This window comes from Porites lutea, chromosome 10, assembly GCF_958299795.1.
Source record: "Porites lutea chromosome 10, jaPorLute2.1, whole genome shotgun sequence".
NCBI lineage: Eukaryota > Metazoa > Cnidaria > Anthozoa > Scleractinia > Poritidae > Porites > Porites lutea.
This window is the reverse complement of record NC_133210.1, coordinates 17,917,830-17,989,008: the sequence shown is the minus strand read 5'-3', so window position 1 is coordinate 17,989,008 and position 71,179 is coordinate 17,917,830. Positions and strand designations below refer to the sequence as shown.

The 71,179-nt window shown below is 39.6% G+C and overlaps 4 protein-coding genes across 7 annotated transcripts in view; 2 read left to right on the top strand and 2 right to left on the bottom strand.

Annotated features, from left to right (window-relative positions):
• Positions 1-17,481, top strand: part of LOC140951137 (protogenin B-like) — a 31,756-nt gene extending 14,275 nt beyond the window's left edge. The window contains exons 7-18 of one of the 3 annotated variants that reach the window (XM_073400352.1): positions 145-447; positions 2,457-2,486; positions 3,909-4,169; positions 5,599-5,748; positions 7,118-7,148; positions 8,027-8,214; positions 8,951-9,305; positions 10,311-10,513; positions 11,638-11,706; positions 12,477-12,656; positions 14,455-14,588; positions 15,422-17,481. In XM_073400352.1, the coding sequence (XP_073256453.1) occupies positions 145-447; positions 2,457-2,486; positions 3,909-4,169; positions 5,599-5,748; positions 7,118-7,148; positions 8,027-8,214; positions 8,951-9,305; positions 10,311-10,513; positions 11,638-11,706; positions 12,477-12,656; positions 14,455-14,588; positions 15,422-15,622 (2,105 nt within the window). In that variant the 3' untranslated portion in view covers positions 15,623-17,481. The remainder of the gene's footprint in view (positions 1-144; positions 448-2,456; positions 2,487-3,908; positions 4,170-5,598; positions 5,749-7,117; positions 7,149-8,026; positions 8,215-8,950; positions 9,306-10,310; positions 10,514-11,637; positions 11,707-12,476; positions 12,657-14,454; positions 14,589-15,421) is intronic. The other 2 variants (XM_073400351.1, XM_073400353.1) reach the window with 2 other exon arrangements.
• A 2,795-nt stretch (positions 17,482-20,276) lies between these two features.
• On the top strand, positions 20,277-45,666 carry LOC140950436 (fibroblast growth factor receptor 2-like). 2 transcript variants are annotated; one of them, XM_073399664.1, is made up of 18 exons: positions 20,277-20,393; positions 20,817-20,935; positions 25,821-26,117; positions 28,307-28,576; positions 29,823-30,119; positions 31,147-31,440; positions 32,501-32,782; positions 33,273-33,557; positions 35,963-36,147; positions 37,868-38,156; positions 38,318-38,428; positions 39,844-40,025; positions 41,019-41,141; positions 42,007-42,077; positions 42,598-42,638; positions 43,233-43,329; positions 43,487-43,586; positions 44,366-45,666. In XM_073399664.1, the coding sequence occupies exons 2-18, from the start codon at positions 20,866-20,868 to the stop codon at positions 44,429-44,431; spliced, it is 3,060 nt and encodes a 1,019-aa protein (XP_073255765.1). In that variant the 5' UTR covers positions 20,277-20,393; positions 20,817-20,865; the 3' UTR covers positions 44,432-45,666. The 2 variants fall into 2 exon arrangements, with proteins under 2 accessions (XP_073255765.1, XP_073255766.1); XM_073399665.1 differs by lacking the exon at positions 43,487-43,586.
• On the bottom strand, positions 45,475-53,902 carry LOC140950438 (uncharacterized). Its single transcript, XM_073399666.1, has 6 exons — positions 53,795-53,902; positions 52,906-53,211; positions 49,995-50,282; positions 48,240-48,545; positions 47,407-47,635; positions 45,475-45,643 (listed from the first exon to the last, which is right to left on the bottom strand). The coding sequence occupies exons 1-6, from the start codon at positions 53,856-53,858 to the stop codon at positions 45,589-45,591; spliced, it is 1,248 nt and encodes a 415-aa protein (XP_073255767.1). The 5' UTR covers positions 53,859-53,902; the 3' UTR covers positions 45,475-45,588.
• An 8,100-nt stretch (positions 53,903-62,002) lies between these two features.
• The window catches only part of LOC140950435 (lysine-specific demethylase 6A-like), a 29,395-nt gene continuing 20,218 nt past the window's right edge, over positions 62,003-71,179 (bottom strand). Inside the window, exons 26-32 of the mRNA XM_073399663.1 lie at positions 70,751-70,872; positions 70,005-70,098; positions 69,436-69,526; positions 68,819-68,945; positions 68,117-68,230; positions 67,091-67,141; positions 62,003-66,502 (exon numbers count right to left, since the gene is read on the bottom strand). Coding sequence (XP_073255764.1) covers positions 66,425-66,502; positions 67,091-67,141; positions 68,117-68,230; positions 68,819-68,945; positions 69,436-69,526; positions 70,005-70,098; positions 70,751-70,872 — 677 coding nt within the window. The 3' untranslated portion in view covers positions 62,003-66,424. The remainder of the gene's footprint in view (positions 66,503-67,090; positions 67,142-68,116; positions 68,231-68,818; positions 68,946-69,435; positions 69,527-70,004; positions 70,099-70,750; positions 70,873-71,179) is intronic.

Here is a 71,179-nt window from a genome sequence, read left to right as displayed (position 1 = left end):
AACAAAGCTACTTTAGTCTCTCGGGACAAAATGGCCGCTGTTTGACAAAGGCCCATGAAGGTGGTTCCGTGTGAACGTACCACGTACGTGTGAACGTAGCCTGAGTGGCAACCCAACAACACTGTTTTGCCATGTGATTCACAGGGCCTCCAGATCCTCCTCAGGACGTGAAAGTGGTTTCGTTCACAGTACCCGATTCGGAAACAGTGAGTGTGAACGTAAGCTGGACTCCTGGTTACAGTGGCGGCTATGATCAGCAATTCTCAATTCATTATCGTAAGAAAGGAAGCGGCAGCGACTTTACGGAAGAATTCATTGGTCCTTCCCCAAATAATATGCACACCGTTCAACAACTAAGCCCTAATACAGAATATGAATTTATGATGCAAGCGTCGAATCAGCGGGGAAATAGTCCAACTTCACCTTCGGCTCAAGTTACGACCTCAGGTAATAAATAAATAACATTTCTACTATCAATCAGAACTGTCATTGAGAGGCAGGGGCAAGGGATTTCCCCCGATTACTATGTATGTGACCCTCGGTTATTTTTAAATAGAAGAAACATACATGTAGCACTCAAAGAAATCGCTAGCAGTTTTATTCCCCGCCTACTTGTTGTATTTATCCGGCAAGTTCAAATCTTAGTGATATCCCTGATTAAATACCGTATTTCCTCGAATAAGTGCCCTCCCCCGAATAAGTGCCCACCTCCAGGCCAAGAGATCAAACAAGCGCCCCCCCCCCCCCGTCTCGAATAAGCGCTACCTCCTCCTATCACTTTCTTAAATAGAAGGGATATAATGAAAACCTGTTTCTATAGCCTCGTTATTTATAAGTGATACATCTTTGTGTTAAGTGTTTAATGGGACCATGTTGCGCTTTTTTACCAAAAGAAAGAGAACTTAGCGCCCCTCTAAGCGCCCCTCCTTTTTTTCGAGGATTACGGTAAGTTTTATTCAGAAAATTTTCGACCGTGTGAAGATTCCAATGCTTAGGTTTCGAGCGTTGTCCTTTGTCAGAGCTAACTCGCCACTTTAGAATCCAGAAAGGGACTGGAGCCGAAACGCGTCCTGCAATTGTTTCTGGGATCGTTACTGTGGACGCGCCAGTGAGTTAATAGGGAGCTTAAGATCCGACGACGGCGACGGCAACGAAAACAGCGAAAAAGCAATAGGTTTAGAGTAGCAAAACCGCAATTTTGCACGTGCATCACGCTTTTGTGTACATTTCTTGGCCGTCGTTGCACGACTACAACGTGAAAGTGCCCAATTTCACGTTTTGTGGAGGACGGGAATACAAGACAACAACTTTCTTTTTCTTTTCCTGAACGTTGATACAGTCCTTTAGAATCGACTCCAAAACAATTTACGAGCATTTGACGAATTAAACGAGATAGAATAAGCGTCATAAAGTTTAAAGCAGCAAGCGTCCACCTTTTAAGTGACGTTTCTATAGCTGTCGCCGTCGTCGGATCTGAAGGTCCCTATTAATCTTAAGCAACAAACTTTATCGCGCTTATTCCATCTCTTTTAATTAGCCAAATGTTGGCAAATTTTTTTGGAGTTGAATTCTAAAGGGCTGCATCAAAGTTCAGGAAAAGAAAAAAAAACTGTTCGTTCGTGTCTTTTGTTCCCGTCCTGGACAAAACGCGAAATTAGGCAATTTCACGTTGTAGTCGTCGACGACGGCAGAGAGGTGTAAAACAAGCGTGATACACGTGCAAAGTTGTTGTTTTGCTTGTCTAACCTATTACTTTTTTGCCGTTCTCGTTACTGTCGCCGTCGTCGTTGCGTAATCTCTCTATTAGGGGGCTTAAGCAACGAAGGCGGCGACGGCAACGAGAACGGAAAAAAGCATTAGGTTTGAGCCGTTTATATTAGCAAAACAACAACTTTGCACGCGTATCACGCCTTTTTGTACATTTCTTTGCCCTCGTTGCACGAGCACAACGTCGAAATGCCTAATTTCAGGTTTTGTCGAAGACGGGAACACCAGACAACAACTTTCTTTTTCTTTTCCTGAAATTTGATACAGTCATTTAAGAATTCAACTCCAAAAAACTTTGCCAACATTTGACGAAATAAACGAGATGAAATAAGCACGATAAAGTTTGAGGCAGCGCGAATTCAATTTTAAGCGATGTTTTCGTATCTCTCGCCGTCGTTGTTGCTTAAGCTCCCTATTGGCCAATTCCCTGTCCCTGGTAACCGTCCCAGAAGTCTTTGCAAAAGTTTACTCGGCCCAGTTTACTTCTCGTCTTTAAAGAGGCGAATGGTATCAATAGAGTTGATAAGACCAAATTGCTGTGTTTCACTCCCCAACCAATGTATCGCCACAGTTTCGTTCTTCACCTGCTACGCCTCTTTTAGCTCGTTTGTCTTGCACGTGATTTCTCTTGGTCGTCATAGTCAGTTTATCTGTGGTTGGTGACCATTTCATTGTCGTTGTGTTTTTAGATGCAGATAGGCCCCCGCGCAGAGGGACAGGTAAGCTTTACAGTCAAGTCAGGCCAAGCGTATCCCCTAGGTTGTATTTAATGAATCGATTATTTGAAAAAAGGAATCTGTTACCAGTGTTAGCCGTTGTCGCAACCAGTATCAAATTCAAATCTGCGTTCCTGCATGCGGAATGAGTTGTGATTTATTTTATGCTTACTTGTTTGGATGGATAAAATTGCTTTGAAGACATTTACATCAAGTTCGTGAAAACTCAGGTGGAAGAATTTCATAACTACCTCTCGTGTGAATTCACTGCTCATTTTGCATGCAGGAATGCAGAAATGAAACTGAAATCAACAACCACCAACGGATTCAACTTTCGAATAATGCACTCATTAACCCTTTAAGTTCCAATAGTGACCAACATCAATTTTCTCCTAACAATATCCATGGATTGTCAAGTACAACATCTATGAGAATTAATCAAATGATCACAAAGAAAAATCTCTGATCTTTTATCAATTTCTCCCAACTAATTCTGTAAGGAAATTTATAGAGATCAGTTTGGAGAATTTGCTTTTGGATATTGGGGCTGCTGTCTCTGGACGTTTCGCGCAACGTCCAAGTTTTGACTTGCGAAAGTCGATTCATCCCCTTATAAACTTGCGTCGCAAATGAGTACCGCAGTGAGAATTTTGTGAATTTGATTTTGAAATAAAATTGGAGTCCCCATACTCGTTTAGGAGCAATGACAACTTGTATATACGCAATAATTCCTTTAACCCTTAAAGCCCCAATATATACACGTACAAATTCTCCAAACTGATCTCTATACATGTTCTTAAAGAATGAGTTGAGAGAATTTGATAAAAGATCAAAGCATTTTCTGTGAGGTGATCATTTTGTTAATTCTCATAACCTAATCTCTTGAAATTGTATGGATATCGTCAGGGGAAAATTGATGTTGGTCACAATTGGGACTTAAATGGTTAAATACTTATTTGTTTTTTCTTCTTTTTACGGGTGAATGCTTTTAACACGTTTCAGGCGATTGATCCTTTTTCTGCATTTCTGCACGGAGAATTGGTCTATGTTTTTTTTCCAGAGAAAGATAGCTACTGCTCACTTTAAAAAAAGGGGAAATGATAGTTCACCATACTCTTTGAAGAGAAAATGGAGATTTACATCCGAAGGAAGCTCCAGCCTTAGGGCAAAGGCCGGTTTTTTTAAATGTGCGCGCGTCAATCACGCGTGAAATTATGCGCAGTAAGGATGCGCAGTGGGATCAAGTTAGGTTTCTGGGAAACTGCCCAGAAACCCTACCCCTCCCCTAAGTCATCATTAACACGTACTTCTCATTTAGGGCAAAATGTTGGGTTAGGGGAGGGGTAGGTGGGCAGTTTCCCAGGAACCTAAATCGATAAGGAATAACTTAAAGATGTTTCCTCGTTTTCTTCTTTCGTTCGTTAGTGACAGCGACGAGAGTAGCGGACGACCCAACAGAAATAGTCGTAACTTGGACAGTGACAGATAACCTAGTAAACAAACTGAAACTTGAGGTTTTGGATTACGGGGAGGGGAGCTGGTCACCTGTGTCTGGTGCTAGTGATATGACCACATCTACAACCCAGTTTAAGGTGACAAACCTTAAAGCTGATGCCAAATACAAGTTTAGATTGGACATGAGACGGCCTGGAGAAAACAATCCTGAATATGTCGAGAGTAATGAAGGTAGGTCGCGCGTCAAAACCTCTTTATTTCTATTAGCCCTCAAACCCTATTACCAGCTTGTAAATTCTCCACACTGCCTACACACCTTCCCTACTGTACTGATGAGGAAAATTTGAGGAGGAACCGGAGAAATTGCGTGCTTTTATGTTTTATCGAAAGGGTAAACACGCGACCATGAATTTTTCGTTTTTCTTTTGAACTTGGATACTTTTCTGAGGAATTGAACTCCAGGAGAGTTCGTCTACATTTGAAAAAGTGAGCGAGTTGGGATAATGCCGCTGAAAGTTCAAAGAACCAGACGTCTCTTTTTTAGTGACGTTTTCGCCGCCGTCCTCGTCCTGGTATCATGGAGCTTAAGCAACAACGACGGAGATGGTTACGAAAATGTCACTTAAAAAGTGAAGTTGCGCTGCCTGAAACGTGATCGCGCTAAGTTCTTCTCGTTTAGTTCGTCAAATGTTGGCAAATTTTTTGGAGTTGAATTCTAAAGGACTGTATCAAAGTGCAGAAAAAGAAAAGGAAAGTTGTTGTCTTGTCTTCCCGTCCTCGACAAATCGTGAAATTAGTCATTTTCACGTCGTAGTCGTGAAGGACGGCAAAGAAATGTACAGAAAAGTGTGATGCTCGTGCAAAGTTGTTGTTTTTCCAATCTAAACCTATTGCTTTGTTTCCGTTCTCGTTGATTATTCATTCAAAATAATTCCTAGTTTAAAAACATAGCTAAAACAAACTTACCTGCATCGATGTTAAGTTTGTCTTCGATAGTTTACGTTTAGGTATGCCAGCTCCGCAAATATTGTCCAAATAGCAGATGTCGCCCTCCGAGTTGTCTTCTTGCTGTTTTTGCTATGATTTCGCCTAGTTCCAACTGTAGTTTTTACTCTTGAAACGAGTGAAGTGTCCGCCATTTTTATTTTCACAGCCAAAACAACTCAGCTTCGTTCGCACGGTGCCTTAACTTGTAAGAACGCTGCATTTTTGACGTAATTTCTTCGTTAAAGTCAAAATTCTTCCAAATTTGGTCATCAGTAACTGGTTATGGTGAATTATGCGTGTGCGTTTAGCCAATCAGAATTGGGGAAATATTTTGAATGAATAATAATTAGCAATTAATGAATGAGGCTGAGTAGGATATGAAGAATTAAGCAGATCGAGGAGTGTGTTGTCCACTGAGGCTGAGGTGGATATCCGCCATTTTAGTTTTCACAACGAAAACAACTCAACCACGTCACCAGGTCTTCTCGGTTAACGGTGCATTAACCTGTAGAGGGCTGTATTTTTGAAGTCATTTCCTCATTAAACACATAATTCTTCCCAATTTGGTCATCAGTAACTGGTTATGGTGAATTATGCGTGTGCTTCCAGCCAGTCGGAATTGGGGAAATATTTTGAATGAATAATAATATTGCTTAATATTCACCTCTTTCAGTACCAGCTGTGCCAATCGTAGGAAAGGGTGAGGGTGAACCACTTAAAAACTGGATGATAGCTGTCATTGCAGCTGTAGGTGGGGTGTTACTCATTGGCATCGTTATACTCTGCCTGTGTTGCTTCATGCGTCGCAAGAAATCCCTTGGAGGTAAGAACATTAGAACTGCGCTGGCGTGGTAGTTCATGTGCTAACCTTGGACCAGGCTCCCTCTTTGGGACAAAAAGAGAAACTATTGGCGAGCGAGGGATAGTGGGGTGCCTTGGGAGGCGGAAAGGGCCCTATTACCCCACTTTCCCCCTTTTTAACCCGTAAATGCCCGTAGGCAATGGCCCATATCCCGGAGCGAGCAATTCCCATACTTGGCCTATGTCACGGCGTTTTTACGGACCAGTTTATTTTGAGACACATTTTAGGGCACTTTTTGCCGCGAAAATAGAATCTCGACCACGTCTATGAGCGCATTCCAAGTATACGATATTCTAAAAAGGAAAACTAAACGTCGTTAGTGTCACTTATGATTCTGTTGAACAGATCACCGCTGTGGGATGAGATATGCAAATGAGCCTCTCACTCAGGTTTCATAGACCGGGATCGGCTAGCTCCGAAGTCACCCGATATGAAAAGGACATGTTGTCGTTGTTGCCGAAGTGTACCTTGGGCAACTTCGGAGTGGTTCGGGCGTGTATTCACTCACGTCACCTCGTGAGAGGACCCTGGGAACGAGGCTGTCACGCTCAAGTTCACTGTCGCGTCAGCAGCGGGAAAAACAACACTCGCTGTCGATTCCATGATCAGTTCTGTAGGTCGTGTATATACATTGTACACTGCGAGTATCTCTATCATAAGCACTGCTGGGACGGCTTAAATTTCCAGTAACATGACAAAGGAAGACCGTTGCCGATAAATCGCGATATAAAATGTGATTGTTTATACCCCAAACTTGTAAAACTTTGCAGTGTGGCGATCGAGAAAATAGTGATTACGGTCTGCGCCAAAAAATCGTTTTCAATGCCGTTTTACGCTAAAAATCAAGCTAATTATGCCTAGGAGTGGACAAATTCAAAGACGGTAAGGCCAATTCTCGACTGACAGTCTGTCCCCTTTCGCCAAACGGAGACTCTTTTCACTGGCTATTCATGCCTTGGCAATGTGGCAGTTTTTACCGTGTTTTTAAGACACTTTTCCTCCATTTGTTCTAAAACTGTTTTACTCCTGACAACGCTTTTAAGCAAGTGAAACACGGCTTTGTCAAAATTTGTTGGTAGTCTACAATCTGTAGCTCTGAAGGAGGTCGGCCACCTAATGAGGTTTTAACAATACAGTAATCGTTAGATCTTTTTAAGAAGAAAACCTTTCTGCTTATTTGGCAGGAATTAAGAAAGAGAGCAAGTATAGTCATGATTATCCTCTTACTTCTGCACCACCCTTGTTGGTTCTATTGTTAGATTTCAATACAGCTTATTCATTGTTTGCGTATTACACTGAGTAATTCTCTATTTTTACCTCTACTTTGCAGCTGACCGCGTAAACATGTCTCAAACTTCAAGGTAGGAGATCATTTAAGTTGTGAAGTTGTCTTTTACTAGCTATCTTCAGTAATGGTTTAGATAGTTTGCGGAGGAAATGCTGGTCTTGGAGGAATGTTATTAATTCGAGGAACGAGCAACGGGAAACAAAAGATAATTGGTAACGAAGTTACTAATGGGGGTAGGGTTAAGTCTGTTTTTTTTGTTTTTCCCATTTTTTATTTTGCCCTTCCCTTTGTTCCCCGTGCCCGTCCCCTGTTTCCGTTCCCCGTTTCCATTCCCCGTTTTCCGTTTCAGTGACATCCGATCTTGGATGGACTGACGATTCATCTGCAGCATACGCGTTTTGCCGTCGCATTTGCTCTCTTGAACGGTTTAGTGTTTTTGAACTTGAAAGCGTTAAAAAATTCCAACAGACAAATGCGATGACGAAACGCGTATGTTGCAACTGATTGAATCCACCCATAACTAATTAGCAAGGTGAGACAAAGAATTTACTCAACCAGCTGGTCCTAGTAACTATATCGGAAAAATTATCCAGACGCGACGAGGTCAGTGCACGTGATGTAACTATTCCCTCTCTAAGGACACTATATGACAAGGAACACTGAGTATTGTAATATTCTCAGAACTTGATCACGATTGAAAAAATGAAATAAAATACCATTGTAACAAAACTGTCTCAAAATGCATCAGATTGTATCTCAGCGCATAATCATTTCAAAAAATTTGCGAGGGGTAAGCCCCTAGACCACCCTAGGAAGCTTGTGGCCTTTGGCCACTCAGGACGTCTCCCCCAGCAAACGATAAAGCCTAGATTGAACGCTGCTGATTAGAAGTGAAAAACCCAACAAACAAAACAAAGGCAGCCGAACTAATATAAATTTCCCCTCTTACAGTTATGTAGTTGGTGGGCCGCCAGATGTCTCGCGCTCCCTCGATACAAGACCACGTAGCTATGGTATGGAATCTGTTGAAGATGATCCTTTCATTGAAGCACATTTTGCTTCCATGCAGTCCATGAACTCAACTGATGGAAAGAAAAAGAAAGGTGACTCTGGCGTCAACCTTGGCTACTTATCACAAGGTATTGGTCATTGAAAAAAAACTCGTAAAAATGAGTTTAGGGAGCATAGGCAAAGACGTTTTCGAGCGACGCTAAGATGCCTTGGCGCCCCCGTTGTTTAGGCAAAAACTCGCCCAAGAATGCGAAAAGTCCACTTCCGGTTGACGTGAGTTGCTCAAAAACGTATTTGCTAAAGATCCCTTATAGGTAGTTAACGCACGGTAACCGGAAGTGGACTTTTTGCACTCTTCAGCCGTGGTTTTGGAAAAACTTTTGGAAATTGGTATTGTTTAATATTAAAGTACGAGGCAGCACATAAAATCCTTAAATGAGGTCCACTCAAGTTAAGTTCTGTGGTACTGTTTATTGTGCTGAACAGGGTGTCAGTGGTGCTTATTTTTGAGTGTGAGGATTGTCACTATGCAAAGAAAGGCTACACCTTTTTAATAGAAGGAGTGATTCTGCAACTAGCGCGTTGAAGAGTTAGCAACAGCCCTCTTAAGCTAGTATTGTTGTATTTACCCAATATAAGTCATGAATACTCTAGAGAACTGTTTCATTCAAATTTCGTCTTATTCGTGTGCTTATATACGGGTAATTCATGAAAAGACAAAGGGGCAAATTTCCTTGAGACATTCATAGGGAAAACAAAACATACAAGCTAAAGAGGTCTATTGTGAGAGAGACCCTGAGGACCACTTCTTGTTACAGCCTTAATTTCAATTGGGTTGATGCCTACTCACTGCTTTTGGTTTAGATTCCGTCCAACCTCAGTCTGAAATGCTCATGAACCCAGGTTCCCGTCTCTCAAGAAACCATCCAGTAGCTCAAAGCACCGGCGATCTTGACTCAGCCTACTCAGCAAGGGGACCGCAGAGAGACTTCAACACGCTGCCACCTTATCACGAACCACCCTCATTTGAAGAGGCCATGCGCCAGTCTGGGCGAAAGCCAAAGATTAGGAAGTCGACAGGAGACCTTACGGGACCTGGCCAAGGTAGACACGCTGGACGTAGACCAAGGCCATCGCCGTCCGATGAGCCCACTGACTCTAGTGACGGGGAAACGCGGTTTACTCCTCAAAGAGCGGCACCACCTCCCCCTCGAGTCAGGTTTGTGCATTGGCTGTTGTATGAAAGTTAAAGAAACAATGTCACTAGCGGTTTTGCCCTAAGTAAGAACCAAGTGTTAATGTTGGTTTAGGGGAGGGGTAGGTCGGCAGTTTCCCAGAAACGTAAAATGATCCTCATTTGTTTGGCCTAAGATTTTCCGTCCCAAAAGTAATTTTGAAAAGCGTAGAAACATCTGAGAAACCTGCTGAGGTAATTTGAACCTGAGAATCCTAAGTTACAACTTTATCCCATTTCTCCGTAGATGGGCGTTTTCATGGGATATGGGCAAACCCAAAGCTGTATTCGCAACAATGCAAACGTTACTAAGACTCTTCTGTTTTGTTAAGAAAGTGATTAATGTAACGGTTGTCTTTCTTCGTGAACGAAGTCAAGGAAGAAGGACTGCAATTTGATAGAGTTAGGCTACCGCTAGTTATCTTGTCTCGAACCAATAGATAGTTTTTATTGCTGATCACCGGTCCATACCAGTTGTTCCTCTGTTGGTCAGCTTATCGGTTTTATCAGGATAACTAAAGATATTATTATTAATACATTTTTCGTCTCGTCTATGCACTGATTGAAATTTAAATCAGAGTATTGGAGGAGCCACTGACGGAACGGAAAAAAATAATATTGTCTTGGAAGGAGTCGAGAGGTTCAAGTCGTTTTTAACGACAAGTATTGGCTTGATTGGGCTGTTTGATTTTTAAATTATTGGCCATTTTGAAGTTAAGAGTAAGACTGTAGATGTTGCGTCGAATTGCTCTATGGGCTGTTATCGCTTCTTTTAATGGCTATTACGAGGTTGCGCAGGAAATTGGATCGAAATTCGTCCTCCTACTTAACCTCATTCACAACCTCCAGGCGGCCTTTAGTTTTGTTTGTTTGTTTGCTTTCATTCCCTTTATAACATTATAAGGACGCTTTGGCCTATTTGCTTTTCAAAAGTCGACTCTGCTCATATAATTTATTATTACTCGTAATTCATTTCTTTGTTACCTGCAGACCTAATGAGCTTAATTTCGATCCACGTTATGCACCAGTGGACCAACAGGGACGTGTTTTGGGACCAAGAGTGTTACCTCAAGGCCTTTCTACCACGAGCGCCCCCAGAAATGGGCCCATTGACCCAACAGTTCCATATTCAATGCCGCAGAAGAAAAAATCGACTAAGAAACCGCGCAGCGAGCCAAGTGAACCGGCAATCGGTAGGTTTTGATTCCTCTTGTTACTGTGAAACCCAGGTAAAACAAGCGCTGCTATAAATATGTATGTAAAATGATCTCTATTTTGCAAACGCCCGGTTAGTTCAGTTGGATGACCGCCGATCTGGCAAGTGGGAAGCCGTGGGTTCAAAGCCTGGCCGGACTAACGCTCAGGTACTTTCCATAACTGAGGAGAAAGTGCTACTTTTGTAAAACGTTACAGAAGCAGGAACTGTTTTGCAAAGGGTTAAAGTTTCTAGTCTTCTTGGATAGGAAAGGATTGGAAACCGTAAGTCCCGTCTCACATCAGGTGCTCATTCAAGGGTATGCGGGACGGTGAGGAACACACACACGCACACACTGTTAGTACGAAGCGCTTAGTAGGGGAAGTATAGTCTCTGATGGTATGGTGGTTTATCCCTGCCAGCATATGGTCAAGCTGGCTGTAATAGCTTAAAAGGCTTCTCAGCGAATGTGACCACAACAAACATACAGCCAGAAGTCAGGCTATTTGCTGGCTGCTGGCTCTTCGTTGTATCGGGAATCCACAAAAAAAAATGCACTGGAAGAGGGTTTTTCTACCCGAAAGAAGTGTGTATTTCTCTTCTCTACATTAAATTCCCTCATTTGTTACCCTTTTAATTTTGGTTCGTAATCTTTTTTAATTGTATCCTAGTGACAGCTTTTTCCTTAAATTGGGATAGGTAATGAGGGTTTCAGATCTTAAATGTGTCTAACGTTAAATAGATAGATTAACCATTAAAATGGACATTTGTTTCTTTTTAATGCAGTACTTTTTTATATTCTTCACGGTAATGGGTGCTATTCTAGTTTTTTCTTTGTTCTCTGACACTCAAAGAAGTTCTAACCCGTTAAATGTGTTTGATCAATAAATGGATAAGTAAACAATTAATTGTTGTGACTTAGATTTCTTTTTAATGTAACAGTGTAAAATCCAAAGTATTAATCGTTAACCGTGAAAGCCGCCTACCAATCGAAACTCTCTTTTTCTGCTTGTCCCTAGTCTTGTTTTTTAACCATTGTTTCTTTTGCAAATTTTCTTACTAAGATAAGTTAATATTTTGTACTAAGTATCAGTTAACAAACCCAACCTACTATCATTTCAGCAGGCCGACCTCGTCCCCTACCGCTGATGGTTGGACCGTCTTTCTACAACGCCAGTGCTTATAAAGGATGTTAGTATAAACATAAAATTGATTAAACCTTAAATACACTTAAACATATCTCAATATTGTGACTAAAAAACGCAGGTGTTTATCAGTAAGTAAGAGAAAAGTAAAACCATGCGATACTGTACGATACGATACGATACTCACACTCATTGTACGATACTGAACAATTTTTGACTAGCTCTTAAGGTAGGAGTGTTGGTGGAAAACAATTTGTAACTACTTAAATAAATTGTAAAGGGAACTAACAGCCAACCTAAATATAATCCAAATGTTTGACTTTTTAATAACCATATAACGTGACTAAAACTCATTGGTGATTTTCTGTAAATTTTAGCTGAAAAATGGAAAAGCAAAGGAACGTCTTAATTTACTCAATCGCATTAATGAAGAACACCTTTTTCATTTCAGTTTCTTCATCACCAATAACGAAAAACGAATGATCTAACATTAACTATAGTGATACGCTAAGTTTGATGTTTTGTTAATTTTTCCGATTAGTTTAATCTTTTCTTTTCCCTAGCTATAAGTGAAATAAACGGGTCTCCCTGAAGTAATAGTGAGAAAAACATTGATTATATTTTTCTCTTTTGGCATAAGCTGATAACAGTATCTATTTTAATGCAGGTTAGGAAAAACTTACTATAAAGCTAAACTTCAAAGGGGTGCGCGTGCGCTAAGTAGGGGTGGTCGTTGTATGTTGCTGTAACCGTCCGCTTGACGTACTGTCCGCGTTTCACGCAGTTGAATTTAGTGTTGATAACTTTTCTACTCAGGGCCACCCCCACAGTATACACCGGAAGACAGGTCACCAGCAGAACATATGCCTTATCCGGGAGATTTAGACCTCGATGATCCAGTTAATCTACCCCGTAGTGAAAGACCCCCAGATCTCCCGCCTCCTATGGCTATGTTACCTAGCAACCGAGGAATGTCCAATTACCATCACGATCCACGTAAGTTGATAGGGAGTTTTAGCGTGCTGCTCTCTCGTGAATTCTCGCGACTCCCCCAAACGGAGAGCCTGCTCGCAGGCTGGTTCTATTGGTCGGGAAAAACATTCGTTTTGCCGGTCATTTTGACCAGATACGTAAATAAGCGACTAGGAAAAAAATCTTTGCACACTATTACGTTTCGAGAGAACAAGCAACTTTTTTTCACTTTATGTCCTTACTTGTGAGGCTATACGTTCAACTTCATATCGTGTTCGTTATTTTTAGCGTCTGATTTTGACCGGTCAGAAGAAAGACTTGACCAAGCTAAAAACAATTTGGCAGGTCAACGTAACCGGCAACAGTCCCAAAAATATTTTTAGCCCTGCAACACTTTTATGCTTAACACTAAACTAAGAACTGAAGACAAATCCTTACCACTATCCCAGCTTACCCAAAAGGTCCCTTTCATTCAACACGTCGAAGGCTCTTGCTCGTCGTTGTCGGGACCTTTTGCCAGAAAAATGTGTTGAAAGTATTTTCAGGGGGAACTAGCCAGTTCGTCTTCAACTAAAGGACGAGGCTCGATCTTCTTAAACTGCTTTTTTCTCTTGAAAAGTTCACCACTCACTGGTACAATTCTCTCTTCTCGACTCTCCATCAACCGTTACCGCACCTTGATTTCATCGTTGCCCAACAAGCTATTCACATGACCAGCAAGCCCATCGGCTTGACTTGGATTAAAGCTTGCGTAAGGCTCTTTCTGATTGGCCAGGAGAGGCTCATGAGCGTAAACTCATTCGGGTTGTTTATTTGGCCTGAACAATTTTCTTTCCTAAATTTGGTAACGAAGCCTGGGTTGTCCAGCAAATATAGGGCAAGCAATATAGAAATTACAATGACGATCAGAAAGACACTAAAATAACAGTTTTCAAAAAGCTTAAGCCCAGTAGTCGAGCTTTTCTTCATTAAAAAAAATGATTGCGTAAACTTTGCCGTAAATCGATTACGTACTTGACCAGAAAATCCAAAGGACAATTTCAATCTACAACATGTAGCGGAAGTCTGATAATCAGGAGACACCCAACGCCACAATTTTTTAAGTTTAAACGTGTAGGAACAAATCTCTCCCCTGCTTCGCACCGAATTCATGACAGCAAGAAAAATAATCTAGTATTTAAAATAAGATGAAATAGCTGGGTTTAAATTTTAAGACGGGTAGTGAACGAGGTGGCTTTATGGGCAGGAAAGACTGTATTATGCAGGGTTCGTACGTGTCATGGAAAACCTGGAAAGTCATGGAATTTAAGAATTTCATTTTCCTGGCCTGGAAAGTCATGGAATTTAATTGTCGGTCCTTGAAAGTCATGAAGATTTAAGTTTTGGTTGGTAGTTTAGTTACTGCAGATGGCAAAGCAATTGCAAGGACAATGTAAGACAGAAAGGAGCGATTGAACAGCGCGAACGACACACATTTAGGTGGACACCAGAGTTGGTGTCTTTCGAAATGTTTAAGGTCAAAAACACCCTTAAACACAAGAACTTTAAAAATTTGTAAAAGTGACAGCTAAATCTAAGGTCATGGAAAAAGTCATGGAAAGTCCTGGAATCTGAAGAGCTTAAAAGAGTACGAACCCTGATTCTGGTTATTTTATTTTATTTTTTTATTTTATTGCCATCACAGTAAAACCCATTTCTGTGGTAAAACCACCCCCTTACCCGTGGGCGCGGGAGACAGTCTACGCCTGACGTTTCAGACTAATCGAATTTACTACTGTATATTTTTGTTGTTAATTAATTAAAAACGTTTTTATTAATATAGATGATGGTCTTCCTGAGCCACCCGCATTCTTACGTGATGTAGTCTACCCACCGTACGGCCGAGATACACAATCCGATTCGGACGGCCCAGCTCCTTATAACCCTCCTCCGCCTTCATCAAATCGACAAAGAAAGGTAGGAGTGAAGCTTATTCTGAAGTAAGGAAGTAGATTATAAACTGAATTTGTCAAGTTACATTTCAGAATTTCATCTACAGGTCCCGGTTGTTCAAAGGCTCGATAACGCTGTCCACCGGATAAGTCGCTATTCAGTGGATAAGTAACTATTAGGAAAATTTGATAGCGTTACCACTGAATAGAGATTTATGCAATAGATAGCGTTACCCACCTTTTGGAGAACTTTTGAAGAACCTGATCTACCGATACAAAAGTTAGAACCACTTCGTACAGCGTCGCTCACAGTACAGGAAAAAAGTACTGCTCAGTAGCTATTGTTTGAATGGTCACACTTGAGCATTCCGTCTACAGATTCGATTCGAAAGTGAGAACCACCATTTACAAAACACTAAACAGTATAGTAAATTACTGCTTTGTAGCTTTCATTTGAATGATTACGGGTCGCCACAGATTTTTACCCACAGATCCACCTTACGCAGCACGAAAACAGCACCACAGGAAAATACTGCTTAGTAGCCGTTTCATTATAGTGGTCACCCTTTTTATTTACAGACTCAAAAGTTGTACCTCTAGTACAGTATGGTAAACAGCCCCACAGAAAGAAGGTTTTGCCTGTTCCAGGCTCCGAGTTAGAAAGCACGAACACGAAAATAAAACGGGAGGAAACGGGGGAGAGGAAGGGCCACCGCCGTTTTTTCACTGATCACGCGCTCATATCTTTGCGTGCCTTTCACTCACGCGTTATCCGTACTATCTGAGAGCCTGGAACAGGCTGTAGAAAATGCGGGCTACCGTACCTCATGTTCTGTTTTCTTTGTCTTTCCTCCACAGCCTTACGTAAATATTCACGGTCAACTTGTCAGACCCCCTTCGCGAGAATCAGACGAATTTTTAAGACCAGAGTCTTTACGATCATCACGTGACGCCCTCACCCCCGAGCCAGAAATGCCTGTACGCCCGAGACAGCCGCGCGGGTCTGAGTTCGACGACAGAAGAGAACCGGAAATAAATTACTTTAGTTATTTGGTCTGAGGAGACCGGAAGCTGTCGATAGAGAGAACAAAGATTTATAGAAGAATGAGCACAACATGCGATATTCTGTCTGGCACTCCGCTCTAGGGTAAAACGAGAAACAATCTTGTAGCCCTGCAAGCTACTTGATTGTCCAAGCGGCAAGTTTGCTTTGCTAGATTAACTTTAATAGCAGTGGATGCAAGTTATAGTGTGGAATGTTGATCTATATAAGCGATATTCCAGGAGAGCTTTTCATAGAAGAACCACATACTCCGGTCAGGCACTTAAAAGGAACTGTCCTTTACAACACAACACAGTCGTGAAAGTCAAGTAGCAATCACATTGGGTAAACTTCTGTTCTCGAACTAACGAACATCTCCGCCAAACTCTTAGACCCCCCCATTTCGCCACCGTCCCGCACCCGTTCGGATCATATGATTCAGATGAACGTTACCGCGGTGAATTCATGTGGTCGTTATGGCTTGAGGAGAGGGTCTTCATAAACTAGACGAGACTAGCTCTGTGGGTGGAGGGGACGGTAAGGAATACCCCAGTGATCCCCAGAGAGCTTGCTCGCAGGTTAAGATAACACTTCGCTGTGGTAGCAGAAGTCAACACCCCTGATGTATGTTTCTCTGGGTTGCTGTAGTTAAAGTTTTATCGTTTTTTAGTTTGTAGCCTAAAAATGTAATTATATATTTTTTGATATATACGCTTCGTACGCTTTAAAACAGCAAGGTAAGAATACTTTATAGAAAAATTCTTGGGCGACATCCCGATGCAATTCGAATAAACAACCCTAAGATTGGCAGAAAATGGCCAACTATTTGTATAGTAGTGTAGATTATTGTACAAGGCGTCCAAGCTAGAGGACATGTAGTAGCATGAAGTAGTTAGATTTTACATATTTTATCCTTATTTACCAAGATTACACATTTGAAACATAGCGCACTGCGATTACCAAAAATACAGCAGAACTCTGGGCCTTACAGCTGAACAGTTAGTGATATTTCTCTTCGTACCTTTTGCAGGTCTTTGTATTTATTTGTTATTTTATTTGTTTTGTTCGTTATCGTTGGTTTGGTACAAACCTTTGTTTTTTATCATTATTAACAACTTGCCTCACGAGGTTCTGCGAGACATGTTTTTTAAAATACGTAGTTATTAGGGAGCTTTTGCAGAGGCATTTTTGAGCCACGCGCATCAACTGCAAGTCAGGCCTTTTCCCTTTTAATATGCGTTGACGCTACCAAGTATGTCTTGTTCAGTGTCTTTACTCCTGTAGAGACGATTTGCACGTAGATTTGGACAAAAGCATTCCCCAACTTGAGAATGCAAGAAGTTTACTTTCCGGTTGATATGAGTCGTTTACAAACGCCTTTGCTTAGGTTCGCTATTACTTTCTGAAAGGCTTTCAATATCGTAACTGAAATTAAAGTCACTTAGATTACGAGCAGTGCCCTATTTTTTTAACGAATTAGGATATTGAGTAACGCGACAGGAAAACAAGGGAAACGTAAGGCAGCCTATAAGTCCGTTCAATTCGAGATCGTACGATTATATGTTTATCTTCATCTGGGTGGTACTCTATCTCTATACTTAATCTATCCTTTCCCTCCCAAGGCCTATCAAAATTACATATTCACAATAAAAAGTACAATTCAAAGTTCTAACCTTGGGAGGAAAAGGAAGTGCTGCTTTTATCGGTTCCACTGCCCCTGTCTTCTTAAGCAATTGAGGGAAACCGGGACAGAACTAGCCAAACTGGAGAGGTTTTGTGTAAATAACAAATAAATTCATTCTTGTTAAAACAAAATTGCGTAAATATAATATTTTGTTAAACATGCAAGAATAATAAAAGAGTTAGGTTTTGTTCAGATACCTGTATTGATTTCTATACTCGCAGTAAGATTGATATTTTACTTGCCTATTTTTAAAAGACTGACACATTCATTCTTGGTTCCTTGGCGCGAACAGTTTGTTTATAAGAAACACCGAAAAATTCTGAAAATGAGTCAGGCTTATATGGTTGACTGAGCTCGAGGAGACAATTGGTTGCCCTCAAAATACAGAGTGAACCACCCCTAACGTCTGCAGCACTGTTGCTTTTACCACCGACGTGTGCTGGCTTTCATGACCAGTCTCCTCAACTAACTCTGCTCAAACAACCGCACATTTTGTTATCGCGGTCGGTTCAAAAGAGGAAACAAACCCGATTGATTTAAGTTTTATCGATATTCCACGCTTGAGAACGTGGCATGGCAGAATCTAGTAGGGCGAGGAGTGGCATCAGGGCTGGAAGTTAACTTTTTGGTGCACTTGCTAAGTCTTGCTTGTAAGGGGTAATATCTTTTTCCACTAACAAACTGGTGAGACCACTAGCAAATTCTTTCCCTTGGAAATGTCAGTGACCACCATATCTGATGAAAAGATTAGAATTGATATTTCGCACAGTAAAAGGTATTATAATGCAAATAATTTCCCTAATACTGCTGGATATCGATTTAACTGGCGCATGGTACTATCCAACGTTTGAACATCTGCGGCTGTCGTGAGTAACTCAAGTTTTAGTCTTGACTACAAGCCGAAGTAATGGGCTCCTGGCCTGGGGCGCATCCGAGAGAACAGCGGAAATTGAGCCTTATTCATAATGAATGCAACTTTTAAATTACGATATTTTGTCAACAAAAAGTTCTTCGCATTATTTGAGTAGCCTACAATACGTAGCTTAGCCCAGTACATGCCGTGAACATAGAGAGCAAACCATGAGTCAAGCGGTCGCTTACAACATAGTTAATTGAGTGGAATGGTTATGAAACCTGTCAGACTCCTTTGTTATATGTTTTTGTGGACCTGAAAGTGCACAACGTTCAAAAGAATTCCTATCATTTTGATTGTATTGACCAATAAAAACGTTGCATTAATTTATTCCGTAACAATTTGCCAACAGAAAACAAAGGATTGTCCACTTTCAGGGTGCTTCCAACATAAACTGCAGCACTGTTGTTTTTATCATTGATGTTTGCCGCTTTTCATAACCAGTCTCCTCTAATAACTATGCTTACAAGACGTTAAAAACAATGGACAATTATAAAACCGTCACCCCTATAGTCGCAGTCGCTTACGAGAGGTGATCATTTACGAGAATCTTCAACTATAAAAGCTTTTTGTATCTTAGCCTGCAGAAGGCTAGGGGGTTCGGCTTAACGCGAAAAAAAACTCTCGTCCCACAGTGAAACTGGAAGCAAAACGTCAGGTTATAGCACAACGGGTTTTTCTATTTATAGGAGAGAAATTATTCAGATAAAGGAAAGTGTTATGATATTTTTTGGTCTATTATCAATGTTGCGTTCTGATTGGTTGAGCCACTACTAGGCTATAATTATGTTATAGCCCATTAGTAGCGAAAAGCGACGGCTTTTTGGAGGCAAAAAAAGGATTTAAGTCTAGCTTTAACCAGCTATTAAGTTGTTTTGTCTCGATATTTTTGACCAACTACTTGGATTTTACTAATGAATTATTCCCTCATGCCCTCTGAGTCAATAGCCCATTCGGTTATTGACTCACCATTCGGGCTCGAGAAATAATTGTTAAATATCATTCATGCGCATGCTAATACAGTTTGATTGTACGGTCTCTCGTCGACGTCAACCAAATATGACCAGGTATGCGTTAGTTACAGGTGGGAAATGTTGCCTCCCTTCCAAGCCTGAGCTAAATTTGGCCAAAAGAACATAACTTCGTTTAGGGTGTTATATCACAACAAGTCACCATCCACACGCCAGCATATCACTGCTCGCCCTTGCCCAGATTCGATCACTGCATGATCAAGATCGTTATGGCTTCCGAAAAAACATCTGATAAAAACTGCTTTTATTATTTAACGCCGTCAGGAGTCGATTACTCCGCTCCTGACGCCGTTTAGACTCCGCTGAAAGTATACGCTATCTTCCGGTTTCAAGGGAAACCTATCGATCCTTTTGTAAAGAATAAATGTCAATGCGCGAATACATAATCAGGGTAAAAGAGACAAAACCACTAGCGAACGAATCAACATGAATTGGAATGACATATATAACAAAAATATAAAAAGTAAGTCGAACAGAACTGGGACGAGATATCATATCTCGCGTTTCCCTCAGACGGAAGTTATTTAAAAAACTGCAATGACGTACGCTGGCTTGCAATCCAAAAACCAGATGGCAGATGAAAAAAATGAAGTATTCTATCATGACACTTTTTCTTCAAGCGATCCACTCAATAATTTCGCATTTTATTAGTGCAATTGTTTTCACACCCTAGTCGTTAATTCATAGGTTTTACTTTAACTACAGTCTCAACAAGCAAAAGTTTAACAGTTTGTCAAAGAAGCTTAGGCCAGTGTGAAGTGCAAGTAGCCTACGACCAACCCCTCTCTGTGAATTTTCTTTCTTTTCCCCTCTCTTCTGAAAAAAAAAAACAGCCTGGTCGCAGCTCAGCATAGAAAATTCAATGTTTCCCATTCAAAAAACAGCGAATGAACAAATACCGGTTTTATCTCCGTATCACCTGCAGAACCGGAAGGTCCTCTAACCGGAAGAGGGGGCTCTGTCACACCCCTCCACCCACAGTCGTGACGTCAATATGGCTTCTCATCACCTCTTGAATACTGTCGTTTGCGACTGTCGTCGTTTGCCAGGAAACACTAGACACAGTTGAAGCGATGTGAATTGATTATTTGCCGGATTATTTGTTGCTTACAACATACTCACCTGGAGCCAAGTGTCTGCATTCATTTTATCTCGAAGTGGTGAGTAGAATCAGGGTTAAACAGGCGCGCTCGAGGCGGCTTATAAATTATTTAACCTTATTATTTTGAGTGTTACCTCTTTGGTCACTTGTCCTGCAGAGTTTCTTCAAGACTCGCCCGAAACCTACCTACAATTTGTTTTTTTCTTTTACTACTTGACTCGTTTTCCACGATATTAAGCACACGACTTTGAGAAGGAAGGTCACAAGTTTGTACTTTTCGTCTCGTTAAAACGCTGCCAGCTATAAACAGCGTCTGCTTAATTGATTGCATGAAAATTTTATTTCGTGCGCACTGATTCTTAAGTAAGCTATTTACACCTAGTGATTTAACTTTTTGTTGTTCTTTCGAGACTTTTTAACTTAAGAAAAATCGATGGTATGTTTCCTTTGCTGAAATGATATCTCAATACATTTGCACTAGGTTCTGTCTATCATCACAGACGAAATCGATTTGACCGTGTGTTGGAAATATGGATTTTGCACGGTGGACCTTCGTTGTTTGCCTGTTATTATCGACAACTGTGTCGAAAGTGGATTCTCGTAAGTCCTTATATCCATAAAGGGGTAAAACTCTTGGAAAATTTTTGAAAATAAATAATGTAGAACACTGAAAGGTGCTATCTGCACGTACACAAAAAATTAATAATTCTTCGCAGGCGTGGTCATTCCAAAACTAATTATTTAAGCTTTTGATAAGCTGTCAGAAATATTTGAACTGCTTCATAGAAGAATATATTTGGTGAATGGTTGCTGTGATGTAAACATTTAAGTGCTGATACACTTTAACGTTTTCCGTGGTTTTGTTTTCAAGATTACAGTATATATGGTACAGGTCAAATTTGATTTCAGGTTAAATTGTTGCTAGGTTGATTCTCAATTTCCTTTACAAGTCTCTTAGGGCTAGGAGACAAAGGAATTGAGAAGTCCTGTAACATATGTTACATGTACATGTTTGGCATTTATTCAGGCTCGAATAACATCTAAGGGTCTCTTCACATGAGCCCAGTGGTCCGGGCTGACCCAGTTACCAGGACCAATTTCGCCTTGGGTTCATATGGGCGAATCTTTGTTTACACTTTTTACCTCGTTAACATAATTATGCTTATCACTATCTGATGATGCTAAGAAAATGACAACTCTGAATATTGAAAGGGCATAACAGTTTCAGTTATCTCTGAAAATTTGAGCCCAATACACCGAATGGTTTCGGATAAATTCTCTTCAAGAAACTCGATATTTTACAGAGAATGTATGGTTCATTAACTAACTTTTTTGCCACCCAGCAATTTTGCAGTTTTTGATGGCTGGTATTTCCTTCAATATTGCTTGCAAAAAGCTGAAAATTGCACAAATTGCTCAACTTAATCAGCTCTTTCAACTTTTGCATTTAGTTCATGTATATACAGCCACGGCTTCTGTAAGTCAAGTCATATGCTAATGAGGGAAAATGTAAACAAAGACGTCTACGAAGATTTACCGATAAGAAATTTCAGACCGGCAAAAAAAGCCGAAGATCGTGTGGAAAAGTTCTGGTATGAAATTCGAGAAACAAAGTAAACGTGGCGAAAACAAAAATTAACACTTTGCACCTATCTTAGTGCTAGTTTTGGCGATTCTAAAAGCTGTATCAAAATAAATGCTTATGATGTGGAAAATACAGCAGGCAATGCAAGATGGCCCTCCAGGCCACAAGATTTCATCCCCCTTTCATCCTGGTAACCATGAGACTAAAGTGTTCTTATGGCAAAATTTCCAACCTGTTTATCTAGATCCCAGTTGGAAAAACCAAGACCTTGGGAACTGGGCCAGCCTTCATTTTACTTTAGGATTTAGCGATAAGGCGAGATCTCATGTGAAGAGGCCCAAAATCTATATCTGATTACCACAACAAATTAAATTGGCAGGAATTTCAGGTTGACTAATATATTGTAAATGAAATAATTATTATGAAATAATTAATTATTAGTTAATAATTGCTGTTTCTCATGGTCACAGCCCATAATATTATTGGTTGATGGGTGGCAAACAGAAGCCTGGATTTTCAGGTGTTGTTGTTCAGTTCAGTTAGGTTATGTTGCAAAAGTCAAAATTTATCAAACAAAAATACAAGAATACTGGCAAGGGAAAAATTAAAGGGGCTGTGTCACAGCAGTCCAGTTCATTTTGTTTAATTTTGCCAATTACTCGCCCTCAATCACTATGGAACTTTAAGTAAGCAAAGAAATTAAATGTAAATGACAAAATCAGAGATTCGAGACAAACAAATACGTCTCCTGAGCATTATTTTTGAAGTTGCAAACAGCAGAGATCAACTTTGAAAAACTGTTAGGTTGAACAGTTTTCAAAAACCCCAATTTCAATCCGTTTCGATTTTCTTCAGTTTTGCCCATCCGTGGCAGCTGTTGTATCTGTTGTGTTATTTTAACCTTCCTTTAATGTAAGCGGTTATTTTTACGTTTCTCTTAATTAAACGGACATTTTGTAATTGCCTAATTTAGCTGAATTTCGTGACACAGCTCCTTTAAGTAGAACTGATATGCAGAGTGAAATGTTCACTTCCGAGTCCAGTGACTTGACCTTTAAACAGCGACATAAGACAAGATAAAATGGTGACAAAACGGCGACATAAAAATGTGTTAAATACCAATGTTCAGGGACGTGGCCTTCTCCTCAAAATACAAAATGACCATCTTTAAAATTCAGGTTGCATAACAGGAAAGTTGTTGAGAGTATTGTAAATGACCAGTAGGTTACATTGGATCTTTAAATCCCATGGGTTCCACATCTTCCACAAGCCTTTTAACTTGCTGTGAAATCAATTGACACGTGTAAAGGATTGATTAGAGAAATATTAAAGAAGTGCAGGGTTGTTTACCACAGCCAATGTGAACAATGTCTGGACAACTACATTGGTCCCTTTTTACCAGGATCAAAGAACACCAACCCTGTGAAACTTCTGCTGTTTTCAATCACTGCTGTGCAGTGGGTCATAGCCTGCGTGGCAGGCACGAAAAGAGAAGGGGGAGGGGAGAGGGAGAAATATGCAAAAGCAGGGAAAAGGGAAGGGAGCGCCTGCTATAAGAGCGGGTGTTTTTGTATAATTTCCACCCACCATTTTCTGAACTAATCCCGTAACGTGAACTGTCAATACGTGACCAATCACAAATAGGGGGCTTCTCAGCATGGTCCAAACTCAATTACTTTGTTTACCAGAAATTGTCAAGTTGATACGCTTTTTTCAAGTGATATCATAATCGGTTGAAATAAAACAATTGTCAAAAAGCTCAAACAGATAGTTTTTACCAAAGCTTCAGCTCTCTCCCTTTGCAAACCATTTATAGAAGTTCATTCAACATGGTATTCGTTTTTGCAGAAAAGCTTAAGGTGGTCTTGTGAATTTCGGCATTGCAGATGTCTGGCAAAAATTGCAATAGCTTTGAATCACTGCTCGGTGTTTGGACAAATCCAGTTAATACAAAACCTCCTGAGTATCACTGCCTGCTAAACAAGCTATTAATGTGAAGTTGCTACATGATTGGAGTAATCTTGATCTTCCAAAGCTTAAGAAAGAGGACACATTTCCTTGATGCCTTCATCATGTTGGTCTCTAACTAATACACACCAGGATACACGCCAATAAGTTACTCATTACGGCTCAGCCAATCAGGAATTTGCAGACGCCAGCGTCCGCAAAAATGAACAAAAAGGGGGTTCTTATAGCAGGCGCCCCTTCCCCTCTCTCCCCAATCCCCCTCCCTTTTTCTCTCCCCTCCCCCAATCCCCATTTCGATGCCTGCTACGCAGGCTAAGTAGGTCACAACATCAACCCACACAATGTGAAAGGACTATAGCTGACAAAAATAACACAATCAAGTGCCGCTTCAAGGAGGCCATTGCTATCATAAGCAAAGAAAAGCCTCTCTGAATAGGGACAAGGGACTGGACCTCTCAGCCATTAACAATCCTCTCTTGTGGATTCGTAACAACTTTTCTTTGATGCAACATGAGACTTCACATCGCTAAAGAAGTTCAAGCAATTCAGACAAAATATTTGTTTTTTGTCTCAAATTTTGCTCTGGGTCTTTGAATGTTATCTACCCTAAATTCTCTATTTATTATTTTTTTTCAAGCACTTTTAAGGGGGGCGGGGGAGCTTGATAGAGAGAAGGGGGGCTTTTTAATTTAGTGAAATGCATCAACGGAAGCAAGGTTTCTAGAGAACGGACTTGTGGTTCCCAGGTGCTATACTGCTTCTTCTAACAATAAGAAAATGGTAACAATTCTCCACAGAGAAGTAGAGAGTAAAGTCGAAAAAGTTAAGCTCATGAAATTGGGGGTCATGCAGCCGAAGGCCAAAAACAATATGAATTTCCAGCAGTAATAAACCAATTGTTTTTGAAAAATGAGGGGGTAGGGGGGGCTCAATAGAGAGGGAGGCTTATTAACTTTCCTCCTTTGAAAAGGGGAGCCTTATTAGAGAGGGGGGACTAAAGAGAGGATTTATGGTATACTGTAAATAAAATGTGGTTACAATTGAACCTCTATTAACCATTTAAGTCCCCAGAGTGATGAAAATCAATTTTCTCCTTATGATATCAATACATAATCAAGAGAAAATGTTGTGAGAATACATAAAGTAATCCCTTCATGGAAAATGCGTTGATCTTCAAACAAATTTTCACATTTAATTCATTAAGGAAATGTATGGAGATCAGTTTTGAGAATTTGAATTTGGTTATTTGGGCTTAAAGAGTTAAGCGACAACCCCTGGGGTAATGGTAAGTGGCCACTTAGTGGAGGTTGGCCCCTAAATGTAGGTAATAATTGTCAGAAATTAGCATAACCTTTAATTAACAGTAACTTCACTTTCATCTGAAACATGAACACTTTTAGAGGCTTCTGACTACTTTCACTCTAGAGACAACTCTAATGCTGAACAAAACTACCAGCGTATCATAAACAAGTAAACCCTCCTCAAAATGTTGGGGTGAGGTTCTCCCAACTTTGCATTTATGTACTAGTTACTATACATTACAGAAAAATGTTATATACTATGGCGTAAACTTTATGATCGGATAACATGGCATTGTGATTGAAACGTTGCATTATGGGTCCGTGATCAGTTCTCACCTTCTTGACCTCTGACGGGGTGTACTTTCTCTCAGCATACTAAGCCAAACTAAGTATATCAAACATTTGGTGGCCATTGAACAGACTTGAAAAATTATTATAGGAGAACTCTCATTGGGAAGGCCAAATAAAGGTGGCTGCACCTGCTTGATAAAGGTGCATGGTCACTTTCCTCCATTAAGTGGAGGTTTAAAGTACAATTATTCTATTTCACAATTATTATTTTTTGGACTTTACACTGGAGGTTGAACTGTTATTAATTGATTGCACTTCCTTTTACCACTTCTTTTTTTAGAAGTGGCTTCTTCACCTGTTTTCCAACAAAAACCAAGAAATGTGACAGAAAAGTTGTATGAAACAGTGAGTTTCCAATGCCAAGCAACTGGCATTCCAACACCAACAATAAAATGGGTGAAGTATTCATCTGGTAACCAAGAGACTGCGATTGAAACCAGTGGGAGATTTGTGATAAACCGGAATGGGTATCTTTACATCCTGGGTGTGGAGTGGTCTGATTCAGGACGATATGCCTGTATAGCTCAGAATACACAAGGCAGAATAATAGCTTATGCACATCTCAATGTAGTAACAGGTAAGATTTGACTTTATCATTAATGAAAATTATTCATTTCATAGCTATATTTTATTTATAAGTATTTCTTGAACTTAAATAACTCCACCCCCTCTCCGTCCCCCGTTTTAAAAAGACAAAAAGAATACGAACAAACAAACAATGGTAGCATCAGGCACAAAAAAATTCTAAACTAGAAATATGTGAATTGCAGAGCCTTGTGAAGCAGAGGTAAAGGGCAAAAGGGCCAAAGGGCCAGAAGTAGAAAGAAACAGAAACAAGCTATTGCCCTTCTTTACGTTAATAGATCCTTTTTTTTTCTTATTAAAAAACAAAACCAAACAATACCGGGAAAAAAAAGAAGAAAAAAGAGAAAAAAATAGTGACTTTAACCAGGATTCGAACCCTGCTCCTTCTGCTCAGTGCAATTTATCCTTACCACAACTATACACTACTGAGGAGGTTACACAGGTAGTGGGGAAAGTATTTGATTTATTTCCTTGTCCATAGAACTGCCAGTGGCATAAAAAGCACCATTTAAAGCTGATCGATCCATATTAAACATGAATTCAAAGGTATATTTCAGGAAAATAACTGGGCTATTAACGGTAAAAAATGAATTTTAACACATTTCATCATGTTGAAAGAACATATATGCCCAACAAAGGCGATACAACCTTCTGCAAAGTAGGATGCAAAACAGTGTTTTCATACTTCTATTTCCACTGTTATTTTGAAGCTAATGGTCCAAATCACATCTACTTTCTGTTAAAGGTACTTCTAATTTGGAAATTTTTTTGCTAAACGCATTTCTTAAACAGCTGCTAAAACAAACAGGCCAGGTTTGTGGCGGTCTTTCTTAATAGTCAGAATGTTTCCTAGAAACACAAAATGCGCTGTGACTTAACAATAGTGATGTCAGGGCGGACGCCATCGCAAAATATACATAGAAATATATATGGGCCAGCCGACTTAATCACTCCCCATATTTAGAGGACAGAAGCCTCAGTGAGTTCCAGATTCATCCCAAATTTTCTATGAAACAAACCTAAATTAATTTATCAGATTCGCCATGTTCATTCATTTGGCCACTTTATAAGGAGCACCTCTAGTAATCTCATTTAACTTTTCACCAACCCTCTTTCTATTGTTTGCCAGGTTTTCACTATTGTCATCATTTTCGCCATTTTTATCAAAATCGCCACTCTCCAAGGGTACCCTTTTGGTATCCAATTTGCCAGACCCATAGCAAATGTTTGCCAGATTCCAGTGTACCTAGTATGTCCAGTGGCTTCCACTGGAGGCTGGCCAGTCAGCCCCTAGCCCAATATAACAGTACCACAGCATTCCCATCACGTGGAATACTAACCCATCCATTGGTCCCCAATCTCACTGACAGGCAATGGAAATACAGGGAGGGGAGGCTAGGGGGAGAGAAGGGAAAACAACTGTATCAGAACAGTGCAATATGGCACTTAATTAGCACCACAGCCCTTTATTGCTACATGTACAACAGGGTTTGTACAGGTCATGGAAAACCTGGAAAGTCATGAATGTAAGAATTACATTTTCCAGGCCTTGATAGTCATGAAATTTAATTGTTGGTCTTGGAAAGTCATGGAAAATGAAAGTTATGTCTGGTAGATTAGATGCTGTGGATTTAGCAAAACAATTTCAATGTAAAATAGAGACAAGAAATTAAACAATGTGAATTACAGCTTACATTTTGGTGGACACCTGCAGAGTTCATGTCTGTTAAACTGAGTTTGGCCAAAAAATAGCCTAGAACAAGGAAAGTTTTGAAAATTCTGGGATGTGACAGCAATTAAGACCTACAAATGGTCATGGAAAAAGTCGTGGAATTTGAAGAGCTCAAAGGAGTATGTACATGTATGAGCCCTGTACAACATGACTGCATTTGAGCCTGCATGCAAATATGACTTCTTACCACTGCAATGGCCACTAACGACTTTTTGACTCATACAGGAAAACTTCCCTTGAGAACTTGCCTGAAATGAGTGAACAACGACCCAATCTTACCATCTTTCCACTCAGTTCTCTCTAAAATTGAGACTCTTGTGATTTGCCCTAACTGTCCATCCAATCGAGATGTTTAACCTGTAATAGACTTCGCGACAGTTTTATTGTTCATGTGCCATTTTAAACAAAAAATTATTACTAGTCGTGTATATTATTGTTCTCTCTTCTAGAAAGTGCACCCTCATGGCATGTAAAACCACACAATGTAACATTATACAAAGGACAAATATACACGCTGCCTTGCAAAACATATGGCTACCCTGAACCATCTTATACGTGGCTGAAAGATAACTATCCTATCTGGGATATTGACCTAGCACCACATGGAAAGGAACTGACATTTTTGGTTGCTAGAACATGGCACAGTGGAAAATACACTTGTACTGCATTCAATATAAAAGGCTCTATTTCTGAGTCAGTTTATGTCAATGTAGTTCCAGGTATGTTATTAAAGTAAATTTATGATCCGGGTAAGATGAGAAGCAGTTTATTTCACATGGCACAATATGCTTTTCTCAAATAGAAATGTTTTCATTTTTACACAAAGAATGCATAAACCTACAAAAATGCAGTTTAGGAAATAAAATTTATTAAAACTCCATTTTTGTAGAAGGGTGCTTTTTGTGCGTTAAGCGATTTCGACCAGTCATAAGAGTCGCAAACAATAGCCAAGAAAAGTTTACAATAATTAATTTATTTTACATGTTCCACACACAGGATTTCTGTGTTAATTAGACTTGATCAGATCAGACAAAATTTTGTTATGAGGAATTTGTTTACAAAACAAGAGATTAATATACATGCTGCTTTGCGAAGATTTTTTTAAAATTTGATGTTTAAACCAATCAGAAGTGTAGTAGAGAAAATAGCACATTTTTTGTTAAGTAAGCACCTTAATTTGGTTCTTTCCTTCTTATCTGGACCCTTACTTAACTTATACACTCCAGTTTGATTCATTATCAACCATCGGGATGTCAAACCCTTACCTTGCGAATAAAGGGACCTTTTATACACCTCTCAAAATCAGGAGTATGTAGCCGCGACCCATTTATACACCTGACTCAAATCTCCCATTTTCTTTTTTTCTGCCCTCTTGCAAACAAAGCTTGACTGATGAAACCTGAATTAAGCTAAAAGTAATCTCCTGGGTAGATAAAACAAGTGGCAAGGAGGCATAAAAGCTAAAAAGGAAATGTTACAAGTTTGGAGATCTTTGTTGAATTTTGTCTTTGACCACCCCCCATATTTATTTCAAGCACATTTTAGGGGAAAGGGCTTAATGGACAAGGGAGAAGGGGGGCTTATGGAAAAGGTGGGACTTATTTAATTTAGCGAAGATGATGGCCTGTATCAATTCTCCATAAAGAACTTGCATGCAAAGTGAAAAAGCTCAGGCAGATGAAGTTTAGAGGTCTTGCAGCCAAAGATCAAAAGAAATCCCAACTTCCAGCACTTGAATAGACAGTCAGATTGGTTCACATGAAGTGTTACATGAATAATGAAATACAGTCTTTCATTTTCTTTCATTTAAGGGTAAGGGGGTGGGGGTTGGGGTTAATAACTTTCTTCCCTGGAAAGGAGGGGTCTATTAGAAAGGGGAGGCTTGTTCGAGACGGGGGACTTTAGAGAGGATTGTATTACTTTTACTTCTATTTTATTGCTGATCATTACTTTGAATTCTAATAGATCCCTCAATCATCATTCAACCAGAGAATGTGTCTGCATATCATGGAGAAGCCATTACTTTATCTTGTTGTGTGGTCAGCAGTAATGAACAGTTGAGTGTTTCATGGACAAGGTATGGCAAAAACGTTTCAGATCGTGACAAACTCATTTCCTTCACACAACAGACCTGGAATAATGAACGGATTTATTCTCTGAAAATAAGCAAAGTAAGAAAGCGACATCTTGGAAAATACCACTGTATAGTGACCAATTCCAAAGGAACTGTAACAAGCAACAAAGCTTTTATTTCATATACAAGTAAGTAAAGCTCTTTTTAATTAATTTTTAAAGCGAAATAATACAACAACTTTAAAACAAAGCTACATTGTACACATAAACAGAGGACAGAAGAAAAGACTATACATAGTCCATAGTTACAGTAATGAAAAGGAATAAAATAGTCCGCTGAACGTGGCAGCTTATGCTCAGAATTTATTTCCGCTGAAAGAAAAGAAAACATTTACCTTGATAAGGTCGTCAATTTTCACCTTTTTTGGCTCTTCATTCAATAGAACTGGCATCGTTTCATCCAAACGGTTTGGGGGTCCAACATTTTCCGTCAGCTGTAGTATTTTAAAATTTGTAAAAGCTTTGAGGGGATTTGTAATCCTTAAATTATGCAAAGTGGATCGGTTAAGGTTCTTTGAACCATGTTTATTGCACGCTATACCGAATAGCTTTTTGCGTTGGCGTGGGAACCATACTGGATTGGGATTCTGTTCACACATAAGAACGGTGATTTCAGTGTGACTTCTGTAATGGAGCGAAGCTGCGCCACGCCGATCTCTAAAGTGGAGTGTCAAAATTACATGTTGTAACGAATCTAGAGATCCGCAGTCTTTTTAACTCTTTTATAGTTTTCAGTATAAACTTGATACAGCTAATAAAGTTCTCAGGGAAAAATAAACTAATAAGATGTAGGAACCATATTATAATTTACCTCAACGTGTTTCTACCTCTTCTTGGGCCAAAAGAGAGAAAGTTCAAGACTACTAAACTTCATGCACAGTGTATGTCTATTGCACTAGTATGGACAATGGTAAATCTTGACAAAGTGACCGTTTAATAGGCCGGGGGGAAAGACGGTACAAAAATTAAGGGAAACTATTTCCGCGACTTTGCAGTGACGCTTAATAGAGGTTGACAGGTTTGCCTAACTGTACTATGATATTATTATCATTATTATTATCATTAATCATTATCATTATCATCATTATTATTATTTTACACTCAACTGTATTATTATTATTATTATTATTATTATTATTATTATTATTGCTTGTAGACTCAGTTGTACCATTACAAATTGAAGTACCAAAGTCAGAGGTCATTACTACAGAAGGTGCCGATATTGAGTTAATGTGTGTTTTTGTTGGAAGTCCATCCCCACAAATAACATGGTACAAAGATGGACAGAAACTCGCCGAGAACGACTCTCAGGTCACGGTTACTCTGAACAATAGATGTGAAGCCTTTTTAAAACTTAAAAGCGTTACACTACTTGATGCTGGCAAATATGGATGCGAGGGCGGCAATCTTGCAGGAAATGTGAGAGGAAATATCACACTGTTTGTCAAAGGTGAGTATTATTCTTTGCTTTATGTTAATTTTGTAATTTTGGCAAAATAATTAAAACTAATGTTAGAGGCAGCATGGTCGAACAGTCCGTGCTTTCCTGGAAATCTGCACACCTACCCCTCCCCTTAGCCAACATTTTACCCTAAGTTAGAAGTAAGTGTTAATGTTGGCTTAGGGTAGGAGTAAGTGGGCAGTTTCCCAGAAAGGTATAAAGATCCGTCCTCGGTAACGCTTGTACATGTAAATAGGGACCTTATGAAACCACGAGGACGACGGCGACGGGAACGTCAAAAAGCAAAACAACAACTCTGCATGTGCATCACGCGTTTTTGTACACTTTTTTGCCTTCACTACGCAACTACGACATGAAATGACCAAACAGTAAGTTAACTTGGGAACGGGAACGGCAAGGCGATAAATTCTACCATCTGTGTCCGAACTTGAGTGCGTTTCCCTCTCTTCAGCTCCAGCCAAAATCCCCTTCTTTTAAGTAACAGGGCGAATTGGGATAATCGCGAAAAAGTTTAAAACGATGCTAAGTGTGTTTTTCAGCGACGTTTTCATGGACTTCGCCGTTGTCGGATCGTAAGGTCCCTAATAACCAACTGAATTATCTTCAGGCAGTTCAAGGGTTTTTTCAACTCTGTTTCATTATGCAGATATCTATCGATATTTGCTTTTAATTGTAGTGACACTCAACACCAAAACCGAGTCTGGGTTAGTTCACCTTTTAGATGGCAAAATTTTAAAGTGATGACTGAGATTAATACGAATATAGCATTTTACACGAAACATCCTTTCTTTTGGGTTTTATATTTCGCCAGGAGTAAGGGGACGTGCAGCAAAACAAAACTGGAGATGCCTGAATATTACTGCTAGAAATCAGCGTTATATTTTAACGAAAGGTCTGATTATAGATCTTAAAGGATTAGTTGTTGCCGTCTCTGTGGTTGAAAAGTGAATCACTAACAAGTAATTACTAGAAAGTTTAGGTTAGTCTTATTTGCAGCTCAGCCTTCAAAGAGTTGACACATCCGTCCGGTATCTTTGATATCTTGTAGGAGAAAATGTCAAAGCAGTAAATCCCTTTCAAGAAACAAAAAGAGATTCAATTGTGAAATTACAATGTATTATCATGACACCAGTGTTTCCAGACGTAGTTTGGTACAAAGATGGTGAACAATTGAAAATTGCGAAAACTTCTTTAAAGCAACAGTCAAACAGAATATACAGCGCTGAACTTGAAATCAGATCTGCTCAATACAGCGATACTGGATTTTACACGTGTATGGTACAGAACCTGTTTGGAATAAACTCTGGAAATGTAACTCTGAAAGTCAAAGGTAATGCTAAAGATTTTTCGTTACCCTTTTTAGTGAAATATCAAGGAAAGTTAACATCATAGAGGGAAGGGGTAACAGCCGACTCATATTGTGTTTGTTGGACAATCTGCATGTACAGTTATGTACAGTTATACCGCTTGTTCGAACATACTTTGCATAAAAAGTGCGACGTCGCCAATGGTTTCCGTGTGAAATGACATCTGAAAAACAAGCGAAGAAATTCGATACTGATGACGCGTCACTATTCAAATTTGGGTAGTGCTTTTGAATGATCGTGCCACGTGGGAATTTGTTTCAACCAATCGGAAACACCACCCAGATCTGACTAGCGACACGTCATCAGTATGGAATTTCTGCGCTCGTTCCTCAGTCATTATTTCGTGGGGAAACCAGTGGTGCATGGCGTCGTGAAATGTCGACTGTCTTCTTAGGCTACATGAACTAACAGAAAATAGAAATTCATTTTAATACATGTACCACTACTATACAGGAAGTCCTGAAGCTCCTACTAATGTTACAGTCAAGCCTCAATCATTACAAACTATTCAAGTTACCTGGGTCCCAGGCTATGATGGCGGAGCTCATACCATATTCACGGTGCAATTTAAACGGAGTGATTCAAACTCATGGACTTCAACAGATGCAGTAAACAGCAATGTCACAAGCACTGTATTGAGTAACAGCGAAGGCTGGGACGGGCTGTTTGTCTTCAGAGTGACAGCTGTCAATCAGTTTGGCTCTACTGAATCCAGTGAAGTGTCAGTTGTTCTAACAGGTAGGTTTGGCAGGTACAAAACGTAGATCACAGGTCACCGTGCTACGGTGAATAAAAAACACAAAATGTCTCCTAACCCTAATCACAATCCGAAATACAGTTTGAGCTTAAGAGGAAACTGCTTAGATATTTATCATTATTAAAAACTGAATAATTGGATAATGCAGTTCTATATAGAGCTCTGATTGGTTTAGCCATCATGGTATATGAGCTGTTATACCATGCTCTTGAAATATGGTAACTGTACGCATCTGCTCAAAATTAAAAACAAGCTGAAAATCGGTTGTTTTTACAAATAAAGTCAGGAAGAATTCTCAATATTTGGTGGAGGAGTTAATAAGACAATTATTCCACTCGCGCTATTTGGATACGAGATGATTAATTAAACAATTATTCCACGCGCGTTTGTTGGATATGAGATGATTATAGCCAACTCGGCGCTATCTCCCATCTCATATCCAACGCCCACTCGTGGAATAACTGTTAAATGCAGCAGTGACCTGCACTTATGAACTATGACCCGTGTTTTGTACACCAATCAACGGCGTAGGTTAATAATAATAATAATAATAATATTCAATACTTATATTGCGCTTTTTCTATAAAAATACTCAAAAGCGCATTACAATATTATCAATAACTAAATTAAAACCAGTAAAATCACCCGGTAAAATTACAATATTACAATATTAACATTACAATATTAAAAATAATAAAAATAATAAAAATAAATAAAATAAATAAATAAATAATCTAACTAAAAGCCTTTTTAAATAAATATGTTTTAACAGAGCGTTTAAAAGAGTCGATTGATGTTTCCTGTCTAATTGGCAGAGGAAGACTGTTCCATAAAAAGGGGGCAGCCATCGATAACGCGCGATCTCCCAAGGTCTTCTTCGTTCTTAGCCGAGGTCTTTCTAACAATATACCATTATTGTTACGGCGTAGTTGGTAACGTGAGACCGGTAAGACAGAGACAAGATCCTTAAGATAGCTAGGCGCAACACCGTGCAGAATCTTGAATGTAACAAGGAGAATCTTAAAATCTACGCGCAAGCGCACTGGTAGCCAGTGGAGTTCTCTTAACAAAGGAGTAACGTGACAATACTTAGGTGCACAGTAAACCAATCGAGCACTGGCATTCATGACTCTTTGAAGTTTCTTAATTTGATACTCAGGAGCACCGTACAATAAACCATTACAGTAGTCAAGCCTGCTTGTGATGAACGCGTGAACAAGCCTCTCGGTGGACTCACGAGACAAATACTTCCTAATGTGCCGGATATTGTACAAATAATAAAACGCGCTAGCACAAGTCTTAGTCACATGAGTCGACATGTCCAGATGAGAATCGAACCAGGTGCCCAAATTGCGCACTGAAGAAGCAGGCGATACCTCAGCTTGGCCGATCTTGATCTTGTCAACGGACACCTTTGATAACTGTCGTTCCGTGCCAATGATCAGGAACTCAGTTTTATCGTCATTTAGCATTAACTTATCATCTCTCATCCAAGCGCGAACGTCACGAATACAGTTCTCAATCGCAATCACAGCATCAGCCTCGCTGGTCTTATCAACGGGATTAAACGATATATATAGCTGTGTATCGTCCGCGTAGGTGTGAACGGATGGCAGATGAGATTAGTAGGCTTGATGCAGTTGGTTCCATACGTTTCATTTTCACCAGAGTTTTGATTTGATCAATAGTTATTGTTTGAAGCGCCAGCCTCTTGTAAGAATGAAATCAATGTTGCTTGTTTTTGGTTCATTGTTGGTTTAATATTCAGAAAATTTAAAGTTTATATCGTGTCCAAACAATAACGTAAATAAATCAGGCAGTGGTGGATCCAGGGGGAGGGTCTGGGGGTCCGGAGCCCCCTTTCAAACCTGACCCTTGTTTGATGTTCCAAGGGGGCTGCCGTTACGATTAGAATTCAAGTACACAGTGAGGGGCCAAGGAATTACAACGGCCAAACCGCGACTGGTGGGAGGGGGTGTGTCTGGAAAGTAATTTGCCATAAAAAAGCTGAACCAAAGTTTGGACCCACCCCAATCAAAAATTCCTAGATCTGTCCTGTCAGAAAAGGTTATCGTATTACTCAACAAATGGATTCAAAGACAAAATAGATTTTACCCTGGAGAAGTAAAACTAAAATCACCAGTGAAGGTCAAAATATTTTTGCATCCTACTGTGTTCTCACATTCGATTGGCTAAAAGGGCAGTTATACAAATGCCCTGTATTGGTTGTGGATATGTTATTTAGCAGCGGCCTTATGGTATGAGACACAGCAATAATTTGTTAGGATAGGAAGAGAAGTAAGAATTAAAGGGAAACAAGACCATTTTATCGCACTAGATAAACTTATCTTATGCTGACCAAGTGATTTATCCGCCTCTTTGACAGGAAAAACCGATAACCCTCAACAGCGAACAGACCAAGCGTCACCAACGGGTGCAATAGTAGGCGGGGTCATTGGAGGATTACTGCTCATTGTACTCATCATTGTTGTAGTGCTGTTTTTGCGTCGTATGAAGGAAAAGAGAAAAGCTCCTTCCAGACCTTCTCCTGCAGTTATGTACACAGTCGTGGTAAGATAATTTGTTGTAAAGGGTTTTTTTGTCGTTTGTCTCAAGATAGGAGGCATGGTGGCCGAGGGGTTAGAGCGCTGTAATCAGTCATGTCCAATACTCTCAATTATATTCCAGTGGACAAAACCTGGAGTCCAATGGATTCTAGTCGAGAAATGAAATCGAAGTACAGTCGAGTCCACTTGAGCTACCGGAAGTCTAGTCATAAGATGAAACCGGAAGTGTAAACAATACTTTGAAGAGAGTTAAAAAGTCGTCCGATGGAGTCCATCGGATCTATTAGAAACACATCGATTCCGATGGAATCTCCCGAAGTCTAGTCGTTCCATGAGCCAAAACAAGCCCTGGATTCAATCCCCACCCTAACTCCAGCTGGATTTGTTCTTGGTAGTCCTGAGTTTAACCCTTCGGTCACCCTTGTAAGTAGCCAACTGGTTTGCCTCCGGCCAGTTGGGATTCTTAACCTTGTGGGCCGCAATGAAAACTATTGAATTTCCAGTAATTGCTTTACCCCTATGAAGTCAGTTTTGTTGTTGTTGTCGCTGCTGTTGTTTTATTGATTGCGAAGTATACCGTGGCTGCTAGTGATTGTTGTACTGATCACCAACCTCACTAATGGTTAGTGGGTTTCGATCGTAGCGTTGTTGGCATTAAGGCTGGTTTTCACTAGCGACGGAGTCAGAGTCGGAATCGGAGTCCGGCGTAATCAGTTGCGTAGGACTTAACGATCTTGTGAAAACTCTCTTTTGATTCGCTTACCACTCCTTCGGTTTCGATCAAGCGAAAACTAAGTCGTCGGAGTCGCAAGCAGAAGCGGAACAACTAAACCAATCACAAAGCGTCGGAACGTGCTTTATGATTGATTTATCCTTCCGCTTCTGCTTCCTACTCCGACAATATGGTTTTCAGTAGATCGTAAACGACGGAGTCGTAAGCGGAGTAGGAAGAAAATGGAAACGTTCTGATTCTTTCGACTCCAATTCCATCGCGCTTATGACTCTGCATACAACTCCGATTTTTGATTTTCACTAGGTCATAAGCGCTCTTACCACTCCGCTTACGACTCCTACTCCGTCGCTAGTGAAAACCAGCCTTTATTGAAGGACAAAACCGTTCCCTATTCATAAGTGATCAATCCAAGGATCGGTTATGAAGACGTGCAAGTTTTTCAGTTTTTTGTTTTGTTTGGGGGGGGGGGTTGGGGCCGGGGGGAGTTAACATTTTTCTCAATAAAACTTCACATTTTCGCTCATTATGGATTTTCGGACACTTTTGTGACTGAAAAAGATTTTGCATCTAGAAGCAAATTACGAATGAAAATAGTTCGTTTCGCGTATCCGTCAAAGGTAAAGGCACTACTGTTTTATTCAGGCATAGGAATCGCTCCTACATCTAATAAATTATCTGGAACGGTTTCTATGGCAAATTTCGTAGAAACAGATACCACAAAAACACTAGCTGAAGTATTAAAAACTGCTGACTGCTCCATGAACTCTGATGGCCACAAGAAAGGCGTAAACGACTATTTAATATGATACCTTCTTGTTAACTGTATGATACTTTAAATGTTGCGGCTGAATTTTATTCTTGGTTGAAATTTTATTTCTCAACTTCAACTTCTATGTCATACTTTACCATTACCAAAAACAAAGGGATGTAAAATTTAAACCAATCAATAAAATTGAACCACAAGAATGGCGTTTAAAATTACTCCTTTTAGAATTCTGAAAATAACAAACGCAATGGCATGTATGATGAAGCCACAGGGATACCACGGGGCAGACAGGACACCTACTCTTACGTCTCCATAAGGCCTGATGCGGCTTCAGCTATGGCGATGGGGGTCGGGGGCGAGTACGCTTCCATCCCGCGACCAAAACAGTGGGAAGTTCCGAAGAGAAATGTCCGCCTGGATAAGGCTTTGGGATCCGGTCACTTTGGTAAAGTTATGAAGGGGTTTCTGAAGACCAGACAAGGCACCCAAATTGTTGCTGTCAAGATGCTAAAAGGTTGGTCTAACTATAGCCTAACTATAGTACACTCTTTTTTACAAGAACCTTTTTTATAAGAGCGTTAGTTTGTAGTAGTATATATTGATTGTCTGTTGTGAATTTGTTTGCTTTCTCTAACTGTGTTACCCATACAATTTTAACTGTCTCCTTTACATCAGAAAACGCAGATCAGCAGCAAAAGAAGGAGTTTCTAGATGAGTTGGAGCTTATGAAGACTATGGCACCTCACCCCAATATAGTTGGACTGGTTGGGTGCTGCACAAAATCAGGTAATCAAAGAATCAGATTCAGAATCAAAATACAGATTTAAAGTTATATCCACTTTGAGTTAGCTTACATTTGAGACCTTAAGTGGAAATGGAAGATGAATCGATGCAGGGCTAGCTCAACAGAGCACTGGTCACCACACTGGCAGGTCGCACGCTCGATTGCCATTAGAAGGTAGTATGGAGCTTTAGTAACGAAAACGCCGACTGAAACCAAACATCAATATTACTTCGTCTTTTTTTAAAATTTTAAAATTTTTATTCCGACTCAATTGCCAAATATAGCTGAATTTCCCTGGAAATGAATTGCTGGGGAACGCACTCTAGTTGAGAAGGGGAAAAAATCGTCGCATGTGTTATGTCCTCCCTGGAACGTCGCGTAAGGGAACTACGTTCTTGTTTTGCTTTATTTATTTACCTATATTTATACAGGATTTGCCCCTTCAACAAGGCTGATTTCAATAGGGGTCCTGATAAATGATTAAATACATCGGAATACGTGGGAATACAACCAAACATGAAATGGCAAAATGAACTATACAGTAAAATATTTACAGAATAACAGTCCTTGTTAAACCTGTTGCTTTTTTGGCGTTCTCGTTGCCGGCGACGTCGTCTTTGCTGAAGCTTTCGTACTGTCTTTGCCCTGCAAACGGCTTGGCCTTGGCGTGGCTTTATGACGATTTGGAAATGACTGTCCTGTCTCCATGAATACGTTAAAAAGTATCCGGAGTTCTACTTCTTCCTGAACACATCCACGCCCCTTTTCTCATTCACAGATCCCAAAGTTTCAACCTTGCTGTTCAGCAGTACTAGAATTTATTCCAAAGTTATCCTAATAATGGGTAGAAGTTTGTACTGCTGAAAACTTTGCATTACTTTAAATTGTGTGAATAAAACCGAGAGTAATGTTTCGAAAACTCGCGGGCTTGTTTGGGCGCACGCGCTTGGGTTCAAAGTTCGCGTGTGACGAAAATTAAAACGTTTATGACGTCAAGTTTTCGAAGCTTCAGTTCAAACATTTAAGTGAGCGTCGTAGCAGCTCTTGTCATAGTATCACTTGAATGGCTGGTGCCCAGAAAAGTGAAATCTCAAACAACAAGAAACAGAACAGAGGAAAAGTATAAAGAAAAGTTACTTCCAACAAGAAAGGCGGTATTGAAAGGTTTGAATTCGTTTATTTGTAGAGGAAAAACTAACTGAACGCACGACTATTTTACGCGACACGACAAATGTATACGCCAAATGCGGAACGTAGAACGAGAAAAAAAATATAACCTTTTTTCAGATATTTTCTGTGTTATTCTTGCTTTGCTAAAATTGCGACTACGAAATTTAAGTGTCGCAAACCATCAGATCGCGAAATTAACGTGTCGCGAAAATTTCATGTAATAAGGTACTTGTTTTATTTTCAACAGCTCAACCTTTCATCATCGTTGAGTTCTGCTCCATGGGTAACTTGAGAGATTTTCTCCGTTCCAGTCATGGTAAAGTTGTGTACGCAAACATGGCGGGTAACAGTTTAACGCTAACGTGCCGTGATCTGTTGTCATTTGCCTGGCAGTGTGCGCGTGGAATGGGCTACCTTGCTAGTCAAAAGGTGAGTACTTCAACAGTCCTGGCTCGGAAGTGATTGACAAATGCAAAAACTCACAAACATTAAAGTTGCTAGATGAGATTTCGCGCGATATCGACTATTGTTAAAAACCGAATCATTGAATAATGCAATTCTAGTGCTCTGATTGGCTTATCCATCATGGTATATGAGCCATTATACCATGCTCTCCAAATATGGTAACTGTACGTGTCTGCTCAAAATTAAAAACAAGCTGAAAATCGGTTGTTTTTAAAAATAAAATCCGGAAGAATTCTCGTTTTTTGTGGGCGTTTTTAATAAAACAATATTATTCCAGTCGCGCTTGTTGGGATGGTAGATACCCAACTCATATCCAACGCGCCCTCGAGGAATAACTGTTAATTAGCCTGTTCCAAGGGTTCAGATTGTATGGACGGCGTAGAGAAATGTTAGCAGGCAAACAGCTGAAAACTCCCTCTCTTTCTCGTTATTGTTTTCCCGCTCTCAGACTTCGCGCCGGCACCCCACTATGTGAACGCTTGGAAACGGCTAATCCAAAATTGGTTACGGCTGATAATTCTAGAGATCTCGAAAAACTGATTGTGTTTAATGATACTTTGCTTTTGTGGTATGCTTTTTTTATTTTTGTTATTGTTGGCAGGGTTAGCTCAGTCGGTAGAGCGCTTGACTACAGAGTGGGAGGTTGCGGGCTCGATTCCCGTGGTCGGACCAATACTCAGGGTCTTAAAATAACTGAGAAATGAGGGTACTCCCTTTGCGCTGCGAGCGGCTAGACCTTCGCATGGCTCGGGTGACCATGTAAAATGGCGGTCCCGACTCCAGTAGGAGACGTAAAAAATAGTGTCCCCAATTACGACTTTCGTGCTAAATATATTGACACTCCAAAAAAGTGCATTTTATTTATTTATTTATTTATTTAATTATTCTTATTTTTTTATTTACTTTTTGCTTTCTAATTGTCCGCTCTGATTTGTTTCTTTCTCTTTTCTTTTATAGGTTGTGCACAGGGATTTGGCCGCCAGAAACATTCTAGTCGACAAAGGTCACGTTTGTAAAATCGCCGATTTTGGTTTGGCAAGAGATATCTACGAAAAGAAGCAGTATTTGAAACTGGGAGAAGTACGTGAATTTTTTTTTCTTCCTCAGCTCTGCGGCCACTTACTGAAATCCCTGTCTCCCTGTTGTGGTACGTTCAGTGTTCGAAGTTGAGGGCGGCATGTCTTGTACCGCACATGTGTGCTTGGATTAACTCATAGCTTATGGCAACAATGCTCTAGCAGTTAGTATCGGTTGTGTCGTGCCAATGTTGTAAATAAGGCCTTACCAGCTATTCACAGCCGCTGCCACTTAATTGGTACATCAAATGGTATGGTCTCCTACGGCGATGTCACTCAGCACTTTCTCGAAGTGTTGCGCGACAAACTAATACGGCTTTCTAGACTGCCAGACTGCTAGACAGACTACGTCAGACGTACGTCAGGGCGTAACGTTAGCTTCTCTATCTTTTTACGTTGGCCAGAACTACCTTATCAACTCAGTTGCGAAAACCAAATCTTCGTATTTGACTCCCCAACCGACGCAACACCACAGTTTCTTTAGAAACTAAACCCTTCATTGATCTGCAGTACTCTGAGAAAACAGCTGTCATTTTGCCACGCCGCCAATGATTTTTCCGCGAAATGAGGACTGAGGAACAAGCGCAGAAATTCCATGGTTATGCGCTCGTACTACAGACATCATTTCGCGGGAAAACGAGTAGTGACGTTGCGAAATATCGCCTGCTTTCTCAGGCTAATCTGTGGAAAACGTTAAGTCCACAAAGGGTACGATATTCTGTAAAGTGGTAGTGATGCCCATTTCTATGCCTCCAGATGTCTGTCATGGATATATTTCTTCGCAAAGTACTCGCTGTCCAGCCATTTACGACGTTGCTTCACTCGGCTCCTAGTGCTAGTTTCATAGATTTTTATGTTGGTGTTTTCAGGCGGACTTGCCTCTCAGATGGATGGCCATAGAGTCAATATTTCAGGGCGTAACAACCACTGAAAGTGATGTGTAAGTATTTCTCGCTCTCTCTCTCGTTTTTTCGTTGCCTCTCTTGTTTTTTCTGTGCCTTCCTTTTTTATATCTAGTTTTATTGCCCGCTTCATCATCTTTCTTTCCCATGGAATTGTATCTGGCTATCTTTCCAGGGACCGAACGGGGGAAATTTTCTCTGGAATAGGGTTGTAGGTAAAAAGCTAAGTTCAACCCAAAATGTTGAGAGGCTTTTTGTGTGTAACTAGGGCGTGATTGGTTAGAATGTCCAAAAGTGGTTTCCTGTGCAGCGATTTTTCCTTGTTGAATGCGCTGCTTACTAACTTAAACGCTTACACTGAAAGCAAAGTGGGTTTAGAAAGGAAAATATCCATCGTTCCATGTGGAACGAAAACGGCCTAAGCGGTAGGGTTAACTTCTGCAAAATGCAAACTATTTTAAACTAGGGTAGGGTAGGTAGGGTAGGGTTAACTTCTGCCAAATGCAAACTATTTTAATGTCGTTGATTTTAAACTTGAGCCCAACTTTTGTTTTCTAGGTGGTCTTTTGGTATTCTGTTATGGGAAATTGTGACGTTAGGTAAGAATGAACATCCAATTCAAAACAATAGCTAACCAACAATAGTTTCGGCAAAACCAAGAAACACCCCAGAAAACACTGAATCAAAATACATATAGAAAAAAGAAGCGAAATTCAGAGCACAGAGTTTCAAGATGGTTTTCTGTTTCAATCAAAGTAGTTTGTGACGTCCATAAAGCTTTTTTTCTTGCCTTCTGTTCGTCGAGAAGTTCATTTTTATTTGCTCTGTACCTGACGGGGTACCTGGTTAGCGGCTATTTTCTTCTTACACACCGGTACGAGTTTTTTATCTTTCTAACTAGTAATAACCAAAGGTTACGGAGTGCGGGCGACAACGATCGAAGGTCAAAACGCTTTTAGTCCATCGCTGTGCTTTGCGCAAGTTTCACGTGACAAGTAGTCAAAACAGGGGTGATCAGATTACGAGTGATAGAAGGTCTAAACTCCATTCATTCTTAGTGAAAGTCCAAAGGAATGCCAGGTACATTCATGCCGCGCATGCGTAATAACAACCTGGAGATTAGGATTGCGGGCTCCTCTTGTCGCCCGTTTTTCGCCCGCAATTAGACTTGTTTTTTGTTCTTATTATTTTAGGAGCTCATCCATACCCAGCTTTAGGTCGAGATCAGTTGATTGAAGAGCTGCGTTCAGGGTACAGGATGCCGAAACCAAAATTCTGTTCCGATGAGTTGTGAGTATCTTAGATTAGCGTTTGTTAAGACGCCTTTTAACTTTTTCTCCTGAAGGGATATCCTTTGGTTTGTCTTAACGAGTTTGAGTTGAAGAAGTTGTTGATAAAAATTAAGTAAATGTAGTTTCGTCATTTCATTTTTATAATTTGTCTCTAGATATTCTATCATGTGGCAGTGTTGGCAACAAGAACCTGCATCTAGACCAACATTCCTGGAGTTAGGAAAAACACTCCACAGACTGATGACTGCACAGACGGTTGGTATACATTACTTTTTGGAGTGCCAAACCTTTCGTGTAAACAATAAATTTTTATTGCATCGTATCAGAGTATAAAATTGTCGTGTCAAGTTGGTTTGGGACAACTCGAACAGCCCACTTAAGCAACTGTTAGAGCCGTAGCCAGAAAAAAATAAGGACTGAGGCAATATTCATGATTGAATTCCCCGCCTAGCTATTTATGATGACTACGTTTAAACAAAACACTGGGATCAAACCTTAAATGACTGAGGCAAGTGCCTCGGTTTGCTCATACTGGCTACGGCCCTGACTTTGAAATAAAACCTGAGCCAAAAGGGTCTTTAGCGAGTTTCGAACCTGTAACCCCTCCGTTACCGTTCGGTGCCCTACCAACTGACGCATATCTGTTAAGCAGTTGACCTTCTATCAGCTTTAGTGTCGTTGTCATTTTTTCTGCCCTTTTCTATTTATTACCAATTTTGGCGAACCTGAATTTAAGTTAGCTACGATGAAACATTTGAAAGGTAGGCTGCCCTTTCGTACCGAAGTAATGTGAAAAGTTTTTTTTGTTTCGTTTTTTTTTTATTTTATTTTTCTTTTTACCACACAGGCTAATAATCCTCTTTTTGAGGGGTTGCTGTATTAGTAAATGAGTAAATGAACGAATGAATGAATGAATGAATAAAAAACTTAACGCCGTTCGTGTCGCTTGTGTACGCGTAAAGTTGCATGTGCATGCAAGGCTCAAATCAAAAAGCCTGTTTATCGCTTATCCTCATTTATTTTTGTGATTTCAGCTGTCCATTGATTTGGACAATTATGATCGAAGCTACATAAACGCAACGAAGGAGCTTGAGCTTTGAAGTAACCACAAAGTACAGTGGCAGGTGATATCGATAACGTCAAGGCCCTGCAACTTGATCTTCGTCTCACCTTATCGGAGAGTGAACGTTTCTATGTATGAAGAGGAAGTATTGTTTCTGGGGAAATAGGCGGAGGCTTTTTTAGGAAGTAGAAATCACATGTCACTCCGATCGCAGAACCCTGTCTTGACTTTATCCAGTTGAGGTTAATTATGTGTCATCTGGCGTTGCTGTCGTGAATCAACCTATTCGTATCGGGATTGACCAGAGCTACTGACCATTTATATGGAGAAGCCGGAAATTTTGGTTGGAAAGTCAAATGGTTCACGCCATCCCGTTTGGGAAGCTTCAGAAATTATGGGCTGCGGTTTGAGGCGATGCAATTTTTCCACTTTTTTTAGTCTGTTCAGTAAACTTGGATATATTTTGTAGCGGGTCGTACTCCCACCACGCCAAATTGTATAGTTTTTTGCTTATGCACAAGATTTCCTCCTGGGTGGTTTTATGTAAATGGTAACGTCCCAGAATTCGTCAGTTACATAGACGCTGTAATAAAGAAGCTATTCTTTAAAGTACGTCAAAAATTGTTTGAGCTAAAATGAGTTGCGTGCAAAGATGATAAAGTCAACTTGTAAATAAGGTTTAAAAATCTCAGTGTTTGAATTTTGACCCTTTAATTTCTCCTTTGATTTTTTCTTGGTTTTACTTTGACCATGAGAGATAAGTCTGCTAAGCTCACCGATCAGGTTTTTGTACAAATGTAAATCTAAGGTAAATTTATGCTCCCTTTTGTACAAATATTCCGGTATATCTACATGTTTAGATGTATATATATTCTTTTTCTCTTTTTAGATAACATTTTGTTTGATTGCTTTGTTAGTAAAAATTTGAAAATTTTTACAAATTTTTCAATTATTTCTTTTGTTACATTTTATAGGTTTTTTAATTAAAAGGAGAATATTAGGTGATGCATGTTTTGTTTTTGTTGAACACTATTTAAATGTTCTATTGCAAAGTAAATCAGACAAAAAGGCGCCACTGTACACGGTTTTACCATTTTATTTATGAGCTTTAAACTGCTTTTCATCGGATTGAGGAAAGGACTTTTTTCTTCTGTGTTGTATATCAGGAAAAGTTTATGAAAGATTCAAACAAATTCAGGAGATTATTTCTTCATCCAGCATCCAGTCCACTTTCTCGTCTTCAAAGGCCCTGAAATTTAAAATTACAGTAGACAATATGATTTAATTTTTGTTTCTGATGTTTGATGAACGGAATATCACTATGACTTGCTTTAACATTCATACAGAGTCTTGGATTCTTGAAAAAGTCTAGACCTGAAAAGAGTCTGGAAATAGAGATGAAGTCTGGAAAAATGACAAAAAGTCCCAAGTTCTTTTTTGTTTTCAAAGCTACAACAAGTGCTTTAGAAGTGAAACTTTTAGTCTTGGTCAATCTCGCCCTGATGTTTGCAGCGCATAAAGAGAAAAGCTTTGTTTCTGCGTTTTTCAAGGTCTCTGTTGATCACCTATTTGATAATCTTGAGTCTAGGAAAAGTTATTGTTTTGGAAATGTCTTGAAATTTGGATCCAATAATCTGTACAAACCCAACTTCCTAATGTATTTCGGTCAGAACGCTGCTCGAATCAGTAATTTTTTGTTGGTTAAGTTCCCTCCCTCAACTTAGCACAAATTGCATGGTTCGTACAATCTTGAAAAGGTCTTGAACTTTACTAGTCGTCTTGAAAAGTCGTTGAATTCGGTTTAGGTCCTTGAAAAGTAGTTGATTTCTTTAATAGGTGTTGAAAAGTACTTGAAATTCACAACCTTGTCTACGCCAGACACCTTGTTCTGTAAAATGCAATTACTTTCCCGAGGAAAATGTGGCTCATCCTCGGTGTAAGAACCTGTAAAATTCACGGGTAGTGTAAAAGCATTTTTGTTTTGCGCATGAACAATATTTTATTCCTGTTTCTTTTTGTAACTTGCTATTTCTGTACCTCAGGTGCAATTGGACGTGTTTTAGCCAATAGGGTGATCAAAGGCGGTTAAAAAAAGGCCGATATATTAAATAAATCTTTGTCGTTGAAAATGCTTGAAAAGTCCTTGAAATTTGTTTTTCTGAGGTTGTACGAACCCTGAATTGAATTCGTGTCATCTCCCTTGAAGTGGAGGCCAGCGTTCAGTTCAGAACAGCTGCTTGATGGAAATTTGCTGAGTTCAGGTCTCGCCCTGACCCCTAAGCTCAAATTCTTAGCCAAGTATGTGAAATAGCCAACTGGGTCGCCTCCAACCAGAGTTATATGGTTAATTCTGCTCCAACCAGTTGGGATTCCGTACCATGTTATGTTTCATTTGAATTAATTGTTTCGTTATCCCGGAAAAGCCCCATAATTAAGTTATATTTCGTAAACCGCATTTCGTGCTTATTGCTTGATTGATTAAACTTCCCGCAGTTCATGTTTCCTCATCAAGTTCGTTGACGTACTTGCCCCAGCGAGCCGTTCTCGTCAAGCAATAATACAGCCTCTTTCCCAGGCTACTTTTTTTCTTTCCGACGAAGTTCTCGTGTTTTTTCAGGCAAATGATGACCATTACCGCTTATCAATAATTAACAATTATTCAACAAGATGCGCGTTGGATATGAGATGGTAGATAGCTCCGAGTTGGCTATAATCATCTCATATCCAACAAGCGCAAGTGGAATAATTGTTTTATTGAAAACACCTGCAAAATATCGAGAATTCTTCCCGACTTTACTTGTAAAAACAACCGATTTTCAGCTTGTTCTTAATTTTGAGCAGACGCGTACAGTTACCATATTTGGAGATTATGGTATAATGGCTCATATACCATGATGGCTAAGCCAATCAGAGCTGTAGAATTGCCTTATCCAATGATTCAGTTTTTAATAATGACCTATACCCTTAATTTTTTGTTCCACTGTGGTATATTTAACATGTTTTTAAACCTACTTGTTGTAATACATGCTGCTTGTGACAGAGAAGAGAGCATCGCTCTCGTCAGTCTCGCTCTTATTCCGCTGACCAGGTGGAATGCTGTAACCCTTCTTGTCATTCTGACACCATGTCACGCATGCGTACATGATCATCCCTAAAACTAGCAATCCCACAACACCTAACGCTACACCCAGGGCACTCCTGTTGGTAACTTGATATAAAACCAGAATTTTGTGGTCGTTATCTGAAAACCCAAAAGATGTGGTTAAATAAATGTTCCTCTAGTCATGTACAAAGTTAGCCTCAAAAGGTCTTACATACTTGACGATAAGCTTTTTAGGTTTTTAAAGCTCACTTTTTCTTCAAGAAAACAAGGACTTGTTGCTGGTAAAGAACATAACATAGTAATGAATAAACATAACCGGAGATTGGAGATTTGAGTCTTTGAAGTTTAACGTGATTAGCGTGACTGGATTATTGGACCACCACAGTGAGTTATTTTATTTCTCATTTGAAGAGTTGCTCTAACAGGCTAATCATCACTTCTTTACCATTTACTTAACCTGCTTAACCTTTCTAAGTTTGAAGATAAGGAAAGTATAGAAAAGAAAGAAGATTTTGGCAAACAATGATAATAACAATGAACAATGATGATGGTGATGATGATGACGATAATGATGATGATGATAATGATGATGATGATGATGATGGTGGTGGTAGTGGTGGTGGTGGTTGTGGTTATAATGATCGTGGTGAAGATGATGAGGAGTCCGCACTAAAAGCCATTTAAAGTTGACGGACATTTCGCATTCTAAAACTTAACTGAGTTTGATTCAAGCACTCCCTACCTGAAGAATTGGTAGCTGGAGACCAGAACACAACCGCCCGACTCTCCACTTGTTTGTACTTGTTATGTAGAGTGACATTCAACAAATATTCACTGCCTGGCTGTAGATTTTTGAACAGGTGACGACCACACTCCAAGGATATATTACCAATCGCGTAACTCCATTCATCAGAATTTATTAGTCTCAAACCGAGGCTAACAACAGCAGAACTGAAAACGCCATGATCAGTCAGATGCCATGTGACCTGAACACTCAGGAAAGACTTGTTCTGGGCTAACACGGTTAACAGGAGTGGGTCAGACTCGGCTGTGAAAACAACAGAAATTTTCATTTTATCGATTAGACATGTTGATGATACTTTTATTGGACCGTCACGGTTAATAAATACAAAAAAACTAATTTAACGAAACCTGAGAAGGGAGTCATCATGAGGAATGATAGTAGACTTTTCAGTGAGTTAGATGCTGTTGATTGTGCCAGGTAGTAACCATAATACCAGGTCTTAATTATCTGTGGTCGATGATTTCTAAATTCAACAAACAGGGCGCTTGCGATTTAATCCACCTTATACCAAAGTCGAAAAAATTGTCGTGAAAGTATCTCGTAACAGCTTTGCTGCTTTCTTAGCTTTAGGGAACATTGAACCCTCTAACCCGAGAAACTGATGCTTTGTAGCGGTTCGTCTCTTGTTTTGCAGACAAAAGTTCCTAAATGAGCGTTTATCAAGAGTATAGCCTGAGTGGTAGACGTAAAAGAGGAGAGGGGAAGGAGGAGAAAAGCGTAAAAGATATCGGCAATGGAACCCCAAGCACTCGAGCAGCCCTGACAACAATCACTCTGTTTGGAAATATCCAGAACTTTGAACCCCCAGAGAATCTTTTCCTGCTACAAAGCTATTACTTTTCACTTATTAACCGAGAGTGAGGTCATTACAGGGAAATCTCAGACCGAGGAATTGATGTGTTGACCGAGCGATAGCGAGGTTAATACATGAAGGCCGAGGTCTGAGATTTCCCTGCAATGACCGAGGGGACGAGTTGATAAGTTATATGGCATATGGCCTTTTTAGTGCTATTATATAAAACAAGGGACGCAATTGAGCCTGCAATCAATTACAAACAACTTGTCAGCAGAAAACTTTAAAAACACATGTGGCCTCAATGAGTTGTGCACTTGATCCCTCTATACAGTTATACGACATTTGTAAGCGGATACCCTTTTACGACAGCTGTCAATTTACCATAACGTGGGTGTTCACTATCAAGTTAAACACAGATTGTGTATGCCTTGGACACCTAGCTAACTCTGCTCGGTGTTTACAAGGAAATCTTGCCCGCGTAGCAGCCAATCATAGCGCGCGTACCATAAAATAAAGCTGGTCGAATTTGGGTTTCCATGTGACGTGAAGTCACTACTTGAACGATTGGGGTAATTTTGACCTTGCAAAGCTTATGCCAATAGAAGGCATTTCCTTTGGTACCTGATATCGTGGTTAGTGTTTTTTTTTTGTTTTGTTTTGTTTTGTTTTTATAAGGGATGGATTATTCCGCGTGCATGATTTTTTTTCATTTAATTTTCCTCTGTACAAATACTGTTTTTTGTATTTTACATAGCATCAAACGCTGTGACAAAGGCCTGATATGAGCGAAGAGCCCCAGCGTTAATTCAAAACATAAAAAGTTTAACATATATGAAATCTTGGTTTTACTTACAGTTTACAGTTAGGAAAGAAAGAATACCTAAAGAGTGTCTTACCTTTTCTTACAATAACAGTCATGAACCTTGAAATATTTTGTTTCTTAAACGTGACAACGCACATGTAAAGCCCTTCATCCAAAAGATGCTTCGCCACAGAGATACCAAGCTCATCCTTCCTTATCACGTGTCTAGTATCATTTGTGATCTCCACACCTTCTTTGTACCAAGACAAGATGGCGCCGTCCGATGGCGATACCGAGCAGTAGGTACACTGAAGTTTTAATTGGCAGCCTTCGTTAACTTTCATTAGATTCGGTGAGGTCCTGTCCATGTTGAAAGCGACAGCTGTTAAAGAAGAACCACTTGAGAAAACAGGCGATCATCATCATCATCATCGTCATAAATCTTTATTTATACACGAAATCGTATCATTTTTACATGGTCTTCCTAGGAATCGTGTGTAAAATTAGACTAAAATACTCTAAGGAACTACTTGACTATAAAGTTAAAAATACAGAAACTTACATTATTAATAATAAGAGTTACAATGAGTCATGATGTATTAAGATAATCTTTCCCATGAAATGAAGTTTTAAAAACATTTAAACTACTCTGCAGGCAGCTCTCTAATCTCTGAGGGAATTTTGTTCCACAGAACAGAACCTCTGTAGTGTAGGCTCCCTTTTGCAGACTCAGTTCTGGGTCTGGCGATGCGTGGTGATAAAATTTTGCGAATATGATAATGAATAAATGTTTCCCAAATTCTTGCAAAAGGAAGCTTAACTAATATATGTATTGAGTAAGTTCGACAGAAGGTATTTTTCGCTTGCCTCGTGTGGTCCCCTAATTCCCTTTATTACTGGGGCTATCGCTCAGAAGGTGGCCAGTGGTTATTTGAAGCACTTGAATTTTCACCCTAGAGATGATTCTCCGTTCTATCATGTTTCTTTTAATACTGGAAGTATCGAAAGTACCGAAACTTAAAACGGATTCGCTTATACCTGTGCTGTTAGAAGAGTTCTGACATGAAGGTCTCTCTTGGGATTCCTGTGTCACTGAAGCTGCGTCATGAAACACAGTTCTTTGTATCGCGGTTAAAGGGACCACAGACGCAGTTGGTGATGGCTGGAGGTTCTGAGAAGCGACACTAGGCTTGATCATTTGAGTTGAAGACACAAAAACCCTCGAAGTGTTGGCCGTGGGCTGTTCATCACGGAAGTCTGCTCCGGCTGGAAATTTTAAATTGGATAGCAAATAGGCCTTTTCTCTTTTGAAATATTTTGTTAGCAGGAACTGAAAGAGCATATTAACATTAGGTAACCTGTAAATTTTCAGCCATATATCTCAAAAGTAGCGATCGCAACGGCGGCTGAAAATTAGAAGGATTTGTAGTCACGCTTGAATGGTTTTCCATACAAACCCTTGTTAATATGGAAATTTTCAAACTGTCGTAAAATATTTCCTTAAGCATTTTGGGGCTCAAATCTTCTTTTTATGCCTAACACGCAGTTTTAGACCTTAAATTCGTAAAGGAAAGATTAAACGACAGTTTAAAAATGTCGAAATTTACAAGGATTTTTATGGAAAACCACGCAAGCGTGACTGGGTGGCAAGAGTTGTTTTTTTTTTTCATAAATCCTTCTAATTTTTGGCGGCCTTTGCAATCGCTCCTTTTGAGATATACGGCTAAAAAATTCACAGGCTACTTAATTTTAATATGCTCTTTCAGTTCCTGCTAACAAACGTTTCCAAAAGCGAACTGTTTTCATGTTTACAAAAAGTTTATCACGTGACTAACTATTGCAAAAAAAAAAAAAAAAAAGGCCTATTATGTATGGTCAATGCATTAAGACCGCTACCATTAGGACACTTAGTAACGACCGTCTATAAAAACACCGAAAGCGATCATAGCAAAAACGATGAAAATAATAACATGTAACGACAAAACTTGTGTAGAGCACGTAAGAATGGCATGGCAGGTCACGAACCTCGCAAATTTAGGAATAAGAAACTGCCATCGTATTTGGGAATTTTGCGCAAAACAGACAAACAAACTTTATTGACTTTATTTTCGACATGAACATTTCAGTACCAAAACAATGACAAATGAAGAAAAGTAAAATAAAAGTTAAGTAAGAAAGAAAGAAAGGAACAATTGAATATTATCATGAAAGAACAATTTCTCGGCTATGTACGGCTTCTAAGCTACTCGTATGGTAAGAAAGTTTAATTAGAGTTCGGATGCATAACAATTTAGAATATTTTCAATAGGAGGCACCGAGATTTATGATGTTTTCATCGCACATAGACATGATATATAAAAATAGTGCCTTGAAAGACATATTCATGAAATTACTGTTTATCAAGTATAGGCTCTTCAAGAAGATACCCCTTATATGAGAAAGTGATGAGTGGGTACATTTCAACAAATAGTGGAATTCATCACCAATTTCGGATCTATTACAAAGGGGGCAAAGCCTCTCAACACTGGGTATCTTCTTGTAGCGCCCAGATTCAATAGGTAGCAAGTGGCAAGAAATTCGCATTTTTGGTTACTGCCACTCTTGTCTTAACAATCTTTATTAAATCAAGATAAGATTCAAATCTGACTTCGTTTTTCACTTCACTATACAGACTTAATTTCTTTTCAACTGAGGAGTCGATTTTATCCTTGTTCAGACTTTTCGACCAATATTCCTGGTATTCTTTAAACAAATTTCTTTTAAACATTCTAACCAGGTGAGGAAATGTCCTGTAGTCAAGATGTGGCAGATTTGGAGTATAATCACAAAACAGAAAAACAGAAACAGAAAGAGAGGTAATCTTCAAATATTACAAGGGACAAGAACAGTTTTTTACTTTTTGAGAAGAAGGGCTGGATGGGTTTAATCTGAAATAGATCTAATTAGAATTTTTTTTTTTTTTTTTAACAATCAATTAGTTTAAACAATTAATCCAGCAAACGTACCTTTTATAACGTTCAATGCCCCTCTCACGCTGAAAAGAAGTTCGCCATTTTCCCTTCGAATGATACACTGGTAATATCCACCATCTTGCACAGTTAGATTAAAAATTTCCAATCTGGTTCCTGATAATTTGAGCTTGTACTTATCTTTATTAACTCCAGAAGCTAATTTTCCATTTTCAAATATAGTCCTATTTTCAAACAACCATTCGTTCTTTAACGTTATTGTTGATTCTGACACTTGGCAGATAAATGTGGCATTGGACCCTTCGGAAGCGATTGTAGTGTCTTGCGTGAATAAAAGACGCCCTAAGCAAAAGTGATTTTGTACCTTAACAAATATGTCGTTCACTAAAACACTAAACTACTTTAAGAAATTGAATTTATATTTTGTGGCAAAAAAGTTCAACTTCTATGCCAACTTATATATGCATTAATGATAATAATAATATTACTAAATTGTAGATTCCAATCTTACGAGACGTGTTCGATTTTCCTTAAAAATTTTAGGTCCCTGACAAAGTCGGAAAGGGCCAGAGAATATCCAGGCTTAATGCCTTGTTGTACCATTAAATTTTTCTCGAAATCTGTCTTGCAATTTTGTAACGGCATCTGTTTGTAAGAAACATTGCCGGGTAAGAGTTGAACCGCGCCGGAAAAACTCATTTTGCGAGTTGCGACAAAAACTGAAACAAACAAAACTCAAAACTTTGACTGAAACCTGTAATAAAAAGCTTATTTCTCTTAATAAAAAACCTTTACTTGATGCTGAAAATTTGTGCAACTTTGCTGTTTTGAACAAGAGAAGCGATCAAAAAGTATGTTTAAAAATTCATCGCTTTGGCTTTTCCACGCCGGGGCGATCAAAATGTCAGAAAAACTGCCATCTTACCTTGAATTTCTTGCGTACAGATGTGGAAGACAAAGGCAGCTATTACCACATACCAGGTCCTCATCTCGTGGCCATCATAAACAAAGAAAATAACTTGACTGCAGGAACAGGAAAAGGACAGTTATCTTTGAACTCTTCGCTGCAACTTGTTTGTTTACGACATCTGTTTGTCTATTTCGTCACACGCGCGCGCAATGTTTGTAAAGCGCGCGCTGCTCATTCGTCCCCAGGATCTTGCTCGATTCTGTCGGAGATGCTCATCAGGCATGTACATAATTTGTTCAAATGATTATTTTGCTTTTCTCTTCCTCGCTTTTCGCGTTTCCCTCCTCTCTACCGTTTAGCTACCTAGTAGCACCTGCTGTGGTTCGTGTATCGCAAATGGGGTTATCTTCTGGGGTTTTGAGAAGACGATTCCCGTTTACAGCAAACAAATTTTGGCAGTGCAACAAAATCATTCTTAGCCAAGGTAAATAAAATTCAGAACGAAAATACTAAATGATCGATGCAGTGTTCAGAGATCAAGTATAATTGGGTTATAATTTCATGCAAAATACCTCGTGAAGGCTCCCACTGTTAAATAGTAAGGAAAATATAGTAAAAAGTGAGGGTCCTTCAAGCGCTTTCTTCCTATTTTGTATTGGAAAACGCTTTTTAATCTTTTAATTTAAGATCAGCCAATTTTCCTGATCTAGAAAGATCTTTTTGAGTTGTTATAGCTGCCACAGCACCTGTTATATGGAGGTCAATGAATATTATACAACTATCCCCCGAAGGGGTGGCGAATAGTGGTGGATATATACCAGGGCCACCCAACGACGGTTTCCTTCAAAATACGCTGGAAACACTTTTCTTTTTTTCTTTTTTTTAACTATTTTTTGAATTTTGAATTTTTAATGATGTACTAGTGAGCAGCACACTTACACTTCCAGTGAACATTTTCACTTAGAAGAAGAAGAAACCATGCTCGCCCGGGGCAAAGAAAATTTTCGTGTCCCGAGCGAGAATCTTTTTATTGTTATTATTGTTATTGTTATTTTTCTATTTTGAATTTTGAGCGAGCATGGTTTCTCCTTCTTCTAAGTGAAAATGTTCATTGGAAGTGTAGGTGTGCTGCTCACTAGTACATCATTAAAAATTCAAAATTCAAAATTCAAAGAAAAAAAAGGCTATTCAGAGTATGTTTAGACCTCTAGAAATGCATTCTAAGCGGCGGTACAAAATTTTGTCTGTTCGGTCATCCTAGGGGAACTTGAGTCTTTTCGAAATTACAAGGGCTTTAGTATTATTTTTCCGAAAATTTTAGGTGTAATTTAACGTTTTCCGAAAGTGAAATTTTTCTAATTCCTCTCTCCATCACATTTTAGAATCCGAAAATAGGTTTCCTTTTTCTAAGAAAAATAGTGTAACCTGGGTAGTAAAATATGAAAAATTAAACCAAAAAATCGTTGGGAATTTATTTGATAAGTTTCGAAAATTGTACATGAATGGAAAGTTCATCTAGAAATTTTTAGCCGTCCTCAAGCAAAAGAATATTCTAGGCAATATTTGCTTCTCCGAACAGATATTTTACAGAAAACAGTCGTTGGGTGCCCCTGATATACCGAGAAGCGAAGCGTCAAGGTACATATCTAGCGCTATGAATCGACCCTGAGATCGATCAATAATTAACGTTAAGTTGTCCGCATCTCCTGCCACTGTCATCAGTAAACAGGTAAAGTGATGGTTAAGTTTTAAGTAGAGCGTAGCTTCCCTGCTTAGGCTTTGCTTAGGCCTACGCTTGAATTAGTTACCTCGACTACTGTGAACAAAAAAGTTTTTTCACTGTGCCTTTTACAGCCTGCCTAACTTCTTTTAACCTCCAGCAATAAAGTAACGGGTTTATCGACGAGTTTAACAAAAGAAAACTGAACAAAAATTGTCTGGCAAGATAAGCCGATAGAGACATCCCTCTTTGAGAAGTCAAAGCTGCCACTAGACCGCCAGGCAAATAACAAATAACCAATATCACTTGTATGTATAGCGCACCGAACACTGCCTTTCTGTATCGAGCTGTGTTCAGTGAAGTTTGTCCTTGAGAAACCTGATCCTGTACTTGAACCTGGCCATGACACAAGGAGATGAAAATTTTCGTGTAACAGAAAATTGAGGTGATTAAACAGAGAAGTAAACCCACGCTTGCTATCCATGAAGCTACAAGAGGATTCCAGAAGTATGTCGATGCACAGATGAGGCCCACAATAAAAATTACGATTACAGTTATACGTGCTCTCTTCAAAGTTACAGCTTGTTTGTACCTGAGCACTAATAACAGGGCGAGAAGTCTGTCCACACTTATTGCAGACAGTGTCATCAGAGAAACTGAACTCAAAAAATAGCTTGTTATTAGACTTGACAAATCTGCGTAGTAACAAATATCCCATCTTTCGTTCACCACCGACATCCAATAAGCAACCGACACAGGCTGCAGAATGACCCCAACAGATAAATCGGTCAGCGCTAAGCAACGATACAGAATTTTGGACGGTGGATGAAGTGAAGTCTCATTTTGTAGGGCGAGTAAGATCAGAGTGTTCCCCAAAAATGCGGTTAAGGCCAGAAAAGTGTTAACCACGGAGAGAAAGATGAGTTCGCTATGTACTTCTTTTGTAAATTCAGCCGAGCAAAATAGCTCTCTGGACGCTTCCTGGGTTTCATCTTTTGTAAAATTACTTTGTGCTGCCATTTCTGTGTGTTAGTCCATCTTGGCAATCAAAAAAGGATGCTACAAGCGGGTTCTAGCTTTGAGTTGTCGCTACTTTCGTTCTAATAACGAGACACCTGTTTTCCAAGCAATATTGAGGTCTTAAAACAATACGTCAGCAATGTTCAGCATGTACACTTCTAGTATTTCCAAATAAAGTAAAACCTTTTTTAAAGCAACTTTTAATGACTTTTAAACTGCCTTGGGCGATAAGTAATCATATAATTATTCGCATATAATTCAAGCTTGCTTCCTGTGCATGTACGAAACCACCCTGGGTACCAGAGCCTTTTCATGCTCGTTTTCCTGGGTTTCAATCAAGTATTTATAGTTACCCGAAGCTTCAGCCTTGGGCCGAAGATGTGCCGACCTACGGCCTGCCCCGAAGCATCTCGCCGCAAACGTCGCACGCGTGAAAAAAAACCTTTGGTACCCATGGCAGCTTGAAACTGAAAAAGTACGTTTCGCTTCCAACTGCGATGTTGTCTAATTGCCAAATGTTTTACCTGTAGACATTGAAGAGACAGTCTTTAACCAAAATAAATATCATTCTTTATTATCATTATTATTATTGGATTGGAATTAAATGATAGCGTAGGGCATTAATTGATTGACGAATGTCACAATTTTTTGCGCTGCACCAAAATAGCATGCATTTCATAAAAACCGTCCTGAACGATGTTTATCTTCACTTTGAAACAACCTGTCAAGCTGTAGTGCCTAGGGGAGTATGAAACGTATTTTGATGAATAAATCTTTATATAAAGATTTCCAACTTCTTGGAACTAATTAAGTTTATCCACTCTCTGAGGCTTGTCCTACTCTTTCACTATCTCATCTGCTCGAGAAGCAACACAATCCTACAGCTTCAAAAATTAAATGATATTGCTTGTTACAGTGAGACCTATATCAAGTGAGCGCGACGCGAGCGTCGTTGAGCTCTAAACAGTTCTACCGTTTTTTTCTGTAAAACAAACCGGTATATTAAGAGTTCGACGCCTGAATTAATCGGACACCAGCGACCATCTCGTGGTGCTGAATACAGCTTCCACTGTATCAACAAAAAAAATGTTTTGTCACGGTAATCAACGCGCTATTTAAACAACAACAACAACAAAAGGAGTGTTTTACCAATTTTAAAACTGGTGACAAAGCCGAGAGTTTTCAGACTCGACATAACTTCAAGTTTTCCTGTTGGTCTTTTCAACGCCCCCCGAAATTCATTTCTAGGTTTTGTACTGGATTACGATCAAGTAAATTACAACTAAAACCTAACCCTGGTTTGACAGATCTCAACATACTCCGTAAACACTTGTGACTATTCGCAGTCATTTCAATTCTAGCAGTTATTATGAGTGAAAGAGTCGAACAACTAACTTAACAATTGCGACATCTCTTTACCTTTTTGTTGCAACTTGTTTGCTTACGACATCTGTTTATTTCGTCACACACGCATGCAATGTTTGTTTGCTAGCGTGCGCTGCTCACTCGTTCCCAGGATCTTGCTCGATTCTGTCGCAGATGCTCATAGATAATTTGTTCAAATGATTATTATGCTTGTCTCACCTCTCTATAGCTAACGCTTCGCCGCTTAGCTAAGTAGCACCTGCCGTGGCGCGTGAATCGCAAATGGGGTTATCTTCTGGGATTTTGAGAAGACGATTTCCGTTTACAGCAAACGCATTTTGGCAGTGCAACAAAACCGTTCTTAGCCAAAGCAAATAAAATTCAGAACGGAACTACTAAACGATTAGGGTGCATTCAGAGCCGGATATTGCACTATAATACTCGCTTTCGACACGAACACTTTAACCATCATGATTAATATGCTTTAGTTTTCAGCAAGCTATATTACTGTTGTAATGTTTGGAGCAACACTTCTGGACATAAAGCTACATAACCTGAATAGCATCCAAGCTCTGTAAAATTTTGCGGCCCGTATCGTTAGCAACACAAGGGAATATGATCATATTTAGCTCTTTTACTGGTGGCGCACCAGTTCATTATTTTCTAAATATATTCAAAGAGCTATAGCTTCACTAAGAGTACCACGAGGAACTCCCAGATGTTACATACCTCTCTGTACAAAACCGCCACAGGACAAAGTACCTTCTATTTTAGAACAGTTAGACTTAAGAACTCACGTGATTCTGCCCTTAAGCTGAAACAGACCTTAAACGACTTCGAGAGTTGCCTGAAGAAAAACTTAATGTTAAATTTTTTGGAGACATATTCAGCTCAATTTTTACACAATTATCCGTGTTACAGTTTTATCCACTTTTAGTTATTAATTTCTGTTGTTCATAGGCTCTGTTTGGGACGAATAAAGTATGTATGTATATTTTATGCAAAGTACCCTAGTAAAATAGTAAGGGAAATATAATAAAAAGTGGGCGTCCTTCTAGCACCTTTTTTTCTATTTTGTTTTGGAAAACGGTTTTTATTCTTTTATTTTGTAATCAGCTAATTTTCCTGATCTAGAAAGATCTGTTTGAGCTGTTATGGCTGCCACAGCACCTGTTATATGAAGGTCAATGAATATACAACATTTTGTTGTCCGCATCTCCTGCCACTGTTATCAGTAAAGTGATGGTTAAGTTTTAGGCTCTTTTAGTAGAGCGTAGTTTCTTTGCTTGGGCCTAAGCTTGACTGAATAAACTAACTCGACTACTGTAAACAAAAAATTTTTTTCACTGTGCCTTTTACAGCCTGTCTAACTTCTTTTAACCTCCAGCAATAAAGTAAGGGGTTTAACGATGAGTTTAACAAAAGAAAACTGCTCGTAAATTGTCTGGCAAGATAAGTTGATAGAGGCATCTTTCTTTGAGGAGTCAAAGCTACCGCTAGACCGATAGGCAAATAACAAATAACCAATATCACCTGTATGTATAGCGCAACGAACACTGCCTTTCTGTATCGAGCTGCTTCATGATCAGTGAAGTTTGTCCTTGAGAAACCTGGTCCTGTACTTGAACCTGGCTATGACACAAGGAGATGAAAATTTTCGTGTAACAGAAAATTGAGGTGATTAAACAGAGAATTAAACCCACGCTTGTCATCCATGTGGTTATAAGAGGATTCCAGAAGTATGTCGATGCGCAGATGAGGCCCAAAATGAAAATCACGATTACGGTTATACATGCTCTTTTCAAAGTTACAGCTTGTCTGTACCTGAGCACTAATAACAGGGCGAGAAGTCTGTCCACACTTATTGCAGACAGTGTCATCAGAGAAACTGAACTCAAAAAATAGGCTGTTACTGAACTTAACAAATCTGCGTAGTAACAAATATCCCATCTTTGGTTCTCTACAGACATCCAATAAGCAACAAACAGAGGCTGCAGAATGACCCCAACAGATAAATCGGTCATTGCTAAGCAACGGTACAGAAGTTTGGACGGTGGATGAAGTGAAGTCTCATTTTGTAGGGCGAGTAAGATCAGAGTGTTCCCCAAAAATGCGGTTAAGGCCAGAAAAGTGTTAACCACGGAGAGAAAGATGAGTTCGCTATGTACTTCTTTTGTAAATTCAGCCGAGCAAAATAGCTCTCTGGACGCTTCCTGAGTTTCGTCTTTTGTAAAATTACATTTTGCTGCCATTTCTCTGTTATTCCCTTTCGGCAATCAAAAAAGGATGCTACAAGCGGGTTTTAGCTTCGAGTTGTCGCTACTTCCGTTCTAATAACGAGACACCTGTTTTCCAATCGATATTGAGGTTGTTTTTAAAAATGCCTTAAAAGGTATTAGAATTAAAAGATATTAGAACTGTTATATAGTCAAAAAATGATCATGCTTATAAAATCGCCTATTTGAAATGTACTCTCAACCTGAACTCAAATTCCAAAAATGAAGCATTTTTGTTAAATAGAGACCGAGAAAACGAAGGCCAAAGTTGGTATCTGAGACCGTTATTTTGAAAGTATTAATAATCACAGGGCTGAAATCCGACGCAACACTTTCCGTTGTTGACAGAAATGTTGCAATTTTCACAACCCGACACGCGATAACGCGTTATGAGTTTCAAGTAAGTCAGGGCAAATTATAGCAAAATTCGCTTACATTTTGCTTCCCGAATAAAGAACGATAATTTTCATATTTCTAAATCATTTCTAAGGCTGTAAAAAGCCTTCTAAAGACACCTTAGATATATGATCCTTGCAAGGTCGATGACAGGTAAGGCCCATTCCCGTCCCCAGAGCCACTCGGCTTAATTTGTAACGAACCACGTGACCAAGAAACCATAGATACTGTGAAAGTTTTGAACCTAGGAGTCATTTCAAAAGTAGGGTTGAGTTTGATCGTCGGGGGTCAACGTAGTCCTGAATAGGACTGTTGTTGTTGATAGTGACTGACGTTTCGACAACCTGTGCGGTAGTCATCTTCAAAGTCAAAGTGAGTTGTATCTATGATTGCGTCAGTTGATGGTATTATACTCTGTTTATTGATCTGATTGGTCAAATACGTCGCGATGTTATTGGTCGTCTGTCAGTTAAGCCGTGATGTTATTGGCTATGAGGACTCGTAAGCAGTAATTGGTGCTTTTCGATCCGTCTATTGTCACAGTTAAACAGACGTCTATTGTTACTCAAATTGTCAGTTCTCCAGTCGTTCTCTCGTAGTTAGTTTTGCTTGATCTCCTTAATAAGTCGTTTGTACAGCGCTGGTAACTGTTGGCTACGATTCAGTGGCGTTTGTTCTAAGTTGGTAAACCAGCTTTCTAAAGTAAGACGTTGATAGTAGTATGTAGAATACGTTATACATGTCGCAGAGGTTCAGTCAATTTGATGTTTCGCCTGTAAATGGTGCTCAGCAATGTGATTGTTGATGTTACAAATGTTATCAGTAAAGTGATGCAAAATAGCTTTCTGGACGTTTCCTGGGTTTCATCTTTTGTAAAATTACTTTGTGCTGCCATTTCTGTGTGTTAGTCCATCTTGGCAATCAAAAAAGGATGCTACAAGCGGGTTCTAGCTTCGAGTTGTCGCTACTTCCGTTCTAATAACGAGACACCCGTTTTCCAAGCTATATTGAGGTCTTGAAACAATACGTCAGCAATGCTCAGCATGTACACTTCTCGTATGTTCAAATAAAGTAAAACTTTTTTTAAAGCAACTTTTAAAAATGACTTTTAAATTGCCTTGGGCGATAAATAATCATATTATTATTCGCGTGTAATTCAAGCTCGCTTCCTGTGCATGTACGAAACTACCCTGGGTGTTAGAGGCTTTCCATGCTCGTTTTCCTGGGTTTCGATCGAGTATTTATAGTTACCCGAAGCTTCGGCCTTGGGCCGAAGATGTGTCGACCTACGGCCTGCCCCGAAGCATCTCGCCGCAAACGTTGCACACGTGAAAAAAAACCTTCGGTACCCATGGCAGCTTGAAACTGAAAAAATACGTTTCGCTTCCAACTGCGACGTTGTCTAATTGTCAAATGTTTTCACCTGTAGACATTGAAGAGACAGTCTTTAACCGAAATAAATATCAATCTTTATTATCATTATTATTATTAGCACCACGGAGTGGACTGGAATTAAATGATAGCGTAGGGCATTAATTGATTGACGAATGTCACAATTTTTTGCGCTGCACCAAAATAGCATGCATTTCATAAAAACCTTCCTGAACGATGTTTATCTAAACTGTCAAGCTGTAGTGCCTAGGGGAGTGTGAAACGTATTTTGATGAATAAATCCTTATATAAAGATTTCCAACTTCTTGGAACTAATTAAGTTTATCCACTCTCTAAGGCTTGTCCTACTCTTTCAATATCTCATCTGCGCAAGAAGCAACACAATCCTACAGCTTCAAAAATTAAATGATACTAATTGTTACAGTGAGACCTATATCAAGCGGACGCGAGCGTCGTTGAGCTCTAAAAATTTCTACCGTTTTTTCTGTAAAACAAACCGGTATATTTCGTGTTCGACGCCTGAATTAATCGGACACCAGCGACCATCTCGTGGTGCTAAATACAGGTTCCACTGCATCAACCAAAAAAAATGTTTTGTAATCAACGCGCTTTTTAAACAACAACAACATCAACAAAAACAAGACGGGAAAGGAGTGCTTTACCAATTTTAAAACTCGTTACAAAGCCAAGAGTTTTCAGACTCGACATAACTTCAACTTTACTAAGCAGCGTCAAAAATTTTCTGTTGATCTTTTCATCGCCCCCCGAAATTCATTAGGTTTTGGATAGCATTATGATCAAGTAATTACAACTAAACCTAACCCTGGTTTGAGAGATCTCAACATACTCGTTAAACACTTGTGACTATTCGCAGTCATTTCAATTCTGGCAGTTATTATGAGTGAAAGAGTCGAACAACTAACTTAACTAACCTAACAATTGCGACGTCTCTTTACTAAAACTGGATGATATACCGCCAAGAGAAGATCAATGCAAGAGAGTATAAACCTTTTGGAAGATTTGGCATGTTATTTTTAGATCGTTGCGGTTCTCAACGATCTCGGCCATTGAGATTTTGTATGGTATACTCTCGCGGGTCAGTACATTTGTGCCTTAAGTCTCCGAAACGCTTGAATGACCCAACAAATTGCCACTTCATCAATTTGAACTTTTGCCAATGTTATTCAACACAAAAGTTTAAGTTGTCCTTATCTAAAAATAACTCTAGCCTTGAAAAATAAAAGGACTATCTTGCTTTTATCCACTTCTTCTTGACACACCAACATTTACGAATGAAGTGTCAAATTTGTTTATCTTCTCTTACCAGCAGTATCATTCTACAAAGAACATGCCAAGTGTAACAAGAAAGTGATAAACCAGACTGCAATGCTATCCATATGATCGCTAAACTGAAAAACTGAAAGGAGCTGTGTCACGTAGTCTATCAAAATTCAGTAGGAACCGCCACCAAACATGAAAAGACGGTATAAATAGCACCACTGAACAAATACAAATGGAGGCACGGATGGAAAAACTTGAAGAAGATTCAAACCGATTGCAATACGCCACTTGCACATCTCCCATAATGCACCTTATTTGCCTCCAAAACTTTGCATAAGCATTGTTTTCAATTTCTCTTGGAACGGCTGTAATACCCAGGAGAAATGAAAAACAAATTTTGGCGGGCGAATAAGGTGCCTTATGGGAGATGTGCAAGTGGCGTATTGCAATTTTTAAATAACTGTTAGCCTGGCTAACAGTTTTTCAAATTTCATTACTGTTGTTTCTAACGTTTGATACAATGCTTAGAAGACAATTCTTTGACACGAAGCTCTGATTTTGTCATTCACAAGTAATTTTCCAAGTTTCATATCGAAAGGGCATTATACACAAAATGAACTAGATAACCGTAACACAGCCTCTCCAAGTCTCTCTCTGCAATCATTGTGGTAACGTTCGCTGCGTCCGCTAAAAGAGAGCGTAAGCAGCGACGTTTTTGAGCGACGCGGCACGTAGACCGGAAGTGAGCGTTTTTCTCGTTTGATATGCCTTGACGCTACCAAATTTGTATTGCTAAGTGTCTTTACTCTTTAAGAGACGATTTGTCCAAGAATTTCTAGAATCTCACGGCCGAAGAGTGCAAAAAAGTCAACTTCCGGTTGACGTGCGTCGCTCAAAAACGTGCTTTTTCATTATTGACTACTAAGGATTGCGTGCGGGAGCCGGACTGAGTCGATATTGTGTCGAATTGCACTGTGGGATTGTTTTATGGCACGAATTTTGTCCCAGTCTCTTGCACAGTCTCTTAAGAGCTAATAAGAGAAGCGAAGGACCGGAAAATAGTCCCATAATGCATCTTAACACAACTCCCGCCCAGACTATATGGCACAGGCTCAACATGGCCAAAATGATTGCTACAGTCTCAATGATCCCTCGGATGTTAAGGAGTTTAAGATGTCCCGACGGCGACGACGAACAAGAACAACGAGAACGTCAAAAAACGGCAACGAGAACAGCAACAGTAACAGGTTTAGACAAGCAAAAGAACAACTTTGCCGTGCCTAATATGTTTTACCGAGAACGTAAACAAACGACGACGAATTTCTCTTTCTAATTTGAGCCTTGATGTTTTTTCCTTGGGAACTCAGCTCCAGGAGAGTTCCTCACATTAAACGTAGGTGAGAAAGTTAGGATAATCGCGCTGAAGTCACTTTTAAAGAGACGGTTTCGTCGCCGTCGCCGTTGTGGTATGTTACAGTCTCTTTTGTTCCAGCGTCCGTAGAGACCGTTCGGAAACCAGCCCCTACAGACTTGGCAGAATAAAAGTATTTTGACATTTGCAGAGGAACCGAGATCAAGTGCACTTTTCCGTAACAACAAAAGCGTTCTCTCTGTGCCAAAAAATGCCTCACATCCTCTCAAATTTGTGAGATATTTACACTAGCTTCCACAATACATTGCCAATTGGAGAGACGGATTAACGCTACGTTCACACGGCACTCGACGAATTTCGCACGTTTCCAAAAATTTGTGCGTTTAGGTTTTTCGTTCACACGGGACCACCTAAACCGTACGAAGATTTATACGCTTAGCCGTTCAAACGGTTTCGGTAAGCGTTCGTTATTTGTTTTATCAGCCAATGGATGAAAAAATCAAATTATGCTTCTTCGTTTTCCGCCAAAGAAAACCCTTATATGGAGAAGGCATTGTTGGATTGGCCAATCGTGTTGCAGTATGACGTCAAAGCGAAGTATCGGTTGATTTCTAGAAAGTTCTTCGGGCATGAAGTTTTTTCACCAGAGCGTTCGCTTAACCAACCAAAAGCCACACGCGTTTGTATCCGTTCGATAAACTAATCAAACCGCTCTATTTCCGTTCGTGGATTGTTTCTGTATTGTTGGCGCGTTGTTATTCCAAGGTCATGCGAAAATCGCTTTAAACAGTTCCGTGTGAAAAAAGTGTCCTGTGAAACTTTTCAGCCGGTCGAAACTTCGTCCGCTGCCGTGTGGACGTCATCAAAGACAGTCGAAGCATTTCCATTTTCCCCTTGCTTGCTAAACACTGAGAACTTTGTTAAAACTAAAACGAAAAGCGCTCATCGAAAACAAAACCGAAGACACTACCAGCCCTGCTTGTACTTAACTTTACGATAACATGAAAACTTGCCACTGAAGAGACTTGGATCACGACGAAACGAATGCTATTTACAAAGGTGAGATGACTTTTCCGCGAGGGTGTATAGATTAAGTCGAGCTCAATCACAATAAAGCTAGCTAATTACAGCCGCCAAGATAATCTTACAATTTGTTTTATAGAACGCAGACGAAGTCAGCTGCGCTAAAAATGCAGTTGTAAGCGAGTGTATTGCGTTTCTCCTAAAATAAAAAGAGCGACTGAAAATACTTAAGTTACAGCGAGTAACCACAAATAATCCAGTCTAAAAGCAGTACAATCTCAAAATCAAGCAGAAGCCTTCTCGCTTTTTATGTTTGTCACTTAAGGCGTTTATGTCACGCAAAAGTATAGCAATAAGAGATCTCTTGGCTTTTCGTTTGTAATTGTATCAAGTATCAACCTTATTGAAACTGCCACGAAATGCATCATCGAAAAAAATATATACTAATTCCTTAAAATATACAACGGAAGTTGCAGTAAAACAAACAATTATCCCTTGGAAGACTACTCTCTAATTCTGGACCAAATCGTGCTTTTCAAATACGAAAAAAATGAACAACGTTGTAAAGGAACCAGAGAGAAGAACGCGCATGTCATGTGACCGAAAATGCCGACAAAATCCTGCACATTATTTTATATTAAGTAAAAAAGGACGGACGAAAAGATACACGAAGTGTGATTCTCCAGAAGCTAAATTAAATATTACCCAGCTTGGAATTGAAATTTACGCTCAAATGTAAAGCTCTGTTCAATATACAAAATAGAATTCTTTTATACAAAAAATGACAGTATCAAAACCTATCAGACGCCCTGCGCCACCATGCTTACTGGCTGCGAGGAATTCTGGGACATCACGGGGTCCACCACGTGAGAGGATACCTGTAAAAGTATTGGCGGCAATTAGTTAAGGCTCTCTATAAACTGAGAAAACATCGCCACCACTGGTTTTCCCGCGAAATAATGTCTAAAGAACGAGCGCAGAAATTCCATATCGGATAGGAAAGTGCCTCTGATTGGCTGAAGCAAGTTCTCCTCGCAGCACGACCAATCAGAAGAGCTACCCAGATCTTGGTACTGACGCGTCATCAGCATGAAACGTGAGCTAAGCAGGGAGTTGTGATTGTGTAAAGCAGTGGATTGCTTCGGGACTAAGAGAAAACGTGTGCACACAGGGACCCAGTCAATCCACTTACGTGCGCGAGTACAAGGTCGAGACCTTGAACCCAGGTACCGGCACCGTGGCCGAATTCTGGCCTGGGTACTTAATGAAAGAAAGGAACGTTCACATTAGTACCCAGCGAGTACTTTACTCCATGCAGCACCGTTCCCTAATACCAGGTGATCAAAGGTAATCGTTCCATTCATTTGGGCCTTTGTGTAATGGGTTCGGTATGACGCGCTGCCACTGCGCCGGCAAGCAACAACGAACGTTTTTATCATAATTACAAGCGTTCAAGAAAATCTTACCGTGTGTAATTTAAAATTGTTGAAGACTTCAGTAAGCTCTTCATTTGAATACTAAAAAGCGAAGAAAATTAACAGTGAGTGAGAAAAATTGAGCACATTTAAAGCTTACAATTAGCTCTCTTCGCAACTTTCATTGAGGAAACTGTTAAGTGGTGCACCAAATACAGCTGGCAGAGAACTGCAAAGCTCCTGCCTTATCAGAGATAATATACAACTTACGGTACGCAACAGGAAGGGAGAGGAAAGACGAGGCAAACCTTGTGTGACAAGCTGAAACAGATATTTTCGTAAAATTCCGGGAAAAACATTAATGTTAGGTGAAGATCACGACAAAACACGCAAGTACTTGCCCCGTCACGTCGAGGGCCGTAGGTTAGAAAACTGTCATAGGTTATTGCGCTTCCCTCTTTAAAGAAAGTTATTGTATTGTATTGTATTGTCACGCACAAGCGTTTTGCATTCCTGTTTATCCTGCCGTCCTGTTGCGTAAACTAACTAATAACTACAAAACATTCCTTTCGCTATCATCGGAAAAAAATGTATCAAGAAAAGTATATAAGCGTATCGAAATAAGGGTTTATAAGGTAAATATGTCCTCAAATAGGCATATATGATGGAGTTATTGCTTCAGGGTTACACTGCGGGAATGCTGAGAAAAGTTAAAAGCTGAAATGTAGGGCACGATAAGGGTGACTATCATTTCCGAAATGATATTCCAATGGCTGTTAAAAATAAAAGAGGTGGAAAATGATTTTGTCTCACACTATTAAGGCATGTGACTCTTTAAATGCGTTGCTAATATTACTAATCGTCAACTCAACTTCTCCCCCATCCACCAAAAAATTACGATTACTGTAGTTTTGTATGCTGAGCCATTATAATGTGCAAACCTTTGCATTTTTTGAAGAATTCTAGACTTTGAGCGGTAAAAAGATCGGTCTTATTTTTTAGTTAACTTGTTTCACTGTTTAAGTCGACATGCCGTTGCCGACCAGTTGGGAGAAAGAAAGTACAATCTCTTCTTACCTGATTGAGGACAATAAATCCACTGAGATTAGCACTGGTTTTCCTTGCGCAATCTTGACAGTAAACTAAATGCTTTTTGTTGTCCGTCACAAAAAGAATATTAAACACTTCCACCTGCAACACCAGAACGTTTAAAGAAGATGTTAAAGGACAACACAACGTGTGAGGATATCATGGCACAGTTTTGCTTTCGCCATCTTTTTTTCCCAATAGCCCACCCTCTAGACAACCACAGAAGTGACGTCAAAATGTTTACGACTCTAATAGAACCAAGAGCCGCAGGAGAATGATTTCACTGCAAAGTTTTGATTCCTTCTGTTGGTACCGAGGCACAGATTACGTACAACAAAAGAAACAATACAAAGTGAAACAAACAATAAAGTCCCTCGGAGAACTCTATTGTTTGGTTCCTGAAGAAAGACCAAAATTTTTTAGCATTTTGACGTCATTTCCATGTCAAAAAGGGCATAGACCATGGTAAATTATTGTGCTTGTTTTTTTTTACAATAAAATTGGCAGTTAAAGTTTCTCAGACAGTCGCTTGCGAGAGGCAGAGGAAAACAAATTGTGCCATCATCAAGTCATTTCCATGGTTCTTATTCTCACAGACTATAGCCCTCCACCAATCAGCAAGCGAGAAATTGCAAAGTTATTGTAAAAAAAAATTGTATGTGAAAGCAATGCTGTTGTTAGGCATCTCACCTCGCACTGAGCACAGTAGTGAGATCCTTCATTGTCTTTCTTGCCATGCCACATCACCTCAATCCCAGTTTGCTTTAGTTTCTCCACAGTAATCTGGCAGTATCTGAGCGACCTGGCCAGCACCACTCTGTCGCAACATAAGAAAGGGAAAAAAAGTCATTTAAACGTGTCGAGGCATCAATATTAAAAAGGCAGGTTGCGGGTAAGCTTTCGCCTCGCGGGGGGGGGGGGGGGGGGGGGAGGTCTATTGGTTCAAGGCATGGAGGTCTCCTTTACCCTCAAAATCTAAAGAGTGAGCAACATCAATTTTCTGCCAACAATATCCACACAAAAATAATCCAGAGAGAAGGGTACGAAAATTTTTAAATGATCACCAAAGACAAAATGCTTTGATCTTTTATCAAACTCTCTTTTTGAAACTAAATCTCTAAGGACGAAGATCAGCAGTCGGTGGAATTACATTTGGATAAAAGGGCATAAAAGGTTAAGAACGGTCGCAAGCTTTTCAGTTTTTTTGGTGTGTCTACCCGTTTGAGATTTGGTTGAAAGGGCACTAGATATGGAGCGGACGGTGTGATTTTCGATGACAAGCGAACTGAAATGTTACCACCACTAACCTGATGTGTTCGTATAACTTTCTTTCTGCAATTTTAACATTCCTAGCCACGTTCCACGAAAGATGAATCATGCAAACGATGGATTTCTCACCTGAAATAAATAACATCAGAAAGAAGAATATTACAACCCCGAACATGGATAGTAGACTTAGGAAGAATTTACTTCTGGAATCTCAATGTAACAATACGAAAAAAGTTGACACCAATACTGAAAATAAATAATGCAAATATTTCGGAATTGTATCCACTTGTTTGTCTAGTCCCTAAGACAGAACGTTGCAATAGTGCAACCTTATTTTCTGTCTCACTAATTACACTGGTAAACTCGAAAGCTTTGCTTCTTTCTCCTCTACGCATTTCTTGTTATGTTCTTTCTTCATTTTTCTCTCACGATTACTCATTTGGGGGATTCTATTGCAATAAATTGAATAAGCGTGAATAAAATAAACCTGAACGACATAAGCCTGCGAGCAGACCACCCCCCCCCCCCCAGGAAAAATTAATAGGGTCTGTACACAGGCTAGAACAAGATGATGGTGAGTGCAGTTGTGCGACATAACGATTCTTGCCTTGTAGTTTATTCCACTCATATCTGTCGATTGCAGCATTGTACATCTTTTCTGTCAATGGACCTACGTTCCATGCGATATTATTACACCATCCCTACAAAGTAAACACACATCATCAGAACTCGTGACTACTAAAATTACCCTAGCGTGAAAACAGGTACTTGATCGTAACGGCTTGCATATTCCCTCTCCGTTAAATAAAGTGACTGAGCACCTCTGCAAGCGACTGAGCAGTAACTTACTTCTTAATCCTTTACACAATGACATTTCGGATTTTCATTGAATATTTATCTGTACCAGTTTCGGGAGTGAAAGGATTTGATGGGTTTGAATGCTGCTTATAGCGCGGCTTAAGCAAAGGCGTTTTTGAGCGACGCACGTCAACCGAAAGTGGACTCCTTGTATTTTTTGGCAAAGCTAATGCTCCATTCCAACACTGCGGACAGATCGTCTGTACAAGAGTCAAGGCACTTAGCAAGACAGATTTGGTGTCGTCATGGCACATTAAAAGAAAAAAGGCCTCACTTCCGGTTGACGTTCTTAAGCTCAGGGAGCAAAGGCGTTTTTGAGCGACGCTCGTAAACCGGAAGTGAACTTTTTACATTCTTGGGCAGTGTTTTTACCCATATTTTCGGGCAAATCGTCGTTATAAGGGCCAAGAAACTTGGTAGCGTTAAGGCATATTTAAAGGGACAAGGATTCACTTCCGGTTGACGTGCTTAACCTCCCTATAAATAAAATCTTACCAATGACTGCACCCAATGAACCACTCCTGGATTAAGCCAGACCAGATCCCCAGGTCTCTGGATAAATCTATACACTGGAACACGCTCCTCATACAGCTCCTCCAGTATAGGCCACCAAGAACCTTTACAAATCAAAACAACACAAAACACTTAGGAACCTAAGAGTTCTTAAAACTAGTTTAAATGTATCCGTTCGTTCCAGACCGAATTGGAATTTGGAAGCTTATTTATGAACAAGTCAACTAAATAAAGTAACGCAAGACTTAAGCTTAATTTGCATTTGTAAACAAAAAACTTTTTCACCGGTTTTATCGATAAATTCGAGTCAAAAAGGCAAAGCTCTACCTGTTAAAACTTCCAAACCGAACTTTGTCATCTTCTTCGTGTATTTCGGGAACAGCTCGCTTGATTAGTTATGGAATTTCTTTC

What these genes read in the sequence shown, in the direction of transcription:
- LOC140950436 (XM_073399664.1), top strand. Translation starts at nt 20,866, where the DNA reads ATGGATTTTGCACGGTGGACCTTCGTTGTTTGCCTGTTATTATCGACA. An exon ending in AGTATTTGAAACTGGGAGAA is followed by an intron (nt 41,142 to 42,006) that starts GTACGTGAATTT and finishes TGGTGTTTTCAG; the next exon opens with GCGGACTTGCCTCTCAGATG. An exon ending in AAATTCTGTTCCGATGAGTT is followed by an intron (nt 43,330 to 43,486) that starts GTGAGTATCTTA and finishes ATTTGTCTCTAG; the next exon opens with ATATTCTATCATGTGGCAGT.
- LOC140950438 (XM_073399666.1), bottom strand. Translation starts at nt 53,858, where the DNA reads ATGAGGACCTGGTATGTGGTAATAGCTGCCTTTGTCTTCCACATCTGT. An exon ending in CTGTACGCAAGAAATTCAAG is followed by an intron (nt 53,212 to 53,794) that starts GTAAGATGGCAG and finishes ACTTTTGCTTAG; the next exon opens with GGCGTCTTTTATTCACGCAA. An exon ending in AGCAGCATGTATTACAACAA is followed by an intron (nt 45,644 to 47,406) that starts GTAGGTTTAAAA and finishes TTTAAATTTCAG; the next exon opens with GGCCTTTGAAGACGAGAAAG.